The sequence below is a fragment of the Coregonus clupeaformis genome, unplaced genomic scaffold (genome assembly GCF_020615455.1).
Source record: "Coregonus clupeaformis isolate EN_2021a unplaced genomic scaffold, ASM2061545v1 scaf1823, whole genome shotgun sequence".
NCBI lineage: Eukaryota > Metazoa > Chordata > Actinopteri > Salmoniformes > Salmonidae > Coregonus > Coregonus clupeaformis.
Genome location: NW_025535277.1, coordinates 248 through 57,344, shown reverse-complemented (window position 1 = coordinate 57,344; position 57,097 = coordinate 248). Strand labels below are relative to the sequence as shown.

At 43.0% G+C, this 57,097-nt stretch overlaps 1 protein-coding gene, 1 long non-coding RNA gene and 1 pseudogene across 3 annotated transcripts; all 3 read right to left on the bottom strand.

Moving 5' to 3' along the window:
• Window positions 1–15,994: 15,994 nt before the first annotated feature.
• On the bottom strand, window positions 15,995–27,707 carry LOC121562359 (NACHT, LRR and PYD domains-containing protein 1 homolog). Its single transcript, XM_041874655.2, has 12 exons — window positions 27,572–27,707; window positions 26,946–26,992; window positions 26,519–26,809; window positions 25,017–25,054; window positions 24,554–24,618; window positions 24,207–24,421; window positions 23,760–24,019; window positions 23,016–23,150; window positions 22,754–22,886; window positions 22,292–22,321; window positions 17,077–17,358; window positions 15,995–16,034 (listed from the first exon to the last, which is right to left on the bottom strand). The coding sequence occupies exons 1-11, from the start codon at window positions 27,580–27,582 to the stop codon at window positions 17,270–17,272; spliced, it is 1,314 nt and encodes a 437-aa protein (XP_041730589.2). The 5' UTR covers window positions 27,583–27,707; the 3' UTR covers window positions 15,995–16,034; window positions 17,077–17,269.
• Window positions 27,708–30,777, bottom strand: LOC123481110. 2 transcript variants are annotated; one of them, XR_006659870.1, is made up of 3 exons: window positions 30,735–30,777; window positions 28,197–28,370; window positions 27,708–27,745 (listed from the first exon to the last, which is right to left on the bottom strand). It is a non-coding gene; the product is annotated as an uncharacterized LOC123481110 (long non-coding RNA). The 2 variants fall into 2 exon arrangements; XR_006659871.1 differs by lacking the exon at window positions 30,735–30,777 and adding an exon at window positions 28,450–28,493.
• A 210-nt stretch (window positions 30,778–30,987) lies between these two features.
• Window positions 30,988–34,171, bottom strand: LOC121562357 (annotated as a pseudogene).
• Between the last annotated feature and the right edge of the window lie 22,926 nt (window positions 34,172–57,097).

Here is a 57,097-nt window from a genome sequence, read left to right as displayed (position 1 = left end):
TTCATAACCGCACTATAACCATTATAACACAACGATTAGAACAGTGTGATTGAGCAAAAGTTGTCACTCTCTCAAGGAAAATTATATAACTTATAGACACAGAATGAAAACTAATAACAAGACACTGAATGAAATGAAAAAAACACATTGAAAATGGAAGACAAGGAAATAGCAATATGATAAATAATATAACCTCCAATGGCCTTCATACTGTAAGTGAAGAAGATAATTATAATGATAAATACATGTTGAACAAAATGTAAAAAGTCTAAACATTTGAATGTAAGATTAAAGATACAGCACCTACATTACAGGCACATTACCAAGGGCTTGCCCCAAATGCTACCCTATCCCCCAACTATAGTGCTTCATTTCTGGTCTAAAGTAGTGCACTATGTAGGGAATAGGGTGCCATTTTGGGACGGTCACCCAAGTGTACGCTGGCACGTGGTCAGACACACATAACGATACATAAACATTACATGCACGGAGGAGGAGGAGGAGGAGGAGGAGGAGGAGGAAGAGGAGGAAGAGGAGGAGGAGGAGGAGGAGGAGGAGGAGGAGGAGGAAGAGGAGGAGGAGGAGGAGGAGGTCGAACACAACAACAACGCACCGTAAAATGTGCTTGGATCAATATATTCAACGTTACCTCTAACATAGAGTGTGGTTTAATAATACACTGCTACTGTCTTTATATATGATGTAGTACCTCAGTTCAAGGTTAGGAGGATCGGGCTCTTTTCATAGCAACAATCACCACCATCAATTTAATACACAAAGAGTACTATAGGGAATAGGGTAGCATTTGGGATGACTCTTTACTAAGGGATGCTTGGTTATAATGCTGGAATAAGACCCTTGTGAGTTAAAAGCTACAAAGAGGTGCAAAAATAATCAAATGGTTTGGTTATAATATAAACATCCCTTCTTTTTTTTTTTAAACATCCCTTTTTTTTCCTCTCGAAGAAGAAGAAATAGATAAAATATGATTTAAAAAAAAAGCAAAAAAAGTTATCTTAAAAAGTTAGGATAACTAAAAGAAAACGCTTTTTGGTTAAAGGTGATGTTTCTTGTATTTGTTTTCCCTTTAACATGCTGACAGGAAGGTGATGGAGGAGGTTCTTCCCTTGTTGCTTGTTGCCCTAATGCCTGATTCCCACTAGGAGGCCAAACCGAGCCAAGCTGAGTTGTACTAGGCTGGCCTGGTTACACATCCACCATAGCTGCTGGAACCCTGAAGAGCAAAGAAAACACCGGAGCCAGAACGGCCCTATAGTGTGAATGAAGCGTAACTGGTATTCCTGCAAAGTGACACCTCACATTTGATACCAATGCTACTGCTGAACTTTAGCACCCACTAGTGGCTCATGGAAGCATGGCCACGTTCTGGTTTAGAATTTGTAGAAATGATACACTGTAGGTTGATAATAATACTATCATCAATTGACTACACTACATTTACAACACCTCACCTTAACAGAGGTGACTACACTACATTTACAACACCTCACCTTAACAGAGGTGACTACACTACATTTACAACACCTCACCTTAACAGACTGACTACACTACATTTACAACACCTCACCTTAACAGAGGTGACTACACTACATTTACAACACCTCACCTTAACAGACTGACTACACTATATTTACAACACCTCACCTTAACAGACTGACTACACTACATTTACAACACCTCACCTTAACAGAGGTGACTACACTACATTTACAACACCTCACCTTAACAGACTGACTACACTATATTTACAACACCTCACCTTAACAGACTGACTACACTATATTTACAACACCTCACCTTAACAGACTGACTACACTACATTTACAACACCTCACCTTAACAGACTGACTACACTACATTTACAACACCACACCTTAACAGAGGTGACTACACTACATTTACAACACCACATCTTAACAGAGGTGACTACAGCAAGTTGATGATGACTTTCGACTTCAGTGCGTTCAAATCAACTGGGAACTCTCCGACTTTCGACTTCAGTGCGGTCAAAACAACTGGGAACTCTCCGACTTTCGACTTCAGTGCGGTCAAAACAACTGGGAACTCTCCGACTTTCGACTTCAGTGTGGTCAAAACAACTTGGAACTCGGGAAAAAAAAACACGTTTCAATGCCCGTTGCTGCACGTCACTTTTACTTGCTGAATTGACGAGACGGACTTTTTTTTCAAAGAAACTAGTTTACCTGATACACGTCTTTCTCCAGTAATTGAAAGAGCGCAAAGATAATAATCATGATCATGTGCAGTCAATCGCCCATACCCTACCTCATAGCCCTGTAGCCTATAATATAACATTGATTCATATTGACTAGGCTAATCAATATGATCAAGCGACAATGTAAGTAAGCCTAAAATGATCCATATTGAACGTTGAAATCAGTATTTGAATAAGTTAACAATTCTGCGGATGTCTTACCCCCTAAATCACCTCTCTCTGCGATGGCCTAACTTTTACAAAACACTTTTCTACATCAAATTGTAAAAGAACACTACAAACCTCAGAAACATTTTTCTTCGACCGATAGTGTCCATTTCTTTCTCTATTTCCTTATAAATGTACTTCCTATTTCAACACAGTGGGCGGGTTCACCACGTATAGGTTTATAGTATATATTTATGTCATGTAAAGTCTTCATAAACTTAATGCAAGTATTCAGCCCATAAATTCATATTTTATCTAGTAAAAGTGGATTTTTATTTCAGGATTTGATTTAGTGATGTTTTGCAGGTGTTACCAAGAGAGGGCCCGGTGACAACACCCAGGTTTGGCAGAAGGACGCTAGACGGTCATATCTGTGTGGTAACATGATAGGATGGGTAACCAATGATATACAATGATTCTGCAAACCCCCCCAAAAATATTTATTATAATGTATAGCATATGAATTTAAAAATGGACTATTTATAATGTGAAGTTACATTGAATTAATCACACTTATCAAAGACACATTCACACACACAGATCGACCGAAACACATTCACAGAAACACACACACACATAAATACATTCCATTCCTTTTAATTTCATTTATTGAAAATGTAATTGACAGTGATACTGCACATCATTCAACATTTCTGTGAATGTGCCAGATTTAGCCAGCTAGCTAGTTTTCAACTGTAGTCCCTGGGCAGGTAGATAAACATTTTAATAAATACTAAATACATGTTTTTGCCCTAGCACTAACACATCTGATTCTACTAATCAAATGCTTGATGATAATTAGTTCATTAGTTGAATCAAGTGTGTTACTTCTAGTGAAAAAACAACTCATGTGATCCTTAGGGATCCCAGAGGAGAGGTTGGAATACACTGACCTAGAGTAATGTGATCCTTAGGGATCCCAGAGGAGAGGTTGGAATACACTGGCCTAGAGTAATGTGATCCTTAGGGATCCCAGAGGAGAGGTTGGAATACACTGGCCTAGGAGTAATGTGATCCTTAGGGATCCCAGAGGAGAGGTTGGAATACACTGACCTAGAGTAATGTGATCCTTAGGGATCCCAGAGGAGAGGTTGGAATACACTGGCCTAGAGTAATGTGATCCTTAGGGATCCCAGAGGAGAGGTTGGAATACACTGACCTAGAGTAATGTGATCCTTAGGGATCCCAGAGGAGAGGTTGGAATACACTGACCTAGAGTAATGTGATCCTTAGGGATCCCAGAGGAGAGGTTGGAATACACTGACCTAGAATAATGTGATCCTTAGGGATCCCAGAGGAGAGGTTGGAATACACTGACCTAGAGTAATGTGATCATTAGGGATCCCAGAGGAGAGGTTGGAATACACTGGCCTAGAATAATGTGATACAAATTAACTCATTATTTATTCATTATCTCACCAATTCTCACACACACACACACACACACACACACACACACACACACACACACACACACACACACACACACACTAAAGCATATACACAAACACAGACACACACAGAGAGATTAACACACTACAGGATAATAAACACAATATTTCACTTTTACTAAAAATATCATTAAGGTCTATATTTTCATAGTGACTATGTACATGGTTGGAGTCACTTCCATTTGAATTCCAGTCCAGTCAGAAAGTTAACCAAATTCCAAATCCAAATTGTCTTCATTGAAAAGCATTGAAGAGAATTGGAATTAGAATGTCAGTCTACTTCCTGAATTGACTGGAATTTAAATGAAATTGACCCCAACCCTGACTATGTATTGGTTTACCAACGTTTCTCAATATATTTTTCAATAATGAATTCTCACACCCAGGGGCTATTTAAATCAAATTAAATTGTATTGGTCGCATACACATATTTAGCAGATGTTATTGTGGGTGTAGTGAAATGCTTGCGTTCCTAGCTCCAACAGTGCAATAGTATCTAACAATACACAACAATACACACACATCTAAAAGTAGAAGAATGGAATTAAGAAATATAGAAATATGTGAAGACACACAGACAGACAGACAGACAGACAGACAGACAGACAGACAGACAGACACTCTCACCTTTTCGCTAACTTTAGACCATGCGTTTGCACAGTTTCTAGCGGTTGAAGTATTGCGTTGCAAGAAGGCAAGTAGACAGTGGCGGCTGGCCGATAGAGGGCGCTAGGGCGCCGCCCCCTTAAATAAAATTATTTAAAAAAATAAAATAAAAAATAAATAAAAATAATAATAATAATAATAAAAACATCAGTATGTCAATATTTGTGTGGTTGAAATATGGAATGCACACAGTAATATGTGTAAGATATGATAGAAAATCATATTCGCAACCTTTCCTCTGCCTGTCAAACGCCTCGTCAGCTCTGGGCGATACAGAAAGTGCCCCGAGGAGGCGGGTCTACGTAGCAGTTAAGCCAATTGCTAATTTAAGATATGAATGTATGACATAAAATGTAGTCAATCAGCGATCTTAAATCGAATCCAAGGAGGGCGATTATTTGATCGCCCCAAGCTCGCCCCTGATAAAATAAGGACCGGGCTCCAGTGGCGCCATTTTTACTAGAAAGGGAAGCAGTATATGCGCGGCTTCTCCCATAGCTGGTACACCAGGAAGGCTTGGCTAGCTGGGTGCACTGATGCTAATGCTTTATTTTGCTTTCCGTGCTTGATTTTTAAAACGACGGGGTCAGATTCAGCATGGACAGGTACCGGAGTGAGGGATATGAAGCACCTGTCAGAGAAGGTAAAGAAACATGAGAACACCAGGGCACACATGGACAACTCTGTAAAGCTAGCTGTATTAGGAAGGGTGAACATTGCTACGCAGCTGGATGACGGCCACAGGATTGCGGTGAGGAAACACAATGAGGAGGTGGATAAAAACAGGCACATTCTATCCAAAATTATCGATTGTGTGAAGTTCTGTGGGGCTTTTGAGTTGGCCTTGCGTGGGCACGAGGAGACTGACTCCTCGGACAACCCCGGCATTTTCCGGGCTTAGTGGATTTTGTTGCCTCCCTCGACAGTGTGCTGGAGGAGCACCTGAAGACAGCTACCGTTTTTAAGGGCACGTCAAAGACGATACAGAACGAGCTGTTGGACTGTATGCTGTCAGTGCTTAAGGATTACATCCTGGAGGAAGTAAAGAGTGCTGATTTTATCGCCATTCAAGCTGACGAGACGACTGACGTTTCCACCCACTGCCAGTTGGTGCTTGTGATACGCTACATCGATGCTAAAAGTAACGTCCAAGAGCGTTTTTTCGAGTTCATTTTGATCGAGAACGCAACCGCTGACACCATCGCTACAGCGCTGCTGGAGAGGCTCAGCACCATACTCTCACATGGACAAAAGGCCAAACTTATTGCCCAGGCTTACGACGGAGCAAGTGTGATGAGGGGAGCCACCGGCGGAGTGCAGCGTAAAATAGTGGATGTGTACGGAAAATGCGCACTACGTCCACTGCTATGCACATCAGCTGAACCTCATCATGCAGCAGGCTACTTCACGCATCCCCAGGATCGGCACTTTCTTTTCCGACCTTGCAGGATTTTCTGCTTTCTTCTCCAGGTCTCCCAAGCGAACCACCGTGCTTGGCCGAAGTGGTTGCGCATAGACTCCCCAGAGCCTCTACAACACGGTGGAACTTCCACAGTCGCGCTGTAAACACTGTGTACGAGTACAGGGATGACCTCCTAACGTGTTTCCAGACCATCAGAGACTCTGGGAACTTTGATGACCCGACTGTCAGAGAGGCGGGGGGGCTTTGTGAGGATGCTCGAAGACGAGGCTTTCTGTTTTTTCCTGGCACTGTTCCACAAGATCATGCCAAATGTGGACATGCTTTTCAGCCAGCTGCAGAAGAGGAACATCGACCCTGTCTTCATTAAAGCACTTGTCCAGAGGTTCACAGACAGCATGCTAACAATCAGGTAAATAACTATATTTACTATTGGCTGATAAAGATGTTGTTAGAAAGATTAATAGTTCACTTACAACAGTTTAAAAGCCTAAATGTGTCTGGTCATCAAAGTGAGTGATTATCATAGAGCCGTCACAATTATATTTGTTTTAGTATTTTAAAAGGAAAGAGAAGACACAATCAGATGTTGATAATAATGCAGGAAAGTACTACACAGTTTGTAATAATTATTCAGGTGTCCACCAGGTCAATTTCTAGAAGAGGCCTAGTTGTTATTGAAGATTAACTTTATTGCTAAGTGCACAGCAGAACAAAATGATGTTGCATCCCTCTCACAAATGTAATAGAAAAAGGCTTTAAAACGTAATAACATCAGTTAATTATGTAACATCACAGGTTAAAAGCAGTTACTAGACATAGTTTGTGTGTATATACACACTATCTGTCTGTCTGTCTGTCTGTCTATATATATATATATATATATATATATATATATATATATATATATATATATATATATATATATATAAAAGTCACTGGTTGTGTGTTGAGGGGGGAATTACAGTGAGTTAAGAAGTCTGATTGCAAGTTATCAAATTAAACTTTATTTTTTGGACCCAGGGCCTCAATTCCCTCTTTGTGTGGGGACAGCGCATCTGACGAGCAGCAACAGCCCATCAAGCGACGGAGGATGCTGGGACCAGGAGAACAACAGAGGTTGGCTATAGAGGTAAGTTGTGATGTAATTGTCAGTGTTTCCCCTAGAACTTTTTTCAGGCCTGGTAGTATGTAGCCAAAACCCTGAACAATCAGCACCTTGGTAATCATATACTTGAGTTGGACATAGGCATGTGTCAGTCAGGATCACTTGCATCAAAATAGCTTAATTGCAAATTAAAGCTGATGATGTATCTTTTACAGGTATGTGATACCATCCTGAGTCATGCCAAAGAGAGGTTCTCCTTCACCCAGCACCTCATCAGCGCAACACTATTGCACGGAGAGTTGTTCCCACAACACAGTGTGAAGTTCCCCGATACAGCGCTTGAAACAACCGTGGAGGCGTACCCCATGTTGAACAAGGCCAAGCTCAAAACCGAACTGTCCCTCATCTATGAGAACAGTGAGTTCAAGGCTTGTAGTGGTGCAGTGCCCCTGTACCAGTTCTTCATGGAGAACAACCTTCAGAGCACTTTCACAGAGACTGCCAGCCTCCTCAAGATCCTCATCACCACACCCATGACAACTGCTGAGTCAGAAAGGTGCTTCTCTACACTGAAAAGGATCAAGACCTTCCTGAGAAACAGCATGACACAGGATCGCCTGAACGCTCTGGCCATGCTCTCCATGGAGAAGAAACTTGTCAGGGACATTCCTGACTTTAATCAAAGGGTCATTGAGAGGTTTGCCACTCAGAAGGACAGACGGGCAAAATTCCTGTACAAATAAGATGACAGACACACACACACAGAGCAGCTCTGGCCGCATGTTTCTTTGTATATAGTTGACCTTAGCATAAAAAATCCAGTTATATATGGTACTCTAGAAAGTCTTAATAGTGTCTTTGCTAATATTACTGTATATATGTTGTTTTGTATCAATTAATTGTTGCAGTTCTGGAGCACATTAACAATTAGTCACATTTAGTATGATCATAAAATACTGTATGCTATTCTTCCAGTCAAAGGTTTGAGTTCATCCACTTGATATCCATTTCTATATTATACATCCTTTTATACAGTGTAAGATTTCCTATAAACTTTATAATAATTTCATGTTATTGTCCACTTTCCACTCTGTTCTGACAGCATGCCTGTTGCGTTGCCTGTTTACTACCAATGGTGAAAAGTTCACTTTAAATGCAAATGAAAGGCTTGGGTTTGTGTAATATGTTTTTGTGTAAGAATGCCTCAACTTTTTAATATTGCCATTAAATAATTACTGAATGTTTCACTGAGCACTGCTGTCCTGCAGTTTGTGTTAAAATATATTGCGATGGTTACAGGAAAAAAAAAGTATGGCACAGCCCCACCGAGAATATTTTTCACCAGCCGCCACTGCAAGTAGATTAGTATTTTGTGTAAATGTGGGATATGATGGACACGTTTATTCATAACAATAAAAAGGTTAATAACAAGATGCCGTTAGAGAGAAGAGAGAAAATGTATTTAGTTTATCTTTGCGTTTTAAAATAATTAGAAATAGCCATCTATTTCCTAGGCTATTATTTATTTCGTTTCCATGATCATTGCATAATAAATTCCTCACCTTTTCTGTGATGGTTTCATACTCACGTGGTAGCATATAGACCTACAACAAGGTTACTGTTCCAACCATCTCTCGTTTAATTGGACCCACTTCACAGCAGTAAAGATAAGCTATTTCAAGTATTTTGCTCTATGCAAAATACCAGGGGTCTCATTTATAAACGTTGCCTACACACAAAATATGCCTAAAACATGCATGTTCCAGTTTTCACGCAAATGTTGTCATTTATAAAAACTGAACTTGACCTGAGAATTTGCTGCAAACTTTAGACCATGCGTGCGCACAGGTTCTAGTGGTTGAAGTCTTGCATATTAAGAAGGCAAAAGTAGCCTAGTAGCAACAGTGTATTGAAGTGTGTAGGCTACCAATAAACTGTAGTTAATTTTTATTTTTTCGAGTAGACAATGTTTCAGAATTTGTGGGCAGTGAAGCATATTTAGTTTCGGGAAAAAGTGAATGCAAAACATTACTTCATTCCAACGATCTGTTTACAGGTCCACAACTATTTGCAAGTGTTTTTGTCTTTCAGAAACGGTCAGATAGACCGACAGCAAATGTCACTGTAAAATAAAACATTGTGCCAACACCTCCAAAGACATTTGAAGTTCGCCATGGATATGTTCTTTAGATATACTGTCTAGGCCTAATTCCAATCCTTCCAAAGTATACAGCAAATAAGGGCGTTATTGTCACCATAAAAGATTGATGATGGGTGTATTTCATAACGGTAGTTCATGCAGGCACCGTTTTACAACAGGTCTGATTTATAACTGCAAACATGAATGCGCCAAGTTTATACATCTCAATGCTTTTGTGCACATTTATCAATTTATAAATATGGTGTAGAATCTATCTTAAAATACAACATATAAACGCAATTTTGTTGGTATGCATAGAAAAAGTATGATGTATCAACCAATCCTATGACGCAAACGTAGGAGATCGCCATTGATAAATACCAGTTGTTCTCAGCCTCAGTTCTTGTGTATTACTTTGGCTATTTAGCATTTAGAAACGCCCCTAATTACCCAGATATGGTCAAAATCATCCCTTTAAAGCCCGTGGGGAATGTACAAAGCCTTAAAATGAAATGAAACAACAAAAGCTAAGAAAAAACTTTTCCTAGACTGAAATAGAGGTGTTAGTGTCAGATATTTAATACAATAAATGTTACGAATTTCAGTTAAAAAAAAGAAAATCACTATCATCATTGCGGGACTTTTATTTTGAAGGAAAATCGCCGAGGTCACGACCTTATTCTTTCTAGGTCTTGTTTATTCATACTGGCGGAACGGAGGTGAAGCGAAGTAGCGGCACCATTGATCTACAATAAGAGGTGGACCCGTTCCTCTACTTCATTATAAATGGACTTCCTATTTCAACACAGTGGGTGGATTCAACACCCATAGGTTCATGTAAAGTCTTCATACACTTAATACAAGTATTCAGCCTATAAGTTAAGATTCTATCTAGTAAAACTGCAATTACATTTTTGTATTTAATGATTGTATTTAATGAGGTGATGTTTTGCAGTGCTACCAGGAGGGGGCAGTGTGACACAACAACCAGGTTTGGCAGAAGGACTCCAGACCAGTGGATCCCAACCTGTGGTCCTTGGGGGGTGGTGCAGGTGGTCCTCAATTACTTTTAGATTGTAGTATTTTATTATTCAAAAATAATAACAGTTGGGAGTATTAATGGTATTATAATCCATTTTACATTCCTTTTCACAATGCAACTAGTTTATAATAATAATAATAGACCTTTACAGGCTTTGTTACATTCACATCTAGTGATAGAATTTGACTGGCAATATATTTGATGTGAAAAAAAATCAGCGATTCCGCGAATGGTGGTCCTCAAGAACTTTGGACGGTGATTTGATGGTCTCCAGAATGGGAAAAATTGGGAACCGCTGAGCTAGACAGTCACATCTGTGTGGTAACATGATAGGATGGAAAACCAATGATATACAATGATTCTGCTAACCCAAAACAGACTGATTATAATGTATAGTATATGACGTTACATTGAACTAATCACAGTAATCAGAGACCAACCCACACACACAGATAGACACACACAGTATATACAAAGACACACACACAAAATACATTCCTTTTAATTGACATGTACAATATGTATTTGACAGGGATACTGCACATCAATCAACATTTCTGTAAATGTGCCAGATTTAGCCGGCTAGCTAGTTTAACTGTAGTCCCTGGGCAGGTAGATACACATAGAAAAATACAACGTTATAAAACATTTAGTAAAACATTGTGTATAGATGGGGGCTGATTGGTCCTTCAGCCACTCTCAAGTCATTGGTAAAGGGGAGAGAGGTTGAACAGCTCCTTATATGTCCTTCAGCCACTCTCAAGTCATTGGTAAAGGGGAGAGAGGTTGAACAGCTCCTTATATGTCCTTCAGCCACTCTCAAGTCATTGGTAAAGGGGTGAGAGGTTGAACAGCTCCTTATATGTCCTTCAGCCACTCTCAAGTCATTGGTAAAGGGGTGAGAGGTTGAACAGCTCCTTATATGTCCTTCAGCCACTCTCAAGTCATTGGTAAAGGGGAGAGAGGTTGAACAGCTCCTTATATGTCCTTCAGCCACTCTCAAGTCATTGGTAAAGGGTGAGAGGTTGAACAGCTCCTTATATGTCCTTCAGCCACTCTCAAGTCATTGGTAAAGGGGAGAGAGGTTGAACAGCTCCTATATGTCCTTCAGCCACTCTCAAGTCATTGGTAAAGGGGAGAGAGGTTGAACAGCTCCCTTATATGTCCTTCAGCCACTCTCAAGTCATTGGTAAAGGGGAGAGAGGTTGAACAGCTCCTTATATGTCCTTCAGCCACTCTCAAGTCATTGGTAAAGGGGAGAGAGGTTGAACAGCTCCTTATATGTCCTTCAGCCACTCTCAAGTCATTGGTAAAGGGGTGAGAGGTTGAACAGCTCCTTATATGTCCTTCAGCCACTCTCAAGTCATTGGTAAAGGGGAGAGAGGTTGAACAGCTCCTTATATGTCCTTCAGCCACTCTCAAGTCATTGGTAAAGGGGAGAGAGGTTGAACAGCTCCTATATGTCCTTCAGCCACTCTCAAGTCATTGGTAAAGGGGTGAGAGGTTGAACAGCTCCTTATATGTCCTTCAGCCACTCTCAAGTCATTGGTAAAGGGGTGAGAGGTTGAACAGCTCCTTATATGTCCTTCAGCCACTCTCAAGTCATTGGTAAAGGGGAGAGAGGTTGAACAGCTCCTTATATGTCCTTCAGCCACTCTCAAGTCATTGGTAAAGGGGTGAGAGGTTGCACCGCTCCTTATATGTCCTTCAGCCACTCTCAAGTCATTGGTAAAGAGGTGAGAGGTTGCACAGCTCCTTCTGTCTGTCAATGGTCAATGTGCTCTCACTGAGAAAACTGCTGATAGACTGAGGTGGTTGTGTTGATATCCAGCCCCTCTCATTAACCTCTATCAGGCCAACACTGTACAATATATTCATAAAATACATTTCTGTGGTTTTAAGTTGAATGACAAATTCTCAGAGCCATTTTCCCGGACACATTCACAGTGAGTATGCAAATACAGTAAGTAAATTCCAATAACATCACAATACATGTTTACAATGCGTATAAAATACATGTTTACAATGCATATACAATGAAATTTAAAATCTAAAGTTTAAAATACACAGACATCAGGTAGGTAGGTGTGTTGGTGTGAGAGAGAGACAGAGTTGTATCAACATGTTCTGCTAGATAGGGGTCCAGCTAGGTACCTAGTGGAGGACTAACTGACCCTCCTGCTAGATAGGGGTCCAGCTAGGTACCTAGTGGAGGACTAACTGACCCTCCTGCTAGATAGGGGTCCAGCTAGGTACCTAGTGGAGGACTAACTGACCCTCCTGCTAGATAGGGGTCCAGCTAGGTACCTAGTGGAGGACTAACTGACCCTCCTGCTAGATAGGGGTCCAGCTAGGTACCTAGTGGAGGACTAACTGACCCTCCTGCTAGATAGGGGTCCAGCTAGGTACCTAGTGGAGGACTAACTGACCCTCCTGCTAGATAGGGGTCCAGCTAGGTACCTAGTGGAGGACTAACTGACCCTCCTGCTAGATAGGGGTCCAGCTAGGTACCTAGTGGAGGACTAACTGACCCTCCTGCTAGATAGGGGTCCAGCTAGGTACCTAGTGGAGGACTAACTGACCCTCCTGCTAGATAGGGGTCCAGCTAGGTACCTAGTGGAGGACTAACTGACCCTCCTGCTAGATAGGGGTCCATACCTAGGTACCTAGTGGAGGACTAACTGACCCTCCTGCTAGATAGGGGTCCATACCTAGGTACCCAGTGGAGGACTAACTGACCCTCCTGCTAGATAGGGGTCCAAACCTAGGTACCTAGTGGAGGACTAACTGACCCTCCTGCTAGATAGGGGTCCAGCTAGGTACCTAGTGGAGGACTAACTGACCCTCCTGCTAGATAGGGGGTCCAGCTAGGTACATAGTGGAGGACTAACTGACCCTCCTGCTAGATAGGGGTCCAGCTAGGTACCTAGTGGAGGACTAACTGACCCTCCTGCTAGAAAGGGGGTCCAGCTAGGTACATAGTGGAGGACTAACTGACCCTCCTGCTAGATAGGGGTCCAGCTAGGTACCTAGTGGAGGACTAACTGACCCTCCTGCTAGATAGGGGGTCCAGCTAGGTACCTAGTGGAGGACTAACTGACCCTCCTGCTAGATAGGGGTCCAGCTAGGTACCTAGTGGAGGACTAACTGACCCTCCTGCTAGATAGGGGGTCCAGCTAGGTACCTAGTGGAGGACTAACTGACCCTCCTGCTAGATAGGGGGTCCAGCTAGGTACCTAGTGGAGGACTAACTGACCCTCCTGCTAGATAGGGGTCCAACTAGGTACCTAGTGGAGGACTAACTGACCCTCCTGCTAGAAAGGGGTCCAGCTAGGTACCTAGTGGAGGACTAACTGACCCTCCTGCTAGATAGGGGTCCAGCTAGGTACCTAGTGGAGGACTAACTGACCCTCCTGCTAGATAGGGGTCCAGCTAGGTACCTAGTGGAGGACTAACTGACCCTCCTGCTAGATAGGGGTCCAGCTAGGTACCTAGTGGAGGACTAACTGACCCTCCTGCTAGATAGGGGTCCAGCTAGGTACCTATTGGAGGACTAACTGACCCTCCTGCTAGATAGGGGTCCATACCTAGGTACCTAGTGGAGGACTAACTGACCCTCCTGCTAGATAGGGGTCCAGCTAGGTACCTAGTGGAGGACTAACTGACCCTCCTGCTAGATAGGGGTCCAGCTAGGTACCTAGTGGAGGACTAACTGACCCTCCTGCTAGATAGGGGTCCAGCTAGGTACCTAGTGGAGGACTAACTGACCCTCCTGCTAGATAGGGGTCCAGCTAGGTACCTAGTGGAGGACTAACTGACCCTCCTGCTAGATAGGGGTCCATACCTAGGTACCTAGTGGAGGACTATCTGACCCTCCTGCTAGATAGGGGTCCAGCTAGGTACCTAGTGGAGGACTAACTGACCCTCCTGCTAGATAGGGGTCCAGCTAGGTACCTAGTGGAGGACTAACTGACCCTCCTGCTAGATAGGGGTCCAGCTAGGTACCTAGTGGAGGACTAACTGAGCCTCCTGCTAGATAGGGGTCCGTACCTAGTGGAGGACTAACTGACTCCTGCTAGATAGGGGTCCAGCTAGGTACCTAGTGGAGGACTAACTGACCCTCCTGCTAGATAGGGGTCCAGCTAGGTACCTAGTGGTGGACTAACTGACCCTCCTGCTAGATAGGGGTCCAGCTAGGTACCTAGTGGAGGACTAACTGACCATCCTGCTAGATAGGGGTCCAGCTAGGTACATAGTGAAGGACTAACTGACCCTCCTGCTAGATAGGGGTCCAGCTAGGTACCTAGTGGAGGACTAACTGACCCTTCTGCTAGATAGGGGTCCAGCTAGGTACCTAGTGGAGGACTAACTGACCCTCCTGCTAGATAGGGGTCCAGCTAGGTACCTAGTGTAGGACTAACTGACCCTCCTGCTAGATAGGGGTCCAGCTAGGTACCTAGTGGAGGACTAACTGACCCTCCTGCTAGATAGGGGTCCAGCTAGGTACCTAGTGGAGGACTAACTGATCCTCCTGCTAGAAGATCCACACCTCCAGGAGGCTGCAGAAGGAGAGAGGCTGTGTGGCTGGACCTTTGGTTAGTTTATTGCTATTATAGTGGTCATGTTTGATTGACATTTTCTGTACATTTTTAGGAGCCTGAATTAAAGCAACAGACAACAAGACCATGTTGAACCACCCTGCCTGTCTATTCTGCCTGGTCTCCCCACACCCAGGGGTTGGCTACAACTGTAGATCTGAAGCTGTGTACAAAGACAGAGAGTCCATCTTCCCAAGAAGGTTTATCATCCTGGAACATGACTCAGTTCCTTTTCTCAACACCATGTCGATGATGTCACGTGCCTTCTCTGCCCTCTCAGGTATCCCCTTTATTGAGGCCATTTCCTCCCTTCCTTCCTTCAGACAGAGTGAGTTGCAATCCCATAAAGGATCTAAGGAAGGTCAAGATGTCAACGTGGTGGTGTGTTTTTGACTAGCCAGCTTCATGCTGTAGCACTGGCTTGACGAGGTGAAGAAGTGTCTTTGACTAGCCAGCTTTATGCTGTAGCACTGGCTTGACGAGGTGAAGAAGTGTCTTTGTCTAGCCAGCTTCATGCTGTAGCACTGGCTTCACGAGGTGAAGAAGTGTCTTTGTCTAGCCAGCTTCATGCTGTAGCACTGGCTTGACGAGGTGAAGAAGTGTCTTTGACTAGCCAGCTTTATGCTGTAGCACTGGCTTGACGAGGTGAAGAAGTGTCTTTGTCTAGCCAGCTTCATGCTGTAGCACTGGCTTGACGAGGTGAAGAAGTGTCTTTGTCTAGCCAGCTTCATGCCGTAGCACTGGCTTGACGAGGTGAAGAAGTGTCTTTGTCTAGCCAGCTTCATGCTGTAGCACTGGCTTGACGAGGTGAAGAAGTTTCTTTGTCTAGCCAGCTTCATGCTGTAGCACTGGCTTCATGAGGTGAAGAAGTGTCTTTGTCTAGCCAGCTTCATGCCGTAGCATATTCAGATTAGGTGAAGAAGTGTCTTAGTCCACAGACTAGGAGACAGGCCTCAGCGGCTTCAGATTAGGTGAAGAAGTGTCTTAGTCCACAGACTAGGAGACAGGCCTCAGCGGCTTCAGATTAGGTGAAGAAGTGTCTTAGTCCACAGACTAGGAGACAGGCCTCAGCGTCTTCAGATTAGGTGAAGAAGTGTCTTAGTCCACAGACTAGGAGACAGGCCTCAGCGTCTTCAGATTAGGTTCTATAAGAAAGAGGATGGAGGAGAAGGGAAGAGAGAGATCAGAAAGTATGGAGGAGAAGGGAAGAGAGAGATCAGAAAGTATGGAGGAGAAGGGAAGAGAGAGATCAGAAAGTATGGAGGAGAAGGGAAGAGAGAGATCAGAAAGTATGGAGGAGAAGGGAAGAGAGAGATCAGAAAGTATGGAGGAGAAGGGAAGAGAGAGATCAGAAAGTATGGAGGAGAAGGGAAGAGAGAGATCAGAAAGTATGGAGGAGAAGGGAAGAGAGAGATCAGAAAGTATGGAGGAGAAGGGAAGAGAGAGATCAGAAAGTATGGAGGAGAAGGGAAGAGAAAAATCAGAAAGTATGGAGGAGAAGGGGGAGAGAGAGATCAGAAAGTATGGAGGAGAAGGGAAGAGAGAGATCAGGGAAGTATGGAGGAGAAGGGAAGAGAGAGATCAGAAAGTATGGAGAAAGAAGAGTATGGAGGAGAAGGGAAGAGAGATCAGAAAGTATGGAGGAGAAGGGAAGAGAGAGATCAGAAAGTATGGAGGAGAAGGGAAGAGAGAGATCAGAAAGTATGGAGGAGAAGGGAAGAGAGAGATCAGAAAGTATGGAGGAGAAGGGAAGAGAAAGATCAGAAAGTATGGAGGAGAAGGGGAGAGAGAGATCAGAAAGTATGGAGGAGAAGGGAAGAGAGAGATCAGAAAGTATGGAGGAGAAGGGGAGAGAGAGATCAGAAAGTATGGAGGAGAAGGGAAGAGAGAGATCAGAAAGTATGGAGGAGAAGGGGAGAGAGAGATCAGAAAGTATGGAGGAGAAGGGAAGAGAGAGATCAGAAAGTATGGAGGAGAAGGAGGAGTTCCACCTGAGATAATGATGTGATGATGGTCCTATGATGTAACTACAATAAGATAACAGTCATTTATTACAGACAGAAACACAAAAACATGCTTCCATTCTGAAAAACAGTTCCACTTTGATCTAGGTAGCTGTGTTTTTATTTGACCTATATTTTAATCATTACACATATTCAAGGGAGGGAGCAAAGAAAACTGTCTTACCTAGATTCACTCAAGTCCTTAACAAGATGGTTTTCATGTTCAACGAGAGCTTTGAGACAAGCTCCCGTCACTTCTGGTCCTTTGGGGATGACTGCTTTCAGTAGTTTTCTCATTCGGTCCTGTTCAGTTGTTTCAGCTGTTATTCTGGAGTGCTCTTCTTCACCAATCATGTTCTTTGACCACAGATCATCTGCTATTGGCATTGAGTTTTGGTTCGCTGAATTAGTTTAGCCCAGTGTTTCTTCAGAAACTCCTCAGCAGGAATGTCAGGGACTGTTAATGCTGAAGGGGGGGATCAATTAAATTAATATGGCTTTAGGGTTAACAGCAGCTGTTTCTACATCTTCCAGTCTCTCCAGTTATCATTCCTCTGATAGTCATTTATTGTATAGAGCCGACTCCAGGGTTGTGGTCTATTCCAATTAAAGTCAGTCAATTTAAAATAGAAAATATAAATAATACTTTTTCCTGTTAGGTTTATTGAGAAGTCATTGAAAATAGATTATTAATGTTTTATCAACAATCTACTCAGAATCCTCTAATGTCAAAGTGGACATGTCCCCCATACATTCAACATCTGGAAGGTCCCTCAGTCAAGTGTTGCATTTCAAGCACAGATTCAACTATATACAAAGACCAGGGATCTTTTAGAAAGCCTCATAAAGAAGGGCAGTGATTGGTAGATGGGTAACAATAACACATCAGACATTGAATATCTCTTTAAGCATGGTCAAGTTAATAATTATCCTGTGGGTGATGTATTAAACCACCCAGACACATCAAAGATACAGTCGTCCTTCTGAACTGAGCTGCAGGACAGGAAGGAAACTGCTTAGTGATGTCACCATGAGTTCATTGGTGATTTTAAAACAGCTACAGAGTTCAATGGCTGTGATGGGAGAAAACTGAGGATGGATCAACAACATTGTAGTGACTCCACAATAATGACTTAAAATAACACAAATATACAGAATAAAAATATTCCAAAACATGCATCTTATATGCAACAAGGTACTAAAGTAATACTGCAAAAGGAAACGGCAAAGGAATACACTTTTTGGCCTAAATGCAAAGCCTCATGTTTGGGGCAAATCCAACACAACACATCACTGAGTAACTGCCTCCTTATTTTCAAGCACGGTGGTGGCTGCATCATGTTATGGGTATGCTTGACATCGGCAAATACTGAGGAGTTTTTCAGGATAAAAAGAAATGGGATGGAGCTAAGAACAGACTAAATTCAAGAGGAAAACTTGCTTCAATCTACTTTTCACCAGACACTGGGAGAGGAATTCACCTTTCAGCAGGACAATAACCTACAACACAAGGCCACATCTACACTGGAGTTGCTTACCAAGAAGACAGTGAATGTTCCTGAGTGGCCAAGTTACAGTTTTGACTTGAATCTGCTTGAAAATCTATGGCAAGACTTGAAAACTGCAGTCTAGCCACGATCCCCAACAGCTTGACAGAGCTTGAAGAATTATGAAAAGAATAATGGGCTAATATTGTACAATCCAGGTGTGTAAAGCTCTTAGACTTACCCAAGAAGACTCCCAGCTGTAATGGCTGCCAAGGTGTTTCTAACATGTATTGACTCAGGGAGCTATTTCATTTCTATCAATCTAAATACAGTGGGGAAAAAAAGTATTTAGTCAGCCACCAATTGTGCAAGTTCTCCCACTTAAAAAGATGAGAGAGGCTTGTAATTTTCATCATAGGTACACATCAACTATGACAGACAAAATGAGGAGAAGAAAATCCAGAAAATCACATTGTAGGATTTTTAATGAATTTATTTGCAAATTATGGTGGAAAATAAGTATTTGGTCAATAATAAAAGTTTCTCAATACTTTGTTATATACCCTTTGTTGGCAATGACACAGGTCAAACATTTTCTGTAAGTCTTCACAAGGTTTTCACACACTGTTGCTGGTATTTTGGCCCATTCCTCCATGCAGATCTCCTCTAGAGCAGTGACGTTTTAGGGCTGTTGCTGGGCAACACAGACTTTCAACTCCCTCCAAAGATTTTCTATGGGGTTGAGATCTGGAGACTGGCTAGGCCACTCCAGGACCTTGAAATGCTTCTTACGAAGCCACTCCTTCGTTGCCCGGGCGGTGTGTTTGGGATCATTGTCATGCTGAAAGACCCAGCCACGTTTCATCTTCAATGCCCTTGCTGATGGAAGGAGGTTTTCACTCAAAATCTCACGATACATGGCCCCATTCATTCTTTCCTTTACACGGATCAGTTGTCCTGGTCCCTTTGCAGAAAAAACAGCCCCAAAGCATGATGTTTCCACCCCCATACTTCACAGTAGGTATGGTGTTCTTTGGATGCAACTCAGCATTCTTTGTCCTCCAAACACGACGAGTTGAGTTTTTACCAAAAAGTTATATTTTGGTTTCATCTGACCATATGACATTCTCCCAATCCTCTTCTGGATCATCCAAATGCACTCTAGCAAACTTCAGACGGGCCTGGACATGTACTGGCTTAAGCAGGGGGACACGTCTTGCACTGCAGGATTTGAGTCCCCTGGCGGCGTAGTGTGTTACTGATGGTAGGCTTTGTAACTTTGGTCCCAGCTCTCTGCAGGTCATTCACTAGGTCCCCCCGTGTGGTTCTGGGATTTTGCTCACCGTTCTTGTGATCATTTTGACCCCACGGGGTGAGATCTTGCGTGGAGCCCCAGATCGAGGGAGATTATCAGTGGTCTTGTATGTCTTCCATTTCCTAATAATTGCTCCCACAGTTGATTTCTTCAAACCAAGCTGCTTACCTATTGCAGATTCAGTCTTCCCAGCCTGGTGCAGGTCTACAATTTTGTTTCTGGTGTCCTTTGACAGCTCTTTGGTCTTGGCCATAGTGGAGTTTGGAGTGTGACTGTTTGAGGTTGTGGACAGGTGTCTTTTATACTGATAACAAGTTCAAACAGGTGCCATTAATACAGGTAACGAGTGGAGGACAGAGGAGCCTCTTAAAGAAGAAGTTACAGGTCTGTGAGAGACAGAAATCTTACTTGTTTGTAGGTGACCAAATACTTATTTTCCACCATAATTTGCAAATAAATTCATAAAAAATCCTACAATGTAATTTTCTGGAATTTTTTTTCTCAATTTGTCTGTCATAGTTGACGTGTACCTATGATGAAAATGACAGGCCTCTCTCATCTTTTTAAGTGGGAGAACTTGCACAATTGGTGGCTGACTAAATACTTTTTTTCCCCACTGTATATATACAGTGGGGAGAACAAGTTTTTGATACACTGCCAATTTTGCAGGTTTTCCTACTTACAAAGCATGTAGAGGTCTGTAATTTGTATCATAGGTACACTTCAACTGTGAGGGACGGAATCTAAAACAAAAATCCAGAAAATCACATTGTATGATTTTTAAGTAATTAATTTGCATTTTATTGCATGACATAAGTATTTGATACATCAGAAAAGCAGTACTTAATATTTGGTACAGAAACCTTTGTTTGCAATTACAGAGATCATACGTTTCCTGTAGGTCTTGACCAGGTTTGCACACACTGCAGCAGGGATTTTGGCCCACTCCTCCATACAGACCTTCTCCAGATCCTTCAGGTTTCGGGGCTGTCAGCTGGGCAATACGGACTTTCAGCTCCCTCCAAAGATTTTCTATTGGGTTCAGGTCTGGAGACTGGCTAGGCCACTCCAGGACCTTGAGATGCTTCTTACGGAGCCACTCCTTAGTTGCCCTGGCTGTGTGTTTCGGGTCGTTGTCATGCTGGAAGACCCAGCCACGACCCATCTTCAATGCTCTTACTGAGGGAAGGAGGTTGTTGGCCAAGATCTCGCGATACATGGCCCCATCCATCCTCCCCTCAATACGGTGCAGTCGTCCTGTCCCATTTGCAGAAAAGCATCCCCAAATAATGATGTTTCCACCTCTATGCTTCACGGTAGGGATGGTGTTCTTGGGGTTGTACTCATCCCTTCTTCTTCCTCCAAACACGGTGAGTGGAGTTTAGACCAAAAGCTCTATTTTTGTCTCATCAGACCACATGACCTTCTCCCATTCCTCCTCTGGATCATCCAGATGGTCATTGGCAAACTTCAGACGGGCCTGGACATGCGCTGGCTTGAGCAGGGGGCCTTGCGTGCGCTGCAGGATTTTAATCCATGACGGCGAGTGTGTTACTAATGGTTTTCTTTGAGACTGTGGTCCCAGCTCTCTTCAGGTCATTGACCAGGTCCTGCCGTGTAGTTCTGGGCTGATCCCTCACCTTCCCTCATGATCATTGATGCCCCACGAGGTGAGATCTTGCATGGAGCCCCAGACCGAGGGTGATTGACCGTCATCTTGAACTTCTTCCATTTTCTAATAATTGCGCCAACAGTTGTTGCCTTCTCACCAAGCTGCTTGCCTATTGTCCTGTAGCCCATCCCAGCCTTGTGCAGGTCTACAATTTTATCCCTGATGTCCTTACACAGCTCTCTGGTCTTGGCCATTGTGGAGAGGTTGGAGTCTGTTTGATTGAGTGTGTGGACAGGTGTCTTTTATACAGGTAACGAGTTCAAACAGGTGCAGTTAATACAGGTAATGAGTGGAGAACAGGAGGGCTTCTTAAAGAAAAACTAACAGGTCTGTGAGAGCCGGAATTCTTACTGGTTGGTAGGTGATCAAATACTTATGTCATGCAATAAAATGCAAATTAATTACTTAAAAATCATACAATGTGATTTTCTGGATTTCTGGATCTCTCACAGTTGAAGTGTACCTATGATAAAAATTACAGACCTCTACATGCTTTGTAAGTAGGAAAACCTGCAAAATCTGCAGTGTATCAAATACTTGTTCTCCCCACTGTATATAAATATTCTTCCACTTTGACATTTGAGTATTTTGTGTAGATTGTTGACAAAAAATTTCAATTAAATCCCCTTTAATCCCGCTTTGTAACACAAAATGTGATGCAGATACTTTTGCAAGGCAATGGGTTTCTGTCTGAATGTTTTGTTGCATTACACCCCACTGAACATGACTCATGAAGACCTTCATCACCCCACTGAACATGACTCATGAAGACCTTCATCACCCCACTGAACATGACTCATGAAGGTCTTTATCACCCCACTGAACATGACTCATGAAGACCTTCATCAGTGTCCTTCATCACAACTTGAAGAGACGTTCGCTCTATAACCCGTTTTATAAACCTCGTCCACAAAAACAAACGTACCTATTGGATGAGAGTCTTTGCTGTATTCATCTAAAAGACAAACAAGAGAAAACATCATAAAAACATTTTAATAGCATCTGGAAGAAAATGACATTTAGTCTCCTGAGTGGCGCAGTGGTCTAAGGCTCTGCATCGCAGTGCTAGCTGTGCCACTAGAGATCCTGGTTCGAATCCAGGCTCTGTTGCAGCCGGCCGCGACCGGGAGACTCATGGGTGGCGCACAATTGGCCCAGCGTTGTCCAGGGTAGGGGAGGGAATGGCCGGCAGGGATGTAGCTCAGTTGATAGAGCATGGCGTTTGCAACGCCAGGGTTGTGGGTTCAATTCCCCCCGGGACCAGTATGAAAAAAATATATATATGTATTCACTAACTGTAAGTCGCTCTGGATAAGAGCGTCTGCTAAATGACTAAAACTGTAAAAATGTAAAAATTGACATAGTGTTCACGTATAGTATTTCTTACCTTTTGATACCACTGATTTCCATACTGTCCTCTCATCATCCCCGATTAACTCCATCTCAATGTCAACCCCTGTGTTTCTCATAACCATCTTACAACAGCTTGGTGTGGTGTCTGCAGGTAACAGCTGAATCTTCTGTAGAAGGTCATATGGTGCAACGATTGAGACAACAGACAGAGAGAGAGAGAGAAAGAAATAGAATGATATTCCAGTTATTAATATATAATATGACAGATTCATGTCCTCAGCCTGCTAAAACTGCACCTCTGGATTGATGGAGGAGGAATGGGGATTCTTGACTGCAAACCAACTGTTCAGCTTTAAGGACCTGTTTGGACTTGACAGCAGAAATTCTGAATATCCTTGGGACACCTGATTCTTCTCCCGGTCCCGAACAGCCTACAAAATGAGCAGTGTAGTAGTCAGTCTGAACAATGTAGTCTAATAATTCACACAACATGCAGCTCACTGAGCAATCCTTTTTTGTCAACATCAAAAAAAATTGTACACTATTCTACCCTTATTTTACCCTTATTTTACCAGGTAATTGATTGAGAAGAGAGTCTCTTTTACAGCAATGACCTCGGGAAGTGTTACAGGGGAAAGGGGATGATTGAGCCAATTGGAAGCTGGGGATGATTAGGTGGCCATGATGGTATGAGGGCCAGATAGTGAATTTAGCCAGGACACCGGGGTTAACACCCCTACTCTTATGATAAGTGCCATGGGATCTTTAGTGTTCACAGAGAGTCAGGAAACATGTTTAACGTCCCATGCGAAAGACAGCACACTACACAGGGCAATATCCCCTTCACTGCCCCGGGGCATTGGGTTCTCCTTCGAACAGAGAGAAGAGTGCCGTCTACTGGCTCTTCAAATGAATGAGACAGAAATAGATTTCTCACAGAGCTGAATGTTGTCTTTGTAATCTATAGATTTTCAACAAACTATCAGCTTTCCTTTAGTAAGTTTCAACATAATGTTGTCACTTCAATGATGGTGCCTCACCTCTTTCTGACTGGAGTTTCTGAGGAGCATGTACAGCCGTGAAATTACTGTTGCCTTTTTTACTGCCATATAGAGGACCACGTCACAGTGGACATCTACGTTCCAAAAAAAGATATAGCTCAGTATAACAGAGATAGCTGAGAACTTGGGATGGAGAATCTTAGCATGGAATCTGGTGACCTCATGCACTTCCTCAACAGACACTCCATGTTCCTCTACATGAAGAATCTTAATCTCATTCCTCAGGGAAGGGTTGGTCCCTGAACAACACAATAAAAAAGGAGACAGAAAGACAAATATTATATTATTCATCCAACTAAAACACAAAGAATATGCAGTATCAGATCACAGTAAACAAACTCCCAGAATAGTTCATTCATTCATTCAGGAAGTGAAACTCAGTTACATGGAAATGTATTTCTGAATACTATGTCTATATGATTTTACCTAAACAGACAAAGTGTGGCAGATGAACTTCCTCCAGTTCACCTAACTCCATAGAGATGTCCAGCAATGGACCACCTTGTCCGTACTGCATGTCTTTCAGAAGTTGACTGTAGGGTTCCCAGTTCCTGAAGTGATACTTCAGAATGACATCTCTCTCACACACCCAGCGGAGCCCAGACACTGTGCACTCATAACGCCCTTTGGGTGTCCTGTGCCTGAGGGCAACAACAAGATATGGTAGAGAGGGTCAATCGTCAAATGGAGAGGTTGGATTAGAAGCCTATTCCCAAAGGTAATGGGGAAATACACTAGCAAGTGGAATGAAATGTTAAAAGTAGTTATTTTACCTGAACATTTTCACTCCCTGGACAGTGGAAGTCAAGGGTTCAATCTGAAGCCACTGTGTGGAGTCCTGAACAAGGACAAGCATGTCAGTTATACATATGGGGCCAGTTTCCTGGACACAGATTGAGTCTAGTGCTGGACTTAAAGCATGCTCAATGGAAGCTTCAATATAAAGTTATTTAAGGTCCAGGACTAGGCTTAATCTTTGTCCGGGAATCTGGCTCATTAAATGAACAAAGTAATTTATCTAATGTATTTATTCAATGTTACATGAAATGCTGGTGATTGATCCAATTAAACTGTCTAATGACAAAATATGACAGAAGTTAAAATCCTGCATTCCTACAAGCAGAACACAGGACTGTCTATATCCCAGTATGAATGGTTGGTCAGTACACACCTGGCTTTCAGACTGTGCCTGACTCCCTGAAGGTTTGTAAAGTGAGAATTGACATTATGACTTACCTCAACATGGTCACAAGTCTTACAGCTCTGAGGAATCCCTGAAGTCAAAAGTAGTTGTTATTTAAAAACGGACAATCTCCATGTAATAATGAATTAATAAATATTAAACAGACTTGTAATAAAAATGAATGTAAGTGAGCAACAGTCTCAGAATGTACACTCATTATCATACCATAATCTGACATTAGTGTTATATTAATGAATGTTTGTGGAAGCAGGAAACAACATGGTTCTGGTCCATGTTTTGTAGATGTTGAGGGGCCTGATTTCTGGTAGATCCCAGGATGAGAGCTTAAAGGTAGAGTCAGCTAAATGATGTTGTACGAGCAGCACCGCAGATATTGTGATGAGCAAGATGCCTGACTTCTCTCTCACACAGTATCTGCCCATGTGCACGGGTTCTCTTCACTCTCTCCCCACAGCGTGGTAGCCACGGACCAAAACAGAGAAGTTTAGCATCGCGCTCCAACGCCCTTAGTTGTTGTAGAAGTTTACCCACTATGATGTTTACTTTGTGCATCTACATCATATTGCTGACTCTACCTTTAAGTTTGTTTTGACCAAATAGATCATGATTGTGTTCCTTGCCTGGGACTCAAGAACGCTTTAATCGTATTTTGATTTTAAAACAATTATCAGTTAACACTCATATCTGGTCTCTGGTGTTCTCAGGTCCAGGCTTGATACAACACTCTCCACCATGGTCTCTGCTGTTGGGAAAGCAGATGGATAGACTGTGATTAAACTAAATACAACTTATAAAGGCTTTATATAGCATACATACAGTCTTCATAAGCAATACAAAGGGTGTATAAAGGGTGACAGAACAGCTCCCTATGTAGGGTGCATTGCCAAATGTGACATAACACTATGTCAACTTCCATGAAGTCAATACTGATGGTGACATTACAGGTGACATTGCTTATCTTGATGAAAGCCCCTAGAGACGTGAAGTCAACAGGTATCATTTTAACAGGTTCTGATGCCCTCTTGTGGTTAGAGTGAAACTGACACTACAGTGAGACATAGGAGAGGAAACATCTGTACATCCAACAGAACACATTAAAACACACCACCACCACTAATCTAACTGTCTGTAGGTCCAACAGAACACATTAAAACACACCACTACTACTAATCTAACTGTCTGTAGGTCCAACAGAACACATTAAAACAAACCACTACTACTAATCTAATTGTAGGAATGATTCCAGAGGAAAACACATGATGAAACATTGCTATGACTCACCTTTTAATGTGTTGATCATCTATCTGACACAGGGTCACTGAGGAGGAGGAGGGATAAACCCCAAACCCAAACCCAGGATAGAGGGGTTCAGTGAATGTGGTGTGTTTTGAGCAAAGGTATGTCAGTGTACCAGAGGAGGACACACTATAGAAGGACAAAGTACCAGCTGGCCAGTCCAGATACACTCCAACTCTGTTAGAAACAGGACCAGGGATGGATCTGCTGACTCCAGGAAGGTAAAAGTCATATTCACTGTCAGAGCAGAATAAACACCAGGACTTCCTGTTATCCTCCATATCTCCCTTCCTCTTCATTCCTTTGTACACCACACCAATGTAAGCCCAGTCACCATCCCTCTCCACCTCCCAGTAATAACGAGATCCAGATAAGCCTTCTCTGCAGAGAACTTGGGGAAGACTGTCAAATCTGTCTGGATGGTCTTCATAATGCTGCTTCTCCTCCACCCGTGTCACCTTCCTGTTCCCCTCAGACAGTATCAGGTGTGGGTTTGCTGTATTTGGGTCCAGGGTGAGATGACAGGCATCTGTAGACAAAAGGATAGTTTAATCAAACCACATCTTCATATAAAATGTTGTTTTGTAGGTAGAGAACAAGTATTGATTAGTAACTATGTTACTGTAGTTCTGAATATGCAGTTAATTAGGATTGAAGAGACTTACATTTCCTCAGCCCTGATTTCAGCCTGAACTCTCCACCATGATCCACACTGTAGGAGAAACAGGTTATTGACTGACAAAGACCTAATACAGCAGTCAACATTTAAACCATATTGTTGTGTTCTGGTGCACTATCCAAGTTCATTACTAGAGACATACAGGTATTCTGTCCTACCTACTGCATACAGAACAGAGTACAATTCATTACTAGATACATACAGGTATTCTATCCTACCTACTGCATACAGAACAGAGTACAATTCATTACTAGAGACATACAGGTATTCTATCCTACCTACTGCATACAGAACATAGTACAATTAATTACTAGAGACATACAGGTATTCTATCCTACCTACTGCATACAGAACAGAGTACAATTCATTACTAGAGACATACAGGTATTCTATCCTACCTACTGCATACAGAACAGAGTACAATTCCAACAGGATATCAGAGATGCAGAAGAAGAGTATTCATGTGGTAATGATGTATGCTGTGTTGGAGTGTTAAGCCTGCTGGGTAAACTTCCCCTGTATTCTACCATCATGTCCTCATGTTACTGAACCTACTACACTTCATAGGACACAACCACTGCTCACACTATTAGGACATCTATTCTGACTTACTTCAGCTTCATCAGTTTATCTGTGGGATCCACCAGAGCAGCTGAAAGCAGTCCCCCTGCAGAGTCTCCTGGGTGATTGTAGCTCAGGTCCAGCTCTTTCAGGTGGGAGGGGTTTGACCTCAGAGCTGAAGACAGAGCAGCACAGCCCTCCTCTGTGACCAGACAGCCAGACAGCCTACAGAGAGACACAACAGCTGTCTAGGTTGGTGGACTGGTGTCAATCATCTTGTAGGACACTCATACATTTGTCCATGACACAAACATTGTGATGAAACATCAGATGTTCAGAGTATTTGTTTTACTAAGCTCAGTACCGACCTGACTGAAACAGCTGTACATACCCCATTGTGTGTAGTTTACAGTCTGGATCCTCCAGTCCAGCAGAGGGCAGTGTAACTCAGCTCAGTACCGACCTGACTGAAACAGCTGTACATACCCCAGTGTGTGTAGTTTACAGTCTGGATCCTCCAGTCCAGCAGAGGGCAGTGTAACTCAGCTCAGTACCGACCTGACTGAAACAGCTGTACATACCCCAGTGTGTGTAGTTTACAGTCTGGATCCTCCAGTCCAGCAGAGGGCAGTGTAACTCAGCTCAGTACCGACCTGACTGAAACAGCTGTACTTACCCCAGTGTGTGTAGTTTACAGTCTGGATCCTCCAGTCCAGCAGACAGCAGTGTAACTCCTGAGTCCTGCAGGTCATTGTCTCTCAGCTCCAGTTGTTTCAGTTGTGAGTTGGGTGAACTCAGGACTGAGGCCAGATCTGAACAGCAACCCTCTGTCAGACCACACTGACCTAGACTAGAGGACAGAAGAGCACATGATTAACAAATGTCTAAAACATCCACATAATAACTCATACTGAAGAAAGTTAACTCACACTAGTGTCTGTATGTTGCAGAGTGGACTGGTTAGTCCAACACAGAGCAGCTCCACTCCTCTGTCTCCCAGGTCATTGTAGCGGAGGTCCAGTTCTCTCAGGGGGGAGTTTGGTGTCTGCAGAGCTGAAGCCAGAGTCTCACAGGATTCATATGTGAGTTTACAGCCAGCCAGTCTGGAGAGAGGAGATATGTTGATACACTGTTAAATATGCAAAGCTTTAAGAATAATGAGATGCATTAAGATAATAACAGAAGGACACATGATTAACCAATGTTAGTATGTTTTTAACTCACTCAAGATATTTACCTTAGTTTTATATATGTTATGTGTGTTTCTGGATATTTACCGAGATGTTAAAATAATGTTAAAGACATACACATACTAACTATACTGAACAGAAATATAAACCTGTCATGCCCTGGCTCTGGGACTCTGTTATGTTGAGCCAGGGTGTGTTGTTTCTATGTGTTTTGTGTGCTAGGTTGATTATCTAGCTCATGTGTTTCTATGTTGGCCGCTGTGGTTCTCAATCAGAGGCAACGTGAATCAGCTGTTGCTTGTTGTCTCTGATTGGGAACCATACTTAGGCAGCCTGTTTTCCACAGTGTGTTGTGGGATCTTGTTCCGTGGTGGTTTTGTATTGTAACCAAGGACTTCACGTTATCGTTTTGTTGTTTTTGTTCGTGTGGTGAATCTAAATAAAAGTATGTTCACTTATCACGCTGCGCATTGGTCCACTCTCTTAGATGATCGTGACAAAACCCAACATGTAAAGTGTTGGTCCCACGTTTAGAAATAAAAGATCCCAGAAATGTTCCATACGCACAAAAAGCTTATTTCTCTCAAATGATCCCTGTTAGTGAGCATTTCTCCTTTGCTAAAATAATCCATCCACCTGACAGGTGTGGTATATCAAGAAGCTGATTAAACAGCATGATCATTACACAGGTGCACCTTGTGCCGGGGACGATAAAAGGCCACTCTAAAATGTGCAGTTTTGTCACACAACACAATGCCACAGATGTGTCAAGTTTTGAAGGAGCGTGCAATTGGCATGATGACTGCAGGAATGTCCACCAGAGCTGTTGCCAGATAATTTTATGTTAATTTCTCTACCATAAACCACCTCCAACATCGTTTTAGAGAATTTGGCAGTACATCCAACCGGCCTCACAACTGCAGACCACATGTAACCACGCCAGTCCAGGACCTCCACATCCGGCTTCTTCACCTGCAGGATGGTCTGAGACAAGCCACCAGGACAGCTGATTTAACTGTGGGTTTTCACAACCGAATAATTTCTGCACAAACTGTCAGAAACTGTCTCAGGGAAGCTCATCTGGGTGCTCGTCATCCTCACCAGGGTCTTGACCTGACTGCAGTTCGATGTCGTAACCGACTTCAGTGGGCAAATGCTCACCTTCGATGGCCACTGGCACACTGGAGACATGTGCTCTTCACGGATGAATCCCGGTTTCAACTGTACTGGGAAGATGGCAGAAAGCGTGTATGGCGTCGTGATGGCATTGTGTGGGCAAGCGGTTTGCTGATGTCAACGTTGTGAACAGAGTGCCCCATGGTGGCGGTGGGGTTATGGTATGGGCAGGCATAAGCTACGGACAGTGAACACAATCGCATTTTATCGATGGCAATTTGAATGCACAGAGATACCGTGACGAGATCCTGAGGCCCATTGACGTGCCATTCATCTGCCGCCATCACCTCATGTTTCAGCATGATAATGCACGGCCCCATGTCGCAAGGATCTGTACACAATTCCTGGAAGCTGAAAATGTCCCAGTTCTTCCATGGACTGCATACTCACCAGACATGCATGTTTGGAATGCTCTGGATCGACGTGTACGACAGCGTCTTCCAGTTCCCGGCAGTTTCCAGCAACTTCGCACAGCCATTGAAGAGGAGTGGGACAACATTCCACAGGCCACAATCAACAGCCTGATCAACTCTATGTGAAGGAGATGTGTCGCGCTGCATGAGGCAAATGGTGGTCACACCAGATACGGACTGGTTTTCTGATACACACCGATACTTGTTTTTTTTAAGGTATCTGTGACCAACAGATGCATATCTGAATTCCCATTTATGTGAAATCCATTGATTAGGGCCTAATGAATTTATTTCAATTGACTGATTTCCTCGTATGAACTGTAACTCAGTAAAACCTTTCAAATTGTTGCATGTTGCGTTTATATTCTTGTTCAGTATACAGTACATACATAATATATAAACACTCACAGTGGATACTGAATATAGTTAACTCACACTAGTGTCTGTATGTTGCAGAGTGGACTGGTTAGACCAACACAGAGCAGCTCCACTCCTCTGTCTCCCAGGTCATTGCAGCTGAGGTCCAGTTCTCTCAGGGGGGAGTTTGGTGTCTGCAGAGCTGAGGCCAGAGTCTCACAGGATTCATATGTGAGGTCACAGCAATCCAGTCTGGAGAGAGGAGATCATCTGTTAGATATACAAATCCTTCAGAATAATGATAATGTATACATCAACTCAATAACAGAACTTACAGTGCTCTCTTGCAGGTTTTCACTACCGGCATTAACCTCTGATAACCTTCCTGTGATGTGTTGTATGTCTTCAGGTCAAACTCCTCCAGCACCTCCTCTGACATCAGTAACAGGTAGGCCAGGGCTGAACATTGTTGAGGTTCTAGCTCTGTTTCTGAAAGAGTTCCTGATCGCAGGGAGGTTTGCATTTCTTCAACTAGAGAGTTGGCACCAAGTTCATTCAGACAGTGGAACAAGTTGATGATCCTTTCTGGTGAGGATTCCCTTTTGATCTTGTCTGAAAGGTACCTGACTATTCTCTTGACTGTTTCCTCATTGCTCTGTGTTGTACTTCCTGTCTGTGTCAGAAGGCCTCGTAACAGATTCTGATTGGACTCCAGTGAGAGACCCAGAAGGAAGCGGAGGAACAGGTCCAGGTGTCCATTCTCACTTTTCAAGGCATGGTCCACTTCTCTCCTGTGTAAGTCAGACAACTGGATTGACTCCTCATCTTCATCCTCACTAGTGGTGGAAAAAACATTTTCCTTCTTGTCCAGACATGATTCTAAAGCATGCACTGCTGCTAGAAACTCCTGAATGCTCAGATGCACAAAGCTGTAGACCTTGTCTTGGTTCAGCCCAGATTCTTCTTTAAAGATCTCTGTACACAATGCTGAGTACTCTGATGCCTCTGTGACATCAAGGCCACACTCTCTCAGGTCCTCCTCATAGAAGATCAGGTTGCCCCTTCTGCAGCTGTTGGAAAGCCAGCTTTGCCAGTTTCAGGATCATCTCTTTGTCTGACTGAGACAGTTCCTTTGGGTTTGTCTCTGTGGCTTTGTTGTACTTCTTGTTCTTCACAATGATTTGGATGAGCGTGAAGTGTGTGAACATCTGGGTCAGAGTTTTGGGGACTTCATCCTTCTATGCCTCTTTCAGCATCATCTCAAGGACAGTGGCTGATATCCAACAGAAGACTGGCATGTGGCACATGATGTGGAGGCTCCTTGATGTCTTCATGTGTTTGATGATTTCATTGGCCAGATTCTGATCTGTGATTTTCTTCCTGAAGTACTCCTCCTTCTGTGGATCATTGAACCCTCGTACCTCTGTCACCTGGTCAACACACTCAGGAGGGATCTGATTGGCTGCTGCAGGCCGTGAGGTTATCCAGAGGAGAGCAGAGGGAAGCAGATTCCCCTTGATGAGGTTTGTCAGCAGCACGTCCACTGAGGTTGGCTTCGTGACATCACAGCACCTCTCATTGTTTTTGAAGTCTAGAGGAAGTCGACACTCATCCACACCATCAAAAATGAAAACAGTTTTGGTTTCACCATCTCCAATGCTGTCAATCTCTTTCAGCTCTGAGAAGTAGTGGGAAAGAAGTTGCATCAGACTGTATTGGTCCTTTTTCAGGTTCAGATCACGGAAAGGAAGAGGAAACATGAAATGAACGTCCTGATTTGCTTTTCCCTCTGCCCAGTCAAGGATGACCTTCTGCACAGAGACTGTTTTTCCAATGCCAGCGATTCCTTTTGTCAGCACAGTTCTGATAGGTTTGCCTTGTCCAGCTAAAGGCTTGAAGATGTCGTTGCATTTGATTGGTGTCTCTTGTGTGGTTTGTTTCTTGGATGCCATCTCTATCTGTCTCACCTCATGTTCATTATTGACCCCTCCACTTCCACCCTCTGTGATGTAGAGCTCTGTGTAGATGTCCTTTAACAGACTTTGGTTTCCATGGTGTCCAATTCCTTCAGATATGTGTTGATACTTGTGTTTCAGTTTAGCCTTAATGTCTTGTTGGATTGTCAGAAGAGTTTGACCTGTAGGAAAACAATGAGAGTTGGGACTCATAAGTTTGTGTGTGTGTGTGTGTGTGTGTGTGTGTGTGTGTGTGTGTGTGTGTGTGTGTGTGTGTGTGTGTGTGTGTGTGTGTGTGAGTGTGTGTGTGTGTGTGTGTGTGTGTGTGTGTTAGAGGGGCCTTTGTACCGTTCTTTGTAATATTGTATGAAACACAGTCTTACTTCTTCTGTCCAGAAGGTTGTGTGTGATCTTTAATGCATCCTCACTGTCCAAACTCTCCACTTCCTTATTGTCATCTGGTAATGGTTCCTGGCTGAAAGCAGGTGGCTGATCACTCTTCATTGATAGCAGGCTGGGGGCAGGTGACTCTGCTCTGGGCTTCTGGACACTGAACAAAACAGGGAGGCAGATCACCTCATCAATATCTCATCAGTACCTCATCTACATCATTTCAACAACTGTATAGCTGAACTCATAGAAGTCCTGATGTTTCTTTATAAAGCTACAGTCTGCAATTGGTAAATCGATTTGGGGACTTTTAAATTGCACTTGGTAATGTGACACTGACAGAACTTTGAGTGTGCGCAGATAAACAAATCTGCAAGTGTATTTTTGATTCATAGCAGAATATTGTAATAATTGTAATAATTCTGAAAATAAATGCTTGCAAATCTTATTGAATGTATTCAAAATGTCAAGTTATAAGTTTGCGACCTTGTTAAATTTCACCCAACATGATACATTACAGATTTCGTGGCATCCAATTGGTAGTTAGTCTTGTCCCATCACTGCAACTCCCGTATGGACTCGGGAGAGGCGAAGGTCGAGGGCCGTGCGCCCTCCGATAAACAACCCAGCCGAGCCGCACTGCTTCTTGACACAATGCCCGCTTAACCTGGAAGCCAGCTGGGTTAAATGTGCACCTGGCAACCGTGTCAGCGTGCACTGCGCCAGGCCCGCCACAGGAGTCGCTAGTGCCCGATGGGACAAGAACATCCCTGCTTGCCAAACCCCCCCCTACCCTGGACGACACTGGGCCAATTGTGCGCCGCCCCATGGGTCTCCCGGTCGCGGCCAGCTGCGACAGAGCCTGGACTCAAACCAGGATCTCTAGTGGCACAGCTAGCACTGCGATGCAGAGACTTAGACCACTGCGCCACTCGGGAGGCCCCCTGGTCGGAGGATTTTTGGAAACACTTCTCTTAAATTAGTTGTATATCTTTAAAATAACTATATTTACAATTTATCTCTTACCTCTTAGAACTGGTGTCTTGTGTCAGACTCTTTTTAGAGGCAGTGGTCCCCTCCTCTCTCTCAGAATACTTCCTCTTAGAGGCAGTGACTCTCTTCTCGCTCTCCCCAGACAGACTCATTTTAGAGGCAGTGGTCCCCTCCTCTCTCTCCCCAGAGAGACTCATTTTAGAGGTAGTTGGCTCTTCCTCTCTCTCCACAGAGAGACTCATTTTAGAGGCAGTGGTCCCCTCCTCTCTCTCCCCAGAGAGACTCATTTTAGAGGCAGTGGTCCCCTCCTCTCTCTCCCCAGAGAAACTCGTTTTAGAGGCAGTGGTCCCCTCCTCTCTCTCCCCAGAGAGACTCATTTTAGAGGCAGTGGTCCCCTCCTCTCTCTCCCCAGAGAGACTCGTTTTAGAGGCAGTGGTCCCCTCCTCTCTCTCCCCAGAGACACTCATTTTAGAGGCAGTGGTCCCCTCCTCTCTCTCCCCAGAGAGACTCATTTTAGATGTAAGTCACAGCTCACTCAGCTACAATAAGAAATAACAGAACAGTCAATATTTCTGAACATTGTTGAAGAACCATTAACAATGACAACACTTTTACTGTCTGTGGTCAGAGTTCAAACAGAGACTTCATGTTGCATTTAAACATGCACAGTTAATTTGGTTTGATTTGACTTGGATCCCCATTAGCTGACTCCATAACAACAGCTAGTCTACCTCGGGTAAACACAACTAAAAATACGTTACAGCTTAGATTGACAGACATTATAAACATTTACCAAGTAGACATTACAGACAGTTAAAATAGCTGACAGGTATTTATTCTATACCAAGGGAAGCCAGGCTATAATGTATCTTTCGTCTCTCTGTGCTTCATAATTGTCCTTTAATTCGCAAGAGGCTGAATGTATCTCACAGGAGAAAGCATCAGAGCGAGCTAAACAAAGCTCTGTATGACAGAGTGATAGACCGTGTACTGTATGACAGAGTGATAGACCGTGTACTGTATGACAGTGATAGACCGTGTACTGTATGACAGAGTGATAGACCGTGTACTGTATGACAGAGTGATAGACCGTGTACTGTATGACAGAGTGATAGACCGTGTACTGTATGACAGAGTGATAGACCGTGTACTGTATGACAGAGTGATAGACCATTTTGTCAACATGAAAAGAGAGGAGGATGTCATTGGCGTTTCTCTACAAGTAGGGTGAGTCAACATGTTTTTTATACTTGCACAAACACATAAATCAGGACCATGAACCATTCTTTGCAACTTGCTGTAACTCTCTGTGGTTCTAAATCAATAGTTGTTTAGCGGTCTGAAAATGTCGGAAACATTAACTTGCTTGACCATGCTGTAGGTCATGTAACTGTCTGTTACATAGAATATGCTTTGTGGACTTAACCGGACAGAAGTTGCTCTCTGGTTTTGTGATAAAAACAAAGGTGTGGTTGAATTTATTCTGCCACCGTGTCTTCTTATTGTCTCGACCTTTAGGCCTAAAGCCTATATCAGGGTCACAAGGCATATGAATTAACAGGTTATAGAGCAAAACAAATATTACAACACATAGATTGTATTGTATTTTTCTGTCTGGCAATTTGGACACCCAAGCTTTAGGCTTCTGTAGGACTGAACCTGCCGAGTTGATGTATGAGCTTCGGAATGTTTTAATTATAGGCTATGCCCGGGCTTTTCTCCGTTTATTTTACAAGTTGTATCATGTTAAATATCAGCCACTATCGAGAACCACCGTCAGTAAAACCCACATACATTTATAACTGTCACTTTAGTGTTTGTTTTCTTCAATTTGTAGCTTCCATTTAGCATCATTCCATTCTGTTTCCCTTTCTTTCCTCTGTCACGTCAGTTGTTCCTGAGGGTCGTTAGCATTAGGCTAACGTTGTGCAAGAATTTAGGACATGTAGCCTGTTTGAATCATTATGGAACTCAGACCACACGTAGCAGGTTAAACCTGTAGCCTGGTTCACGGTTCACGACGACTGAACCGGTTTCATACAGTTCCATGATTAGTGAGCATTAGGGTAAATGCACCAGAAAATCTGTTGACCAGCAAGTGTTTTCAGCAGTTGAATTACATTAATTCAGCGGTCGCAAGGGAACAACGCCTGCAAAGCCCGTTATGCAATTTAATAAGTTAAAGTCTGAATAGAAACTATGAGCAGTGCGTAGGAAAGGCGTAATTTCATAAGTTGGAATAGTGCCCTTAGTGAATACACCCATGCACTGCTTGACTTCACATGAGGTGCCAACAGTTTATCTCGCCCTTTGCACCCGGGCTTGTATTCAGGTGTGCCGACAACGATGCGGAACATTACGCAACAGTGCGCTGGCCAAGTTATATGAAGCGTACAGCACTGAGCAAAACGGATCACAGCCTTTCTGATCGGTGTCACCAGAAAGCATTTTCAACTTGAACTTTGATTTATCCCAACATTTAAATAGTTTCTATGTCTATTGTTGCGTGTCATTTTTACTTGACTGACTTGTCGAAACAGACTATTTTCTTTAGTGACAGCTTTACATAATTCCGATGCACGTTTTTCTAACGCAGTTTCGACATGCGGATAATAATCACGATAATGTGATGTCAATCGCCTTTACCAATAATACCCTACCTCATAGCCCTGTAGCCCATAACATCACATCACATTGGATCATATTGATTAGGCTAAGCAATATGAATCAACACCAATGTACAGTAAAATTAGCATTCTTGAAAGTTGAAATCAGTATTGTATTAACTTTACAATTCTGTAGATGTCTTACCCCTAAATCATCTGTCTCTCTATGATAGCCTAACTTCTCCAGAACACTTTTCTACATTAACTTGTAAAAGAAAGCTACAAACCTCAGATGTTTTTGTCTTCTACCTGTAAGGTCCATTTCTTCCTCTACTTCCTTATACTACCTATGTTGGGACATGAGGTGGAGGGAGGGGAGAGGTAGAGGGAGGGAGGGAGGAGAGAGGGAGAGGTGGGGGGAGAGAGGGAGAGGTGGAGTGAGGGAGGAGAGGTGGAGAGAAGGAGGGGTGGAGAGAAGGAGGAGAGGTGGAGATTGAGCATAATGCAATATCAAAAGTAGTGCACTATATAGGGAAAAGGGTGTCATTTGAGAGTACGTACTCTATACACTGTGTAGTAACATAGGACCTTAGAGCTTATTGACATAGGATAATAATAATAATAATATGCCATTTAGCAGACGCTTTTATCCAAAGCGACTTACAGTCATGCGTGCATACATTTTTGTGTATGGGTGGTCCCGGGGATCGAACCCACTACCTTGGCGTTACAAGCGCCGTGCTCTACCAGTTGAGCTACAGAGGACCACAAGAGAGAGAGAGAGACAGGATCTGTCTCTCTCTCTAACACACACACACAGAGACACACACACACACACACAGACACACACACACACACACACACACACACACACACACAGACACACACACTTTAACAGAGGTGACTACACTGCATTTACAACTTGCGGTAACTCTCTGTGGTTCTAAATCAATAGTTGTTTAGTGATCGGAAACATTAACTTGCTTGACCATGATGTAGGTCATGTAACTGTCTGTTACATAGAATATGCTTTGTGGACTTAACCGGACAGAAGTTGCTCTCTGGTTTTGTGATAAAACAAAAGTGTGGTTGAATTTATTCTCCCACTGTGTCTTCTTATTGTCTCGAACTTTAGACCTAAAGCCTTGTAGTATCGAGTAAAAGTTGCTAGTCATTGCTGATAAACAAAGGAGTCCGCTCATACTGAACCTTGATCATAAGTTTATTCATATCACAAGCTTTCAGCATGATTTACAGGTGTCAAGATCACCCGGAGAGCAACGTCCCAGATTGCAATGGCTGCTCTAACCTCTTCTTCCTCCAGCATATACTTATAAACAATGCAAAAATATGGGTTGCTCCCTCTGCTGTCCAATCACCTGTCTCCCCTGGGGCGTCACCCTACAAATGGCTACTTTTGAACTAGAATAAACATTCTTTCAGTTCCACTTAAAAACCATTAACAAAGACATAATCCTAATACACTACATTCCCCCCTTCGAGACGAACTAAAAGTCTCAAAAACAAACAGAATAGGATTATGACAAGTAACAATTTATCTTATTGAGTATCTTTAACATTAAACCAAAAAAACATTTTTCTATAGAGTGTAAATACCTTTCTATGAAATATGAACACATGTTTATGGAGTGTGAATACATTACTATGAAATATGAACAAATCTTTATGGAGTGTGAATACATTACTATGAAATATGAACAAATCTTTATGGAGTGTGAGAGCGAAAAACTGTCTGGCAGCCATCTTTCCAGATATCCATCCATCAATCAAGACAGTAAAATTCTCTCACGGTCCCTCTGCCCCAGGCAACCACCTAGGTACTCCCGATGAATTCATAAATCTTTATCAATGCATTTGAAACTATGACGCAATTAAATACACATGTAAGCCCCTGCAAACAAAATACTATCCAAAAAATGTCCACTCTCAGGCTGGTCAACCCATCGGACCCTACCGTGGACCTCTATCCCTGCCTAGACTCCCTGTCCCTAAGCATCAACGAAATAAACAAAAACATCTAAGATCCCCACATGTATCCAATAACATCAAATATCATTCTACAAAAATTAATACCTAAGAAAATGACACAAATTATGTATTACACATGCAAATATGTCTATATTTCATTGCAGACACTGGAATGTAGTCCACTACACTTCATCTCCTCCGTAGTCTCCTCTTCCAATGCATTGTTGATGATGGAATCGGAACCTTTCCACCCCTTCCTTGTTCCATCTCCTCCAGTCATTCTCCTTTCATATTGTCCCTTCATATTGTCCTTGTTTGAGTATTTCAATCTCTACATATTCCCCCAAATGCTTCTGGAAGGAATGAAAAGACCAAACAGTATCTTTTGCAAAACAACACTTTCAAATTAAACATCAATATCAACTAAGAATATAAAAATTATATATAAATGATGTATGAATCAATATAAATGATAGAATAATGAAATAGGATAATGTGATTCATTCATACACTTCCCCCCTTTGATTCATAACATCATACTAAAATCACACTAATATTGAATTTTTTTTTGAAAAATGATCAAAAAATCAAAAAGGATATTTATCATCAATACTCCATCCAGTCCCACTTGTCCCTCTTCATCCAGATCAGGAACAGTCAACAACGGCATCTGAGTGTTGTCTCCAGGCATCACTACTCCAACCTATCTCAATATCATAGCTTTCTCAAAGGTCAGTAACAAATTACAAACATCACACACAGTGCTATCAAAGCTGCCATTAAAATGTAATCCATCACTGCTCCTACTGGGCCTAACTGATCTTGCAACCAAGACTTCGCTGACCATCCAGCTCCTTCAGATCTACCAAACGCATCCCTTATACAGTGGGGAAAAAAAGTATTTAGTCAGCCACCAATTGTGCAAGTTCTCCCACTTAAAAAGATGAGAGAGGCCTGTACTTTTCATCATAGGTACACGTCAACTATGACAGACAAAATGAGAAAAAAAAATCCAGAAAATCACATCATAGGATTTTTTATGAATTTATTTGCAAATTATGGTGGAAAATAAGTATTTGGTCACCTACAAACAAGCAAGATTTCTGGCTCTCACAGACCTGTAACTTCTTCTTTAAGAGGCTCCTCTGTCCTCCACTCGTTACCTGTATTAATGGCACCTGTTTGAACTTGTTATCAGTAAAAAGACACCTGTCCATAACCTCAAACAGTCACACTCCAAACTCCACTATGGCCAAGACCAAAGAGCTGTCAAAAGACACCAGAAACAAAATTGTAGACCTGCACCAGGCTGGGAAGACTGAATCTGCAATAGGTAAGCAGCTTGGTTTGAAGAAATCAACTGTGGGAGCAATTATTAGGAAATGGAAGACATACAAGACCACTGATAATCTCCCTCGATCTGGGGCTCCACGCAAGATCTCACCCCGTGGGGTCAAAATGATCACAAGAACGGTGAGCAAAAATCCCAGAACCACACGGGGGGACCTAATGAATGACCTGCAGAGAGCTGGGACCAAAGTAACAAAGCCTACCATCAGTAACACACTACGCCGCCAGGGACTCAAAACCTGCAGTGCCAGACGTGTCCCCCTGCTTAAGCCAGTACATGTCCAGGCCGTCTGAAGTTAGCTAGAGTGCATTTGGATGATCCAGAAGAGGATTGGGAGAATGTCAGATGAAACCAAAATATAACTTTTTGGTAAAAACTCAACTCGTCGTGTTTGGAGGACAAAGAATCCTGAGTTGCATCCAAAGAACACCATACCTACTGTGAAGCATGGGGGTGGAAACATCATGCTTTGGGGCTGTTTTTCTGCAAAGGGACCAGGACGACTGATCCGTGTAAAGGAAATAATGAATGGGGCCATGTATCGTGAGATTTTGAGTGAAAACCTCCTTCCATCAGCAAGGGCATTGAAGATGAAACGTGGCTGGGTCTTTCAGCATGACAATGATCCCAAACACACCGCCCGGGCAACGAAGGAGTGACTTCGTAAGAAGCATTTCAAGGTCCTGGAGTGGCCTAGCCAGTCTACAGATCTCAACCCCATAGAAAATCTTTGGAGGGAGTTGAAAGTCTGTGTTGCCCAGCGACAGCCCCAAAACATCACTGCTCTAGAGGAGATCTGCATGGAGGAATGGGCCAAAATACCAGCAACAGTGTGTGAAAACCTTGTGAAGACTTACAGAAAACGTTTGACCTGTGTCATTGCCAACAAAGGGTATATAACAAAGTATTGAGAAACTTTTGTTATTGACCAAATACTTATTTTCCACCATAATTTGCAAATAAATTCATTAAAAATCCTACAATGTGATTTTCTGGATTTTTTTTTCTTATTTTGTCTGTCATAGTTGACGAGTACCTATGATGAAAATTACAGGCCTCTCTCAACTTTTTAAGTGGGAGAACTTGCACAATTGGTGGCTGACTAAATACTTTTTTTCCCCACTGTATATTTCAAGGCATCTATAACTATCTGGAATCAAAGTATAGGTAATATTATCAAGATGATCTGCCAAAAATGTTACACCATACCATGGAAAAAGTCCCCCCTTCTCTCTTAGACTTATCCTCCAATGATAGGCTTCAAGACTATGACATGTCGCCATGTCCCTTTTCACCCTACTTCCAAACCTAGATTCAGATTTATCTGTGTCCGGTGCTACCCCTCTTTTAATGGTAGAAACCTCATATGGAAGCTTCAACGTTGACATGTAACAACATCCTGTCCATCCATAGGGTAAGAATATATATGCTTTATCACCACTAACCCTCCAAATATCTCTAAAATTCCCAATAGTCACATTGCCAGGCAAAAGCTAATCTTCCACCATCAAAGTCCTGCTCTTCTTACTAACTGGAACATAAAAAGTAACATTATATTTCTCATTACTACCCTTAAGGTCATGCATACCCAAAGTTATCATATAATCATCACAATCTGATATTCCCATAAACATACCCCTTACATCATATGTTTTATTAGAACAAAAACAACTTTTAGCCCTCAATGGTTTCACCTCCAATGCTTCAGGGTTCGCTGTTACCTGATTTTCATTCCCATCTAACAAATTCACATAGGGTAATTCATTTAACCAAGAACACCTAAACCTAGGCTTAAACAAATGTTTTGACAATGACATTATTTTATCTGTTACTGATTGTTGCTGATACAACAGCCATGACAAAGCATAAGATTGACACATACTTGATAGATGTCACACCCTGGCTCTGGGACTCATTATGTTGAGCCAGGGTGTGTTCATTCTATGTGTTCTGTTTCTTTGTTGGGTGTTCTAGGTTGTTTATTTCTATGTTTAACTGAGTGACTCCCAATCAGAGGCAACGAGTGTCAGCTGTGTGCTGGTTGTCTCTGATTGGGAGCCATATTTAACTGTCTGTGTTTCACTTGGTGTTTGTGGGTTTTTGTTCCGTGTCGGTATTTGTTTACCGTGGACTTCACGAGTCGTGTTTTGTTTGGTATACTTTAACTATTAAAGTCATGTTTGTTTCACACGCTGCGCCTTGGTCTACTCACTCCTACGACGATCGTGACAGAAAAACCCACCTTAAAAGGACCAAGCAGCGTGTCCAGGAGCAGGCAGACTGGACATGGGAGGAAGCGCCAGGAAAGGAGATGGAGAGGCTGGCGATGGCCCAGGTGGGCAAAGTGTGGTCCTGGGAGGACATGCTCGGGGGCAAGGGACCTTGGGGTAGGATTAAGGCCCTGGCGAGAGAGGAGCAGCGGCGTCAGCAGTGCCATCGTCGGACGGACGAGAGGCACCCCCAATAATTTTTTAGGGGGGGGCAAACGGCATGGGCGACTGGGCAGCAGGAGGCTGCCACAGGGTGAAATGGGAGACGAGGAGAGAAGGCCACCGGGTTACGGGAGCCATTGGCGAGAGGAGGGAAGGAAGTTGTAGAGGCACGGCGAGAGGTACTGAGGTGTATTGCCAGTCCGGTCCGGCCCGTTCCTGATCCCCGTTTAAGGCCAGTGGTGTGTGTTCCCAGTACGGTCCGGCCTGTCCCTGCTCCACGCACCAAGCCTACGGTGTGCGTCGCCAGCCCAGCCCGGCCTGTCCCTGCTCCACGCACCAAGCCTACGGTGTGCGTCGCCAGCCCAGCACGGCCTGTCCCTGCTCCATGCACCAAGCCTACGGTGTGCGTCGCCAGCCCAGTCCGGCCAGTTCCTGCCACTCGCACCAAGTCTACGGTGTGCGTCGCCAGCCCAGCCCGGCCTGTCCCTGCTCCACGCACCAAGCCTACGGTGTGCATCGCCAGCCCTGCCCGGCCTGTCCCTGCTCCACGCACCAAGCCTACGGTGTGCGTCGACAGCCCAGCCCGGCCTGTTCCTGCTCCACGCACCAAGCCTACGGGGTGCGTCGCCAGCCCAGCCCGGCCTGTCCCTGCTCCACGCACCAAGCCTACAGTGTGCGTCGCCAGCCCAGCCCGGCCTGTCCCTGCTCCACGCACCAAGCCTACGGTGTGCGTCGCCAGCCCAGCCCGGCCTGTCCCTGCTCCACGCACCAAGCCTACGGTGTGCGTCGTCAGCCTGGTCCAGCCCGTTCCTGCCACTCGCACCAAGCCAGGGGTGCGAGTCGTCTGCCTGGTTCAGCCCGTTCCTGCCACTCGCACCAAGCCAGGGGTGCGAGTCGTCAGCCTGGTCCAGCCCGTTCCTGCCACTCGCACCAAGTCAGGGGTGCGAGTCGTCAGCCTGGTTCAGCCCGTTCCTGCCACTCGCACCAAGTCAGGGGTGCGAGTCGTCAGCCTGGTTCAGCCCGTTCCTGCTACTTCGCACCAAGCCCGGGGTGCGAGTCGTCAGCCAGGTCCGCCCGTCGCTGCTCCACGCACCGCCAAGGGTGTGAGTCGTCAGTCCGGTGAGGCCCGTTCGGCTCCACGCACCAAGCCAGGGGTGCGTATCGTCAGCCCGGTACGGTCCGTTGCTGCTCCACGCACCAAGCCAGGGGGCGATCGTCAGCCAGGTCCGTCCGTTCCTGCCTCACGCGCCAAGCCAGGGGGTGCGCGTCGTCAGTCCGGTGCCTGATCAGGTACCGTCAGCTGCTCCACAACGGAGCGTAAGCAATCCGCTCCGTCGATGTCCAGTCCAGATCCAGCCAGCGGGGTCAGACCGGACCAGGGGCGCTACGGGGGAATTATGGAAGGGTGGTGGTCAAGCCCGGAGCCGGAGCCGCCTCCGAGGAGGAATGCCCACCCAGCCCTCCCCTGTTTGGGCCTTTAGGGGGGGGTACTGTCACACCCTGGCTCTGGGACTCATTATGTTGAGCCAGGGTGTGTTCATTCTATGTGTTCTGTTTCTTTGTTGGGTGTTCTAGGTTGTTTATTTCTATGTTTAACTGAGTGACTCCCAATCAGAGGCAACGAGTGTCAGCTGTGTGCTGGTTGTCTCTGATTGGGAGCCATATTTAACTGTCTGTGTTTCACTTGGTGTTTGTGGGTTTTTGTTCCGTGTCGGTATTTGTTTACCGTGGACTTCACGAGTCGTGTTTTGTTTGGTATACTTTAACTATTAAAGTCATGTTTGTTTCACACGCTGCGCCTTGGTCTACTCACTCCTACGACGATCGTGACAATAGAGGTCGAGCGACCGTCTCTAAAATGTTTGGTGCTGGAATTCTCAACAGACATGGACCCTCAAGATTCCTCACTGATCTTACAGAATGAGCTAGCTGCTGGAACCAAAGATTCCTACCTGCCCATCCATCTTTAATTTTCACAACAGAAGAATCAAACCCATATGCATTTAGTTTATCTCTTCCCTAACGAGCGGTACTGATCAGATACCTCTCCTTGTCTGTCATTAAAATCAAAGACCTCATCCTGTACCTCCATGATAGTATCCTTCACTATTTCAGATGAATCTATATTGTTCTCTACTACTATCTGCTCTCCTATTTTAACCCTATCCTTACTACCATTGACAGCACTCTCCACCCGTACCATAAACTCCTGAGTCCCTCTTGCTACCTGCTTTAATTTCAGAAAAGTTGTTGTTGATGTCTGTGTCATACTTCCTACATTTGCTATTGCCGTCGTACCATTAATCCCTTCCAAAGTTACCATTAAAGTAGTTGATTTAGTTGATGTATTAACACCCTTAACTACTTCTAGTGGGAAAGTTACCGATATCCTCTGTGTATTATTTACTGTTGGAGTGACTACTGTAATATACTTCTCCTGAACTCCTTCGGTGACTGTGGAAGCTTCAACAGATTTCAAATCTTCCATTATAAGCGTCACTTTACGAATTACATAGCCTTTTAACCAATAATTCTTAACCGGAACAAATTTTAATGCTTGCTCTAGATAAGTACACATATATTCTCCCTGATCTTTCTCTGTAACATTACGCAAACTAAATGAACAATCACTCATAACCCTCTTCCACTTCATATCGTTGTACAAACTATACCTCCTTTCCTTTGACTAGGTGCAACAGCTTCTACTTCTGGTCCTGATAACAATACTTCTTCTCCATAATTATCTCTTCATGTGGGAGGAACGTCACCATCCTAACCCTAACAACAGTCTTTTTCCCCCTAAAATTGGTGCTGGAGCTATTGGTTCCCTTATAATCAAATGCGATATATTTATGGCTTTAATAACTATCAATGTTGAAAGAGTTAAATTGCTTCTCACTGTTGTTTTAATATGCTGAAGTGTTAATGTCATTGTTGTTACTTCACCTATTTTCCCTAAGACTTTTAACTCCTTACTTGTATTTCCCTCTATCACCACTAGTGTCACTTTTTTTTTTTAGCTCTCAGTCCTACCTCTAATCCCTCACTTTCAAACTTTTGATTATAAAAAATACACCCACAATTACCTTGATCTTCCTGCTGGGAACTGTAAGTATAGATACTCAATCACCCTCAATCTTCTCTTATCATTCAGCAACGCATACTTTCTCAATGCATCTGCTCCTAACAGATCTAAACTCCTACCATATCTATCTTCCCACTAAACTCTAAAAATGTCCTTCACCACTGTTCTCTCTCTCTTACTACTACCTTTGAAACTTAGTTTACTGTCTTAGTGTAACGATCCCGGCTGTCTGAGTCGGGTCCTGTCTGGTGACTAGTGTTCCTGTTCGTAATCTCCAGTTTCCCGAGGGTTCGGGAACGCTCCGGGGAGCGCTCTTGTTTTCCGCACCTGCATCCCATCAGCAATCTGCACACCTGGTCCTGATCATCACCCTTCTTAGGCTCTGGCCCAACATCCAGTTCCTGCCGGATCGTTAGCCATGAACAGTATGTTTGTCTGCGTATCAGTCTCTGAGCCATTAGTGTTAGTTTTGTTGTTTTGCACCTTTTTTGACTAGCTGTGTACTGACCTCCGTTTTTGTTCTGTCTGCAGTCTCTCACCCGGAACCTTCACCCAACCTCTGCCTGATGGTCGGCGGCTGCCGAGCCAGTACCGGACCAACCACTGCACCCTCAACAACCCATCCACGCCACCCGCTCTGTTCCCTGGATTATTCAGCCTCACTCGGAATCTATTAATAAACACTCACCTTTGCCTCAACGTACCTTGTCCTGGTCTGCTTCTGGGTTCTGGCTTAGTTAACCGTGACACTTAGAGTTCCTTCAACCCTAGTTCTCCTAACTTTTTTAATCTAATCTTTTCTCCTAACCTTTAAAAACATTTTCCACTGATTTATTCACAAAATCCCTTTACCACCAAATTTTTAGGATATGTGATTGGGAAGTCCCCACCTGCTTCTGACTTCTTTACACACAGACTTGGCAAACGACTAAACACCTTTTAGCCTAGCCTGAAATCTCTTGGTGTAGGAATGTAACCCAGAATAACAGTCACCCCTTTTAACTTTATTTTTCAGACAGATTGTCTCATAGGCAGTCTAATAGATTACCATCCTTCCTATGATATTATCTTTTCAAGCAAATATGATTCCCAAAAACCCTATTCTTTTTAAAATCTTCTACCAGACAGCCGTCTAGTGTACATCTTATTGTACAGTTCAATTTACACAATGCATCTCTTTCCAACAATGCAATAGGTATATGTTCTAATATTAGTATGTCTATTTTAATTTCTCTTTGAGTTCTATAGCAGAGCTCAATTGGTTCCTTAAGAGTAATTAACTGTTTTACTACCTCAAATCCCTATCCTAATTAGTTAATTTTACATAATAAGATGTTTAACCTCTTTAGGCTCAACACAGATAAAAGCTTTTCCACTATTCACCTCTCCTAGTCCTTTGTTTTTACTTCAATTGTTAGATATTTTCTCTTCTTCTCTAATCGATGCTATCAGCTGACACCCCCCTTCCGGATCTTCTAGGCACTCTAGAATCCTTAGGGTTCACCTGGAGAACAGGTGATCTTCACTTGCTCCTTTATCTTCCTCTGAAATTCCCTCTGATGTTTCCTCCTGACTTATTGCACTCACAGGTAAAGTGACCAACCTGTCCACAATTATAACACTCTTCTGAAAGTTGCTGGAAGTGTAGCTGAAATCTTCCTCCTCCTTCTAAGCCTTCTCGTCCTCTTCCTCTCCAATTCTGTGTCTGTCCAGAAACTGGCTGTGGATATGAAACACCTGGTACCGCCCTTGGTGGCTGGTACAATTGCGGTTGGCCTTGTTCAGTTGAAGCTGTAGCAGTGATTATTGATTTGGTTCACTCTGATTCTTCCTAACCAAAGCTTCTCTTCTCCACCAGTTGTATGATTGAGTTTTCTGAGAGTTTCTTGATCCTGTTCTTTCTTGCTGTTGACATATCAGGATTCTTCAAAAGCTTATATTCTAAGTTCTGTCCTCGAAATATCATCTTCCATCATCTTACTATTGGCCTTTCCTTGACCTCAATGTATTCTTCTCCTCCAATTCTTGGGATTCTTTTCTCAGCAGTTTCTCCTTCTGTATCTTCTCTTCTTGAGTTGTTCATCCAGTTGTGTTACTTCTTCTAAACTATTCGCTTTATCCAGGCATGATAAGCATCGGTCTATATCTCCTTCTATTTCTTCTGTGCCAATCATTGTTGAATAAAATCCTTTTGAATACACAGCACCTTTAGTCTCCTCTTTATCGCTGTCTTCATCTGAACTCGAATCTCTTGTATCCTTCTTCCTTCAACTTCCATCAGAGATCAAATCTCTAGTATCCTTCTTTCCTCTCTTGCCAACTTCCTTCTGATCACAGAGTCATATCCACCCATGATCTCTTCTCAATCACTCTGATCTTCATCTTCATCATCTTCTTCAAGTTCCATCTTCCTTAACCTCACTCTTCTCTTCCAGACATCTCATTTTCTTCCTTCTGGAGTTTTGGATTCATCTTTGTCGTCGTTTCTGCTTGTCCTCTCTCTGTTATTCGTTCATCTTCATCTCTGATGCAATAATCACCCTCCTGGATGATCACTGGAAGCTGAGGATAAACATCCCTAAGCTCTACTTCCTTCTCATAAGGTGGGTGTCTTTTTGCTGAATCCGTGTGTGAGAAAGGTGTACTAACTTCTGCCATTAGTTTTTCTGTCACCTTCTCTTCCTTTAGCCTTTTCTCTATACCTTTGTTTATCTTATCACTGGAATCTTTTATCAGTTTTTGTTTGAGAATGAAGGGCAACTTTTGTTTCATTTGCCGGATAACCTAGCAATACTTTAGTTAAAGGATTACTATTTTGTACTATACCAACCGGCGTAATCACCTTCATAGCCTTGCTGTCCTTTCCCATTGTAACAACCCTTTTATATTCCTTTATCGTGAATTATTTTATTTTAGACTATATAGCCTATGGCTTCCCCCCTTTATTTTTTATTTTTTTAAATCAATCAACAAAAATATGAATATCAAAAATTCTATTTAAAATTTTATTCAAAAAATATTTTTAATTTTAAAAAAAAATCTATTAAAAAAAATCAATTAAAAATTATGAATAATTAAAACCAATTTTGTATTCCTATATCCTATTTTACCAATTTATCAATTAGTGGCTATCTTACCACAACCCATCAAATGCAAGTAGTCAACTTCAGACTACAATACCCATAAACAAAGCCTGTAACCCTACCATTACTACAATTCCCATAAACCCCCTTGCTCTATAAGCACCTAATTATTTAAATTTTACCGAATAATGTCAGTCCTTGATTCCCAACACAACTCCAATCAACCCCAGTGATGCACAGAGCCTCCCAAATGCAATTTTTAATGAATCAGTATTTGCCAAGCCTATGTGAAATTGTCATAACATCAGATATCCTGTAGGGGAAGATTTTGTAACCAGACCAGTACCAAACCCTTTTTGACTTGATCCTCTGTCGCGTCACGTGATGTGATGTATACGTCAGCACCCCCTCTCTTTCTCTCTCCATTGTTCCTCTCATATGACAAAAGAACAGAGACACAAAAAGATTTTTGTAGTTAATGCAATCACTGAGTTATTTCAACCATATTCAATATTCCTTCGTTCACATTCGCTTTAAGACTTAACTCAGGACTAAATAGATCGCTCAAAAACATTTTTATTTTATTTTAATCCGTCATTTAATTTAATTCATTATAATCCGTCAACATATATCTAATTTATAAATTCACTACATCTCAACAAATAGTTTCATTTTCAAACAACAGCCGTTTAAACTAGAAGATCTAATTCATTTTCAAATCTTTCCTCTTTGTTCCCTCGTCTGTGTTTCTCTGTCTCCCCCTGCAGCAAAGCCCCACAGAAATATGACACTTTACCCACAATCCCCCTGTTGTAGTTTTAGTACCCACCGTGTTGTAGTTTAGTACCGGAACCCAACGTCTCCTAATCTCGTGCCATAAACTCCAACTCCCACGTTTTGTAGTGTAGTGTCATAAAATTAAACGCATGCACAATACATTAAACGAGATTCCCAGACAACAGAACGCTAGCATTCCGCTACAACCTCACTATTTTATACCTTATAATCACACAATTACACTTAACAGAGCTCACATTTGCGTAGAACTCTGAATTCTACACACACAGACATATTTTAAGAGGCTTATCCCATCGCAATGGACCTCTAAGGACACCCGTTAGCATGTAGCACGCAACACAATTAGCATTTAGCCTTAGCATTTAGCATTAGCCGCTATGTACACTGTGGCATGAACCCCAGCCAGCATTTAGCATTAACATTAGCCTTAGCCTTTAGCTAACTGTGGCCTACCCCACGCAACAAGCACCTTTCACTGCCCTTATTCCTTTTTGTCTATTTCTCCTACCGTTTGTGATGCCGTTAGTTTAATGACCATCCACTGAGAGATCACCCCAATCAGACACCCGGTCGGACGAAAGTCGAGCCATAATCACAATCAGATAAACTCCATCAACTCTAGTTTTTCTTTAAAACCCACTGACTTGCACATTCTAACGCGCAAACGGATTTTCGGCCAATTCTAAATGGCCCACTCCGGGGTCTTTACGCGGTACAGTGCCCTAATGTATACGCATATCTGCCTTAATTCCTACCATCGATTGCTCTAAATTCCAATTATTTACCGTTTACCAATGCAACCACATTTTAGAATAATTATTACAGACTCCCAGTCGACCGCAATAGCACCCCATCCGCACAATCCCAAGTAATTTTAACGGTACACCCTTCCCATCCCCTTAATGAGCCATCGAAAGAACTAATGCCCAAATTGTGTGAGAAATCTCACCTTTAAAGCCGGCTTGAGGAGTAGTCAACTCGCGACTCAGGAAGGGAACCAAGAACGATGCAATCAGTATCCCGGACGAGCCCCCATTTTATCGTGCCGCGTCGAATGCTGGTGCTCAAAGGAGTCCGCTCATCCTGAACCTTTGATCATGTTTATTCATATCACAAGCTTTCAGCATGAGTTACAGACTTGCAGGGTCTGGAGAGCAGTGTCCTCGAATTATAATGGCTGCTCTGACTTCTACTTCGTCCTGCATATACTTATAAACAATGTAAAAATATGGGTTGCTCCCTCTGCTGTCCAATCACCTGTCTCCCCTGGGGCGTCACCCCACAACTGGCTACTTTTGAACTAACATAAACAACATTCCATTTCTTCATGAAAAACATTAACAAAGACATAATCCTAATACACTACAATGGCAAAGAAACCCCTCTTAACCTGTTGCGCGATGGTGGAAATTGTATGTTACAGTACGTTTTGCTGATGATTGCATCCAAAACATTGGCTCATCGAGGGATGTGAGATGCCGCTGGCAGATCGGAAAGCTCCGGCTGAAAAGTGTCCGTTGCCAAAAACCCGAGGATGGATAACACTTTGACGTGCACCCGAATGGCATGGGTTTGCCTTTCTAAAGTAGGTCTTAAATCCTCGCAAAGATCCTATAAGATTTGTTTTGGGAAACGATTTCTGATGAGCCAATCTGTACTTTCTGCTAAAAAGTCCCACCTGTCTCTAAAAACGTGCTCTCTGTGAAATGCAGCGGTGCCAGATCTTCCAACAGAGCAGATCAGCCATCTCTCATTGGATTTCCATTATCTCAGTCTTTTATAGGATTTACACAATAGTTTCACTTTCACACGTACCTCTAATTTAACAAATGACTGTACTTTATATGGATTATTATCGTTACCAATGCACCGATGTGGTCAATTATATTTAGCCTGTCAAGACATGTTGCATGAATTCACAATGTCAATACAATAAAATAAATAAAATAATGCATTATTACTCTCACAATAAAACACATTTTCAACATACAGTATATTTTCCCCGTTCTACGCTTGACAAGCAGTTCCCTTATTCCACCACTTGGCACTGATCGTGGTCATGGGGCTGAACACTCTCAAGCTAACATTTATATTGATAAATCTCACAACTATCTAGTAATCATTACTTTTAATGCTGTTAACAAATGTCGATGGTATAATATTATTTGTGTTATAAAGACGATTGACTATTGCTTTTTTCATATTGTTAAACAACATTCTAAGTCTGCTAACATTTCCTAATAAAATTTTACGAATTTCAGTTTAAAAAAAAATCACAATCTTTATTGCGGGACTTTTATTTTGAAGGAAAATCGCAGAGGTCACGACCTTATTCTTTCTAGGTCTTGTTTATTCGTACTGGCGGAATGGAGGTGAAGCGAAGTAGCGGCATCATTGATCTATAATAAGAGGTAGACCCTTTCCTCTACTTCATTATAAATATGATTTTATTTAATTAGGTAATGTTTTGCAGTGCTACCAGGAGGGGGCAGTGTGACACAACAACCAGGTTTGGCAGAAGGACTCCAGACCAGTGGTTCCCAACCTGTGGTCCTTGGGGGGTGGTGCAGGTGGTCCTCAATTACTTTTTAGATTGTAGTATTTTATTATTCAAAAATAATAACAGTTGGGGGTATTAATGGTATTATAATCAATTTTACATTCCTTTTCACAATGCAAATACTTTATAATAATAGACCTTTACAGGCTTTGTTACATTCACATCTATTGATAGAATTTGACCGGCAATATATTTGATGTGAAAAAAGAACAGCGACTCCGTGAATGGTGGTCCTCAAGAGCTTTGGACGGTGATTTGATGGTCTCCAGAATGGGAAAGTTTGGGAACCGCTGAGCTAGACAGTCACATCTGTGTGGTAACATGATAGGATGGAAAACCAATGATATACAATGATTCTGCAAACCCAAAACAGACTGATTATAATGTATAGTATATGACGTTACATTGAACTAATCACAGTAATCAGAGACCAACTCACACACACAGATAGACACACACAGTATATACAAAGACACACACACACACACACACACACACAATACATTCCTAGGTGAAGAAGTGTCTTAGTCCACAGACTAGGAGACAGGCCTCAGCGTCTTCAGATTAGGTGAAGAAGTGTCTTAGTCCACAGACTAGGAGACAGGCCTCAGCGTCTTCAGATTAGGTGTCTTAGTCCACAGACTAGGAGACAGGCCTCAGCGTCTTCAGATTAGGTGAAGAAGTGTCTTAGTCCACAGACTAGGAGAGAGGCCTCAGCGTCTTCAGATTAGGTGAAGAAGTGTCTTAGTCCACAGAATAGGAGACAGGCCTCAGCGTCTTCAGATTAGGTTCTATAAGAAAGAGGATGGAGGAGAAGGGAAGAGAGAGATCAGAAAGTATGGAGGAGAAGGGAAGAGAGAGATCAGAAAGTATGGAGGAGAAGGGAAGAGAGAGATCAGAAAGTATGGAGGAGAAGGGAAGAGAGAGATCAGAAAGTATGGAGGAGAAGGGAAGAGAGAGATCAGAAAGTATGGAGAAGGGAAGAGAGAGATCAGAAAGTAGGGAGGAGAAGGGAAGAGAGAGATCAGAAAGTAGGGAGGAGAAGGGAAGAGAGAGATCAGAAAGTATGGAGGAGAAGGGAAGAGAGAGATCAGAAAGTATGGAGGAGAAGGGAGAGAGATCGGGGAAAGTATGGAGGAGAAGGGAAGAGAGATCAGAAAGTATGGAGGAGAAGGGAAGAGAGTCAGAAAGTATGGAGGAGAAGGGAAGAGAGAGATCAGAAAGGATGGAAGAGAAGGGAAGAGAGAGATCAGAAAGTATGGAGGAGAAAGGAAGAGAGAGATCAGAAAGTATGGAGGAGAAGGGAAGAGAGAGATCAGAAAGTATGGAGGAGAAGGGAAGAGAGAGATCAGAAAGTATGGAGGAGAAGGAGGAGTTCCACCTGAGATAATGATGTGATGATGGTCCTATGATGTAACTACAATAAGATAACAGTCATTTATTACAGACAGAAACACAAAAACATGCTTCCATTCTGGAAAAACAGTTCCTCTTTGATCTGGGTAGCTGTGTTTTTATTTGACCTATATTTTAATCATTACACATATTCAAGGGAGGGAGCAAAGAAAACTGTCTTACCTAGATTCACTCAAGTCCTTAACAAGATGGTTTTCATGTTCAACGAGCTTTGAGACAAGCTCCCGTCACTTCTGGTCCTTTGGGGATGACTGCTTTCAGTAGTTTTCTCATTCGGTCCTGTTTAGTTGTTTCAGCTGTTATTCTGGAGTGCTCTTCTTCACCAATCATGTTCTTTGACCACAGATCATCTGCTATTGGCATTGAGTTTTTGGTTCGCTGAATTAGTTTAGCCCAGTGTTTCTTCAGAAACTCCTCAGCAGGAATGTCAGGGACTGTTAATGCTGAAGGGGGGGTTCAATTAAATTAATATGGCTTTAGGGTTAACAGCAGCTGTTTCTACATCTTCCAGTCTCTCCAGTTATCGTTCCTCTGATAGTCATTTATTGTATAGAGCTGACTCCAGGGTTGTGGTCTATTCCAATTAAAGTCAGTCAATTTAAAATAGAAAATTGAAATAATAATTTTTCCTGTTAGGTTTATTGAGAAGTCATTGAAAATATATATCAACAATCTACTCAGAATAATCTAATGTCAAAGTGGACATGTCCCCCATACATTCAACATCTGAAAGGTCCCTCAGTCAAGTATCGCATTTCAAGCACAGATTCAAGTATATATTTTTAGAAAGCCTCATAAAGAAGGGCAGTGATTGGTAGATGGGTAACAATAACAAATCAGACATTGAATATCTCTTTAAGCATGGTCAAGTTAATAATTATCCTGTGGGTGATATATTAAACCACCCAGACACATCAAAGATGCAGTCGTCCTTCTGAACTGAGCTGCAGGGCAGGAAGGAAACTGCTTAATGATGTCACCATGAGGCATTGGTGATTTTAAAACAGTTAACGAGTTCAATGTCTGTGACGGGAGAAAACTGAGGACGGATCAACAACATTGTAGTGACTCCACAATAATGACTTAAATGACAGAGTGAACAGAAGAATACAAATATACAGAATAAAAATATTCCAAAACAGAAATACCTTATTTACATAAGTATTCAGACCCTTTGCTATGAGACTTGAAATTGAGCTCAGGTGCATCCTGTTTCCATTGATCATCCTTGAGATGTTTGAACAACTTGATTGGAGTCCACCTGTGGTAAATTTAATTGATTGGACATGTTTGGGAAGGAACACACCTGTCTATATAAGGTCCCACAGTTGACAGTGCATGTCAGAGCAAAAACCAAGCCATGAGGTCGAAGGAATTGTCCGTAGAGCTCCGAGACAGGATTGTGTCGAGGCCCAGATCTGGGGAAGGGTACCGAAACAGTTCTGCAGCATTGAAGGTATCCAAGAACACAGTGGCCTCTATCATTCTTAAATGGAAGAAGTTTAGAACCACCCGAAACTCTTCCTAGAGCTGGCCGCCCGGCCAAACTGAGCAATCGGGGAGAAGGCCTTGGTCAGGAGGTGACCAAGAACCTGATGGTCACTCTGAAAGAGCTCCAGAGTTCCTCTGTGGAGATGGAGAGAACCTTCCAGAAGGACAACCATCTCTGCAGCACTCCACCAATCAGGCCTTTATGGTAGAGTGGCCAGACGGAAGCCACTGCTTAGTAAAAGGCACATGATAGCGCGCTTTGAATTTGCCAAAAGGCACCAAAAGACTCTCAGACCATGAGAAACAAGATTCTCTGGTCTGATGAAACCAAGATTGAACTCTTTGGCCTGAATGCCAAGCGTCACATCTGGAAGAACCCTGGCACCATCCCTACGGTGAAGCATGGTGGTGGCAGCATCATGCTGTGGGGATGTTTTTCAGCGGCAGGGACTGGGAGACTAGTCAGGATCGAGGGAAAGATGAATGGAGCAAAGTACAGAGAGATCCTTAATGAAAACCTGCTCCAGAGCGCTCAGGACCTCAGACTGGGGCGAAGGTTCACCTTCCAACAGGACAACGACCCTAAGCACACAGCCAAGACAACGCAGGAGTGGCTTCGGGACAAGTCTCTGAATGTCCTTGAGTGGCCCAGCCAGAGCCCGGACTTGAACCTGATCGAACATCTCTGGAGAGACCTGAAAATAGCTGTGCAGCAACGCTCCCATCCAACCTGACAGAGCTTGAGAGGATCTGCAGAGAAGAATGGGAGAAACTCCCCAAATACAGGTGTGCCAAGCTTGTAGCATCATGCCCAAGAAGAATTGATGCTGTAATCGCTGCCAAAGGTGCTTCAACAAAGTACTGAGTAAAGGGTCTGAATACTTATGTAAATGTGATATTTCAGGTTTTTTTTATATATACAGTGCCCTCCACTATTATTGGCACCCCTGTTTAAGATGTGGTTGAGGACTTCCAAAAATTCTCATTTTTTTTTAAACAACATAGAACCCAAATGCAAAAAAAGAGAAAAATCCAACCTTTTATTTAAGTACATTACTTTGGTGGTAAAAAAAAAATCACACTTTTAGAAAAATAAAAACTTGAAATCATGTGTTCCACAATTATTGGCACCCCTAACAATTCCGCTGAAAATTTTAATTGATTTTTTTTTAAATATATTTTTCTGTAGTTGCTAAAGTTGGTCAGGGTATCTAGGAACTTTTAATTAGTAATTCATGACTTCCTGTTTCCCTGGGGTATAAGATATGACGTGACACAGAGGCCTAATTCTCTAACCCATTTGTCAACATGGCAAAGACAAGAGAACACACCATTCAAGTAAGGCAGATTTGTGTCGACCTTCATAAGTCAGGCAATGGCTACAAGAAAATAGCCACTCGCCTTAACTTGCCCGTATCTACAGTCAGAGGAATCATTAAGAAGTTTAAAACAACTGGAACAGTGACAAACAAGGCTGGAAGAGGTCCCAAGTTTATCTTGCCACAACGCACAGTGAGGAGGATGGTAAGAGAAGTAAAAAAAAAGTCCTAAGCTCACTGTCACAGAATTGCATCAAAGAGTGGCATCTTGGGGTCACAAAGTCTCCAAAACAACCATCAGACTCTCTCACATGCCAACAAGCTGTTTGGGAGGCATGCAAGGAAAAAAGCCTTTTCTCACTAACACTCACAAACGTAAACGTCTGGATTTGCTAAGCGGCACTGGGACTTCAACTGGGATCGTGTGCTTTGGTCAGATGAGACTAAGATTGAGCTTTTTGGCAACAAACACTCTAAGGGGGTCTGGCGTAAAACAAAAAGATGAGTATGCCAAAAGCACCTCATGCCCACCGTGAAGTATGGTGGAGGATCTGTGATGCTGTGGGCCTGTTTCTCTTCCAAAGGCCCTGGGAACCTTGTTAGGTGCATGGCATTATGAACGCTTTGAACTACCAGGACATTTTTAAATAAAAACCTGATGGCCTCTGCCGCAGAAAGCTGAAGATGGGTCGACATTGGGTCTTTCCAGCAGGATAATGATCCAAAACATGTGGCAAAATCTACACAAAAATGGTTCAGCAGTCACAAACTCAAGGTCCTCCCATGGCCATCTCAGTCCCCAGACTTCAACCCAATCGAAAACCTGTGGGGCGAGCTAAAGAGGAGAGTGCATAAGACAGGACCCAGGACACTGGATGATCTAGAAAGATTGTGCAAAGAAGAATAGTCAAAGATCCCTCTCTCTGTGTTCTCCAATCTTGTGAAATGTTATAGGAGGAGATTAAGTGCTGTC

Coding starts and splice junctions, on each gene's coding strand:
- LOC121562359 (XM_041874655.2), bottom strand. Junction 25,055..26,518: donor GTGTTTATTCTGCTCTGACA/GTGAATATGACT, acceptor TTTTGACTTCAG/GGATTCCTCAGAGCTGTAAG. Junction 22,887..23,015: donor CCTCCTCCATCAATCCAGAG/GTGCAGTTTTAG, acceptor GACCTTCTACAG/AAGATTCAGCTGTTACCTGC.